The 72,089-nt window shown below is 35.2% G+C and overlaps 2 protein-coding genes across 7 annotated transcripts in view; both read right to left on the reverse strand.

The window, feature by feature from the left end:
- Positions 1 to 3,275: 3,275 nt before the first annotated feature.
- Positions 3,276 to 39,340, reverse strand: LOC138691536 (zinc finger protein 664-like). Of its 6 annotated transcripts, none has more exons than XM_069813573.1 (7): positions 39,155 to 39,340; positions 35,419 to 35,556; positions 34,335 to 34,460; positions 31,700 to 31,779; positions 28,481 to 29,112; positions 11,272 to 11,409; positions 8,751 to 8,823 (listed from the first exon to the last, which is right to left on the reverse strand). In XM_069813573.1, the coding sequence occupies exons 1-6, from the start codon at positions 39,269 to 39,271 to the stop codon at positions 11,360 to 11,362; spliced, it is 1,143 nt and encodes a 380-aa protein (XP_069669674.1). In that variant the 5' UTR covers positions 39,272 to 39,340; the 3' UTR covers positions 8,751 to 8,823; positions 11,272 to 11,359. The 6 variants fall into 6 exon arrangements, with proteins under 6 accessions (XP_069669673.1, XP_069669676.1, XP_069669674.1 ...); XM_069813574.1 differs by having other exon boundaries at positions 8,758 to 8,828; XM_069813572.1 differs by lacking the exons at positions 28,481 to 29,112; positions 31,700 to 31,779; positions 34,335 to 34,460 and adding an exon at positions 3,276 to 6,134 and having other exon boundaries at positions 8,750 to 8,823.
- Positions 39,341 to 48,820: 9,480 nt separating this feature from the next.
- The window catches only part of LOC138691538 (zinc finger protein ZFP2-like), a 24,722-nt gene continuing 1,453 nt past the window's right edge, over positions 48,821 to 72,089 (reverse strand). Inside the window, exons 3-5 of the mRNA XM_069813581.1 lie at positions 65,719 to 65,856; positions 55,738 to 55,811; positions 48,821 to 52,435 (exon numbers count right to left, since the gene is read on the reverse strand). Coding sequence (XP_069669682.1) covers positions 51,154 to 52,435; positions 55,738 to 55,811; positions 65,719 to 65,856 — 1,494 coding nt within the window. The 3' untranslated portion in view covers positions 48,821 to 51,153. The remainder of the gene's footprint in view (positions 52,436 to 55,737; positions 55,812 to 65,718; positions 65,857 to 72,089) is intronic.

The following is a 72,089-nucleotide window of genomic DNA, read 5'->3' on the forward strand; positions in this document are numbered from 1 at the left end:
CACATCTTATGCACGAATGTAAACTTCACAAAACGAGATTTAAATACCCTTTTATGTGGGATATTATTAGTTTTAAAGATATTCAGATGTTTATTTACTCTCCTGTAAAACGACTTTTTTTTTTTACATACGAGTTTGTTGTTCAACATCAACACGTGGCTACATTGTCTAACATGATACATCGTATGCAGTATGTTACAACGAATGGATTCATTATTCTGTGTAAAGAATAGCTATTTGTTAAAAGCGCCAAAATCACATTTTTTTTTTTTCGAAAAACACTTTCATAGCTTAGAATGTTTTTTGGGCATAGAGACATTGATTTATGTTATAAGGATCGACAAATGTCCACTGTAATTGGCAACTAGACGGCATTCAATACGGTATCGTAATTTTTGTTAAAAGAACAAAAGTGTATGACGTGCACTTTTAACAAACAAATTGCAGTTGGAAAATTATTTGTTGGCTAAACTTCAACAATTGAGGCTTGCGGTCATTGTTGCAGTACATGTGTTCCAGTGAATGCATAGCTTTATAAGACGTGTACCTGCTATTATGTTTAATATTTCATTGCAATGAATTCTGATAGTGAAGTAGACGCTGTAGTTGAAACTGATATTAAAAAAGGCAAGGGGCTTACAAATCCGGACATTACACACCTGAATAGTACTTCCAGACGAGCAGCAGCTACACAACTAGCTATTCATGTCACGAAGTGACAGAATCAGATGAAAAATCTATCAGAGGCCACAGTTTGAGCCTTGTTACAGATTTTGTGATTATCAAACGAGTTCTACCACTTTATTTATGACAAGTAGCGTCCAGAAGTTTTTATTGTCTTATACTTCATCATTGGCTTTACCACTCACATCTTTGTTTTACGTCATATTTCGCATTCATCTGTTGAACTGTCTAGTATTATCGCATATCCAGAAGGAAAACTTTGACTGAGAAAGAAAAAAAACTTAATCACGCAAATAAGGTAAAATCATACATTGACGTTAATGTTAAAGTATATTTTTATGACCAGATTGAACAGTGGACCCAACACTGATGTAAAAAAAAATCAAAAACATCAATATAATATCACAGTCTACTATATACAGTCACGAAGCTTGAGTTTTGAGGGTGCTAGAAACAATGGACTGTGACGGTACTATTTTCCATTGCCTGTAATGAGGCGATATTAGCAATCCTAGTGGTGAGCAACTATCTAATGTTTGCATATTTACTACGTATTGAGCTTCGCGACTGTATATACTAGACTATGATAATATTATATTATCACATTAAAAAAATTAATTTCAAATTCCTCTAAGTAATGATGAAATATTTTGTATATAATAATACGTATTAACAAATCTTGTCTTTCACACAAACTCATTTTTATTATATTTAAACAAAAAAAAAACCCTGTTAAGATACATTACTTGTTAAAAAGGCGTGTGTACAGCTAATTTAAGTGCCCCTAGTAAGGGCATGATTGATTATATTTCCAAATACACTTCTCACGAATGTGAGTTAAGTATACTATCTTAATTTGGATTATTCAGACAATTAATAAACTTAAATGATTAAGCAGGAAATAGTTTTTTGTCTCTCTTGTAAAATTTGTCTTCTGAACTTCGGCCCTTTGAACATTTAATGTATACTGGTAATGCTTTTAATTATAAATTTAATTTAGTGAAGTAAGAATACCTACTGAAGTTACAATATGTACATTCCTTTTATACACAATACAGAAAACAATCGTTTTCTTCTACATTGCTTAGTGACCATGAAGAAATTATGTCTCACAGAAGTACTTGATCGTCGTTTCATTCTGGATAAAGCGAGAATTAAAGACTTTAAGAGGGAAGAAACAATAACTACAAGAGTCTGTAGGACTGTATGTATTCTTACCTATAACACGCTATATATGAACATTCATACTATTTATGGATTATACACACAGGACAGCGGAATTCAACGACTTGTATTACGAGTAAAGTTACTTCGCTGAGCTCTGATAGTGACAACAATGTTACAGTAATTGCTGTGCAAAGAGGACGAGTCTTGTTACTTTTTACAGACGAAGTGTGGGTTTCAAAATACGAGAGATTAATTAAAAGTGTATTAGTATGAAACCATGTATTGTGGGTCCCTATCACCACGGCATGGCGCGTCCTCAGGTTGCGGATAGAGGAGACGGCCTCCAGATATGGAGGGTAGCTGCGAATATATTGAATAAGCAGTCGTGGACAGCCGATAAGGGGTGGTCCTCCAGCTTGGGGGTTGGGCGAAGGGCTAACAACCCATCACCGTAAAAAACAGCTTGTTACGTATCCCTATAATAAGAAACTTGGACTCTCACTCTGAGAGAGGAACATAGGTTCAGGGTGTTTGAGAATAAGGTGCTTAGGAAAATATTTGGGGCTAAGCGGGATGAAGTTACAGGAGAATGGAGAAAGTTACACAACACAGAACTGCACGCATTGTATTCTTCACCTGATATAATTAGGAACATTAAATCCAGACGTTTGGGATGGGCAGGGCATGTAGCACGTATGGGCGAATCCAGAAATGCATATAGAGTGTTAGTTGGGAGACCGGAGGGAAAAAGACCTTTAGGGAGGCCGAGACGTAGATGGGAGGATAATATTAAAATGGATTTGAGGGAGGTGGGGTATGATGATAGAAACTGGATTAATCTTGCACAGGATAGGGACCGCTGGCGGGCTTATGTGAGGGCGGCAATGAACCTTCGGGTTCCTTAAAAGCCATTTGTAAGTAAGTAAGTAAGTAAGTATTAGTATGAAAAGAGTATAACGTAACCATTGCCCACTGGAAGTCTTACCTCCATTGCGTCAGCGTTAGCACATGATTATAGGCTACAGCTATTGAGTCAAACTGGGTTCCATCTTATCACATCCATTACAACTAGAAAAACTATGTAAGAAAGGTAGCATTTGCTGATTTCAGGTGTTCGAATTGGTCTTTACACCACTGAGTTTAAAGATGTATGTGAAAGCAATGAGTTTATTATGTATAATTGAGGAGTTAATTGCAATCTGTAGCCCTCTGCTCTTTTCCATATCTTAAATACATTATAAAAGGACAGGCTGATATGAAGACTTGTGATGGTATCTTATTGACTGACATCAAAGAGTTCTTATGGAAATAATGAGATCCACACATAGCAATGAATGTTAGTTAATTTGAAAGAATCGATGTAAGGAACGTGATGTCATTGATGATTTTGTAAGGTAATGCGAACATTTTGGATACAGTCGCCATTTTTGTAAGAAATTTCATGGGAGTGAAATGAAATAATGTACCTATACAAATTCACATTATTTTAGAGGGCTAGGCCCACCAAGTCCAAAAGTATTATTTTATCAAGAAAACTTCCATACATCACATATCACAACATAATATAAAAAGCCATGACGACAGAAAAAAAGACTGTGATTTTCATAAAATTTCTAAATAAAATGGAGACTATATCACATTAATCAAACATAACCACCATGTAGGTTACAAAAACGTTCGCGACGTCTACAATAAAGTCCGACCATCTATTTTACACAACAAAAAATTATGCAAGATAAACAAGAAATAAAGTGTGTAATATTTCGCTCTTTCAATACTTCAAGTAATTGATAATACGGAAACAGTTAACAATAAAGATATAAAAATTATATGAACATTTATTAATAATTAACAATTTTATGAGTCAGTGGAAGTAAACGAAACAACCATTATTTAAATACGCAACGGGCCAAGTAACATGGGGCCTGGGAATATTTCCAATTTGTATCAAAAGACATGGCTAGGAACATCACTGTTATCAGATATAATAAAGTGCTATTAGGAAGCAATGCTTTCAGGTTTAACACCACTGAATGTCTGTACTATTTAGATCATCCTATTCACTTTCAGGATATTTGTAAACATTACAACTTATTTTGTACTGGTATCGTGATTTTATTGCAAAATAAATGATAGTGCACATAACCAATAAAAAAAAGGCAAAGATAGGGAAAGGCTATATGAACTCTGCCAGGAAAGAGATGCGTGATTCAATGAGAAAATTATTAACTTCGTTCAATTTCAAATAAAACTTCCTAGTAAATAATAGTTTCATTTAATACAGGAAATTGTTCACATAAGAAATTTACCAAATCGTGACATTTAAGGTAAGTAATCAAGATGTATAAAGAATAGGATGTTATTGTTCTTATAGTTCTACCTCACAGCCATGCAATTTACTGATGAAATTGACCAAAAATATCTGACTTCACAATTAAAGTAATGACTGATTAATAAAAAATTGACCATCTAAACGTTGGAAGTATCCGATTCGAGTTCTATGATTTTAAAACTGATTCTCAAGACATTCTTGTAACAAATGAACTTCTGATCTCGAAAGGTCAGTGAATCAGAATAAAGAAGGATAAATCCGTAGAAATTATTTTCACAACCATCGACGATTTTGAATAGTGGACAAAGAGTGGTTTTCAGGAAGAAATTGAACTTGAACAATATTTCCTCCAGCAGCCTTTAGTGGCATCAGCAGACTTTGAGCTGGAAAGAACAGGGCTTGCCACATATATGATGAATTACCCGAGTTATTATATCAAATGTGGCAGAAAATTGCTGCATTCATTAAAGCTTCACTTCTAGTAATTTATACTGCAATCCAGTCACAGTTCAGCACTGGCTACAGTGATCTGCATTGATGTTCATCGCTCTGCATTGCTTTGGCTTCGATTCACAAAAATGGTCGTTCATTTGGAAAAAGAGACGAATGATAAAACAATATAGCTTCTAAAATCGTGTATTCTGCAATTTCTCGCAAATAAATGATGAAACTGGAATTAATCGTGTTTGCATCCATCCTACCCTGTACAAGAGTAATTAAGTTAGACAGCAAAATCATTTTGACAGGAATTACATTTAGAAGGCTTGTCGACTGCGTGGAGTTGTTCATGCTTTCTTATATAACTCACATCGAAAAACACTTCTCACGATCATCGCTTTTGAAAGATATCGCGATTGTGTGCAGGTGTTGATGGCTCTTTACATTGCTCGTCGCCGAGATAGACGAGGATAATTACATTTGAAAGGTTCCTCGTCTGTGTGCCGGAGTTTGTTTTTCCAGCCACTGGATTGAAAAAAAAAATCAGGTTCGACGGTTATCTCGCCACTGTGCACACGTGCATCGCTTTTTAGCGTAAACTCCAAGAAACACCGGATTTCAATGGTTTCTCACCAAGGTGCACGAGTTCATGCCTTCTAAGATGAGTCGACATCGAGAAACACTTACCACAAACATCACATTTGAAAGTTTTCTCGCCTGTGTGAAGGCGTTCATGGCTTCTTAGGTGACTCGACTGCGAAAAACACTTACCGCAAACTTTACATTTGAAAGGTTTCTCGCCTGTGTGCACGAGTTCATGCCTTTTAAGATGGCTCGACACCGAAAAACATTTACCACAATCATCGCATTTGAAAGGTTTGTCACTAATGTGGACGAATTCATGCCTTCTAAGACGATTCGACACCGAGAAACACTTACCACAAACATCGCATTTGAAAGGTGTCTCACCAATGTGCAAGAGTTCATGCCTTTTAAGACTACTTGATACCGAGAAACACTTACCACAAACATCACATTTGAAAGGTTTTTCGCCTGTGTGAAGGCGTTCATGGATTCTGAGATGACTTGACTGCGTAAAACACTTACTGCAAACATCACATTTGAAAGGTTTCTCACCAATGTGCAGGCGTTCATGCCTTCTAAGGTCACTGGAAGCTGAGAAACACCACAAACATCACACCTGAAGGGTTTTTCTCCTGAGTGCAGAAGTTCATGTCTTTTTACTCTACTCGACTTCGAAAAACTTCTACCACAAATATCGCATTCGTAAGCATTCTTGACTACATGCTCACGTAAATGCGTCGTCGATTTTGCCGGACTGGAGACACATTCTTTCGACATTTCGAATTGCAATTGCTTCTTAACTTCATGAGTTTGTGCATGTTTTCGTGAGGAATCTGAATTCTTGGGAATCTCACACACGGTCTCGTTCTCTTCATGTGCAATACTGTGGAATTCTGATGATACAGACCTCTCTTTGGTAGCTGCAATCCTGACGAAAACATACTATCAGTCAATAGAACAGTTGCAACAAATGTACATTATACGTCAAACCTAAAGGAACCTATTTCACCAGAAGAAACGTTACCATTAGATATACAATGCTATAAATAAATTATGAGTTACGTTGGAAATATCAAAATTGTCTCAACATTCTAGTCTTAACCTATAGAACAATTTTATGTGGAAGATACCATGATTGCCAACTCTTAGTTGGTTGTTCTTTCTACTGAGAAATCTCTCTGTCTAAAGTCGCCTGCCACGTAGGGTTACTCTATTTTATTCTATATATAATTAAACGTAAGAAATTAATGTTTCCATGTCCTTAAAAGCAAGTGAAATTATGTTTACATGTTACATGATAAATAATTTATAGAATTAAATAATATGGATATAATAGAGAAGAATAAAAATAGTATTAGCCCTTCAAAATAAATCAGTGAGTAGGTCATTTTTCATATTAAATACAAGAAAAGATGTTTTTGATAAACATGCGAGAATAATAACAATTTACATTCTCAATTGAAAGAATTATATATATATATATATATATATATATATATATATATATTTTATGAGTATTACCATTAATCGAAGAGTAACGTACAAAGAATAGTAATTTACCATTGCTTTATCGTTTTTGGACATGAATGTCCTAGTTTGTGCGATTGCTTCCCAATTCGGATTTCAATGGTGTATAACTTCTGTTGTGGTTTATTTTTATGCCTTATACAACGTTAATATATAGTTTATTTTCTCACCTTCAAATTAAGTTAATTTTTCCATTGTTGCCATGCAGTGCAATATCTGTAGCTAAAAACCATCAAACTCCGCAATTATTTGCAAAGAATGTATGAAGTTACCAATATTTGCTGAACCAAATTCTTCATCAGATGCACGCAGTGAAAGTGCTTGAGCTGCGTGAAATTGCACAATGGCAGCAATTCTTTGAAGAATATTCAGCCAATATTTTTACGCGACTGAAAATATTTAAGCAGTTTTCTCTACACCCTTTCTACAATTTTCGCTCTAGATGTTCTTGTAAGTTATATTACAACGCTTTATCAACATCTTAGGCCATTTAGCGTCTGAATGGGATGAAAACGATGATGCTGGTGAAACGTATCCGAGGTCCAACACCGAAAATTATCCAGCATTTGCTAATATTGGGTTAAGGGAAAATCCCGGAAAAATTCTCAACCAGGTAACTTGCTCCGACCGGGAATCGAACCCGGGCCATCTGGTTTCGGGTCCAGACGCGCTAACCGTTACTCCACAGGTGTGGAGTCGCTCTAGATAGAAGTGGAATTATGGCAGTTCCGTGTTGAGATGAGTTTTGGTGCTCACTAACACGCACATTTGCAGTCTTCCATTCAATGAACCCGGAATTTGAGAAGTGAGGCTTGTTTTCACCGACTAGCCTACAAGACTCTCAAATAACCGCACCCCTGCTTTCGGAATACACTAGCCATTCTCGCGGCACTCATCGTCTGTAAATGTGTCTTTTTATATCGTTGTCTTTTCGTTTTGACATTTCGACTTTATATTATACTACTCTTCGATAATTCCTTTACTATACTGCTTTGGCGAAACATTAGTTTCGGATAGCTTTGGATGTTATGGACGACGGTTCTTCAAAGTATGTTGTGGTTTTTGAGACCCAAAATTAAAATATGTACTAATGTTCGGCACTTTTACAAATTTCTCTTTATTTCTTTCAACTCGCTGTTTTCCTATTTTAAGAACCTGGCCCCACTTAATTTTCTTTTTTCACTCATAGTAAATATCAAAACGGCCCGAAACAAAGAAAATATAATTCACTGATACCACACAACCTGCTACAGAACTATGCCGTGAAGGAAAAGAAAAATTGTTTATTATGAAAACTGTACAACACACATGAACTGTGAATGTACATCGTTACACTGCACAAATTCACCATTACTTAAGAATTAAATTAATGACTGCTACCAACCGATTGGAAGTTTGGAACGTCGGCAGTTTTCAGTCCACAATAACACACGAAATACGAGTATAAAGTAATTGGAATACTTATACACGTTTGATTCATACATTTCCATACTGCTCTAATTAATATGGTTTAAATATTTTGATTAATTTTTTTAAGTAGTGGAGAATAATAAACAAAAGAACATGTGACACGAATGTCCTAATTACCAATCACTTTGTCAAATCACTACATCAAGGTCCGTCGAAAACAGCAACATCTAGAGATCTTGCACTACACAACAATGCACAGACACCTCACCAGGTTTGAGCTAGCTGTAAGCATCTTTCGGAAACTGATTGAAGTCCAAAAGCTTTCCCTAGTTATTAGGCCTACATAGTGGAATACAACAATAATTTGGCATATATAAAGCTATTTTTAAGAGCTTTTAAAATACCATTACACTACGTAAATCATCAATATTTATACAATGGAAAAAAAAAAATTGCACATGCAAAGCGCATCCCTATACTTACACGCACGCAATCTGTTGGTGGTAGTTCATAGATACAGCCATTCTGAAGCTGCTTCTAGCCAGTTAACGAAGGGATGTTTCAAACCCAATGAACTCTCTACATAAACTCGCACACCACACTCACCATTCCGTGAAAATCTCGTTGTCCTCTGCTGTTCCTTCCACCCTTGGCTCCTCATTCACTGTGTCCAAGTCACTCTGCTCTTCCAAACACAGAGCAAATAAAACAGAAAGATAGCACAATTTACATGAACAAACCTGAAACGATTCTGTATGCCACAGAAGTGCATATAAGTCGTATTAGGCCACTAGAAGTTTAGTTAACAGATGACTATTCCTAGGGCAGATATTTCATGGGGTAATTGTTTTCCTTATAGAACACCGTTTTTCAACCTTTAACTGTAAAACTCGTTTCAACACGTTACTCCAAGAAAGCCATCTTCCGTGTGATAAAGAGTGCTTTCATATAACGAAAATTTTGCTGAAAATACGAGTTTGCAGTGTCCTTCCTTTAATAGAATTTACAACTTTGTATTGAACCATTACCACAGCGCCATGGTGGTAATGGCGAGAAGTACTAGAAATGATGCTTACCAAACATTTCATGTAATTGTTGCTCCATATATCATTCAATTTGGTCAAATTTTGGGTGGTATCCACTGATATTGAGTAAAATTATAATTATTTTCGATCTTACAAGGATTTATATATTTCGAATGTGATTTACTACCAGTACGGCCAGGGTCGCTAAAGAAAGTCTCGACCAAAGGTGGGTCGCACTTTCATAAAGTTTGAGAACCACTGCTCTAAACTGTATTGAAAGTAAATGCACTTCACAGACAGAATAAGAGTAAATAAAATGAACAACAGTTTCATGCATGATGTTCCTGTTCGAATGCATCAGACTAATTTCCAAAATTTAGAATCCACTCTAAGAAAGTCCCATAATTTAACGTAAAGTTACAAAATATCTTTCCTCTATGGGCAACATAATGTCCTACAAAGGATATACTACAAATACATAAATACTTAAAGTGTGAAAAAGGAATGAAGAAAGGTGATAATGTTTGTACCCACATCTAAAGTAAATTCAGTTATTTGGAAAATGTAAAAAAGATTGAGAATTTTAGACAGAAACACGGGGAAAACAAACAGGAAGAATGTTCTTAAGCACGACACATCACCGAAGAAAACTGGAACTCTTTATGTCTAGTCATTTAAAAACTGACATATTGTGGTTTTTACTTTATGTTTCTCTACCCGTATTAATATTAAATGCACTTCACTATTAAAATAACAGTAAATTAAACAAACAATTGATTTCATGTATGCTGTAGCTGTCAGTATGTATCAGGAGAGTAAGGAAAATTTAGAAGCTATTCTGTAATTCACTCAAAATAAGCTCCATAATTTATCTTAAATTGTCAAAATATTTTTCCTCTAAGGGCAACATAACGTTCTGCAAAGGACATACTGGAAATCATAAATGCTTAAAAACAATGGGTGAAAAACAAATGAAGACAAGTGATAATGTTTGTACCTACATCTAAAGCAAAATCAATTATTTGAAAACTGTAAAAGGTATTGAGATTTTTTGGCAAAGACACAGAGAAAACAAGAACATCGCTTGTTCTCAAGTATGACATACAGTGACAGAGTTTTGTTTAGCTGCGTGGTTTTCATTTAGCAGTCGCCCGCCGCTAGGAGCTTACCTGCGGCCAAGCGACCACCAGGTCACTCGGCACTGAAACATTTAATATAGGAATTTGTACCTACTCAGCTCAAAGTAGGTATTGAAAAAAGTCCCCCACCAACTGCTACACACTGTTGGCACCTTCTTATGATATTGTTAATTACTTTGGGAATTCTGCTTAACTGATTGATTCGATTTCAGCTCTTATATAGTTTTTAAGCAAATTTATTGTATGCGAGTTTTTCATATCAACCTTATTTTTGCGGGGTGTGATCTAATCTATGTTCTACCCCGTCTAATATTTCTTCTGTAAGAATATGTCTCCTCCGTATTTTATTATCATTTACTGAACCTGACTGTCTGAATTTTTTGGCTAACCTTCTTGTAGTGGCATTAGGCACGGGTCTATTTGGAAATTTGTTATGGAAGTTCTGTCGTGTTCTCGAACAAGATTTTCTATATTTTATGTACGTAGTAAACATATGCACACGTTCACGCAATGAAAATCGCATTGCAACAACGCCGAACACACACACATGCAACACAACACGACTCATTCAACCTTCACGCACGAGTGCAGATGATAAACTAATTCGCAACTGTTACTCTATGGCGCGGCGTTCGTTAGTGGAAGCAGGCGGGAAACACACTAACTGCGCGGGCAATAAAACCCCGCGGCGTAACAAAACAGTGTGACAGTATTTTCAAACACACTGTGAGAATGTGTTTCTTGGCAACCATTAAGAGTGTGAGTGTAACAAGAAATTTCGATCTCATATTTAAACATAAAACGAGATAACGGATCAACATTAGAGTGATGAGATTTTGTTGTCTCTGTCACAGAGTGAAAGGTATTGCATGTACTTTTGTAAAGAGGCAATATCAGTTTTTATCAAAATACAAGATAAACACTGGAAGAAGTACAAAAAGTGCATTCCTTGTGTTCCACTCACCTCTGGTTCTCGTTTGACCACAGGGAACGAAATTGGCACCGGATCTTCTTCAACTTTTATGTCAGATATGAGATCAGAGCTCTGGTCCTCATATTCCTCCTTTATACCAGTCACACGCGGATCCAAGAAATTCCGTTCCTGCAGTACAATCAAACGTCTTAAATGACCAATTTATTACAGGGTGTTAGAAGACGACTTCTAACGTTACAAGCTGCTCTCTGTGTGTTTTATGCCATAGCTAGACTACAACCCGCAACATTATGATGAATAAGGATAGGATTCATATGCAAAAGCAAATTTTGTCATGCAAAAACAATATTATACGTTATAAACTAGGATTTCCAGACATACTGGACAAAAATACGGGACAAGTATGCGCACCCATCAAATATGTCAATCTTTCAAAGTGTGTGTGTAGTAACTTTTACTACACAAACACTTTACTAACTAAGAGTAAGTAAGCAAATAGTAAACAAAATTGTGACGGAGCATATTTGCATTAAGATTAAGCTTCTTTATGTAAGTTGCCTTCAAATTGCTTTTACTAAGTTATTGTAGAAATAGCTACAAAATACTCTACTCACGTGATAATAATCTTAGAAATCAAACCGCCTTATCCTTCAACATTTCTCTGAAGAATTAATTTCACTTAACAATTGTTTATTTTGAAGAATCACATCACGAAAAGCAAAACAATCCTCACTGTAGAATGATTTTACAATAAGCATTGATTTTACTGTTTTTAGGAACTATTTTTCTCATCAGTCCATAGAGCGTTCAAGCGAGAAAATAATCTTCCGACACACGAATTTGTTCCAGGGATACACATAATGAACTCCATTACCCTCTTCAGATTTGAGAGTTCTCCTTCAGTACTTTGGTGTTGCCACCTTGAGAAATTAATAACTCGCAATAATTGTTTCATAATAGCCCATCTGCAATGCAATGATGAAGTGTGATATTTGTCATTTGTAATATACAATAGACACTTTTTCTTAGTTTAGAACTCTAAAATACGAGACGGAAAGCTGCCCCCATGACTTTTCTAGGGACAACGGGACGCAATAGTAAAAAACGGGACGATCCCGTATTTTGCGGGACGTTCATTCATTCATTTATTTTATTCCATAGATCTTACATGAGCAATGAAGCTTTAAGATGTGGAACAAGTCAAAATTTTACAATATTACAATTACAATTTTTACAAATTTATACAGTTCTACAATTTAGTAATTTGCTACAATTTTTACAATTTTGTGCAATTTTTTTACAATATTTTGCCGAGATGTAGTGAGATGAGGTGAGGTCCGAGGATTCGCCAAAATATTACCCGGCATTTGCCTTTTGGTTGGGGAAAACCCCGGAAAAACCCAACGAGGTAATCAAATCAAAGGGGTCTGGGAACCCTATTATAAATGTGTGATGATGAACACGAAATATTAACCCTATAAATTTTTTGCTTAATTCTATCATTCCTGCATATAAAATATTACTGTGCATATGTTGTAGCATGTTTTCAAGTTCGAGTTGTATTAACCCCAAAATTTGCATAGGTTTGTAAAAGAAGTAACAAGATTCTGGATTGTTTTGTTGTCACCACGTCATAATTAATATCTTTTCGTTGACTCTACTGCATGGCTAGAAATCCCTTGTGTATCAAGTGAAGCTGTTGGAAAACTAAAAGCTCCAATTCGTGCTTTACTTCCATTGAACTACTTAGCAAATTCTTTTCGCAATCCCTACCTTGATATTTACAGCGAAACTGACATGATCGCCTTAATCTGGGTTTACAGACCTCAAGTTCCATAATATCCCAAAATGTTCAGTAGAGCATACTCTATTTGTTGTTTAATTCTTGCAATCTGTTACTCAATCCCCCAGTACATGGAGACACCCTAATTTACAACTTGCTTTGGTTTTCCTACCAATTTAGATCTAGAATATTTAATTTTTCCGATTTTGCATAAAGTTTAGATTTTCGTACATTAATATTGATTTCTATACAGTTTATCTTCGTAAACTATGCTGTATGCTCTTTTATTTTCCTAACTGTTGTTGTGTACGAGTTTAGGATAATCATTTCTTTCTTTCCTCATTGAATATCGCTGAATCAATCCATTTCTGTAGTTTATAAATCAAACTGTGGTGAACAAAGCTGGAGGCGAAATGTCCCGATTGTGGTGGCTTCTTTCATTACGAGAAGGGTATCAACATTCATATCAGTGATTCACACCCTGATATACACTGGACGAAGACAGCAGGTAAGTACTGCAACTCTTCATAGAATTATTGCTCACTGAACTACGCCATGATTTCAGCGCGAGATTTGAGATTTTCGAAAGTTTCGAAACCCATTTCGAGTAGTCGAAATTCCCTAGTCAGTAACGGCAGCAGATGTAACTGGGTTGTCAATTTTTGGCCTTGAGATTAGAAATCTCAAAAATGAACTTTTTGATCTCCAGCAGGTTCAGAACTAGAAGGTGTTTTTCAAGAGAAACAAAAAACAAATTCAGTATTAATAGTTTTGGAATACAGTTCTAGAAAAAATAGTTCCAAAACTTGGTATCGTGTGCATATAAAATGTTGTGTCTTTTTGGGTCAACGTATATTTGTGAATTGACTTTCAGCAAGATAAAGTTCATCAATGATAAACATGGATCTTGTCTGACCAATGTGAACTTGGAAACCTGCTGATGATATCTGTCACCAAATCAACCAGGTCGTATTGACAAAATTGTACAGGAGAGTAGCAAAGTTTGACCTTCAACTTCACAGCAGTAATCTACATAACTGTACGTTATCTCAAAATTATGTAGTAGTAGTAATAATAATAATAATAATAATAATAATAATAATAATAATAATAATGATGATGATGATAATAATAATAATAACAATAATAATAATATATGGTGTGTGGATAAGCTTCAGGGCTTCTACCGCGTTGTCTTGGTGTTGGTGGCTGACGTTTTGACCGCTGTGTTGTGATCATCTTCAGAGCAGTTGTTGGATAAGGAAATAGTCTGCGAGCTCGTATATATATAGTAGTCTCCATGGGGGGAGTACTTGCGGTGATAGGTCGTAGGTTGTCCTTCTGGCATCTCATTTGTCCTATGTTGTCCAATCCGGTTGAGGTCTGTATGAAGGGGAGTATTCATATTAAACACTAGCCCTCATAAGGTCCGAGAGAGTGACCTTGATACCGTGCCCGATGTCCGAATGAAGGGGGGGGGGGCGCCGCGTACATGTGGCGACCTGGTTTCTCGTTCCTAAGTATAAGTCGTAGGTTCTCCTTCTGGCATCTCATTGGTCCTACGTTGTCCAATCCGGTTGAGGTCTGATCACATTCCGTCCCCTCCAATATGTGGTATAGTCGGAGGCACCGATTTTGGCAAGTGACCTCGATGACATTTCCAGTAGGCGAGCCAATATTGTTTGTGTAAGCTGCGAGAATGAGATGCGATAACATTCTGAGTCGTTCATATTTTCATAACAGCAGCTCATATCAATTATCCTTATTATGAAACACACCACGGTACAGTCCTAATCAAAGAATACCTTTAATAAATGTAAATGACTTCCGTTCGCAATGATTTTACAATACGTCTCCCACATTTTCTAAATTAAATTAATTCTTAATTAAAAGGAAAAAGCACTGCATTGCGCATATATATATATATATATATATATATATATATATATATATATATATATAATCCTACCCTTATCAGATCATTATACAAGATTAGTCCAGTAATAATCTAGGGCTCGTCTACTGGTGGTGCGACAATTCAAGTTAATAAAATTACGATTCTTCTTAAGAATCAAAATATAATTTGGTTAATTGGGTAAAATTGCATGCTGCGGAAGTTAGATTTAAATAAGAGTATAATAAATAGGATTGTAATGGATATTACAAGGGCAATAATTTCTTCACACGCACATTGTGAATAAAACAGAGAAGAAAGCATTTTAAAATATTCGAAATCGTACAAAATATCGGCGAAACCAATTTTCCCTGCACAAATTGCACCAATTGAAAAATATAATTACCATTCACAATAAATACTGTATTTTATAGATTCTAAAAAGTTGTTTATTAATCTAGAGGTATTGGCTGATGACTATACTAAATTCCAGCACAACATTCATTCAGAATATGTAGAAATTACACTTTGGATTTTACTAAATGTATAGGCCTACTATCAAAAGGTGTTACATACCCCCTTAAATACTGTACATGTGTTACCTGTGCGATATCCGATGTTTAATTTGTTTTTAAATATAATTCATAGTACTAAAACTGCCATATTGACTTCGCACAAATTGTATTATTCGTAATTTTCGTCTCGAAAACTCCTAAGATATCTAATTTAATTTTTCACCCATTTTTGTCCCTCTCCACCACTTTAGGGACAAAGTCGGACTAAATAATACCTTATTCGTATTCTGTGATCGCAAAGATCCCCAGATATCGACTTTCACCGAGATCGAATGACATGAGATTTCTCCTCCCTTCTGCCTTTTCATCAGTACCTTACGATATGGTATTTAAAAAATCTAAGAATGTTTAACCAATATTGTAGAGAGTAACCTTCATTTTAAATTTTACGTCTCTAGTTAAAAATAGTTTAGTGAATTTTTAAAATCGTCGACTTCTTTCTCTCTCCTCTCTGCTCGGAAGTAAAAAAAAAAAAAAAGAAAAAAAAAAAACTGAAGTTATTTCAAGGGAGTAGCCTACATGAATTTGAATTTTTTTACTTTCCTTATACATTTTAGAAACAATTCTGAGAGATGAGATGAATAGTCTAACCCAATTTTATGAGTGAATCTCTGTTTTAAATTTAAAGGCTGCATGTCTGCTGGTTAAAAAAAAATAAATCGGTATAATTATTTTGATCATTACTGCCTCCCATTTTCCATCCCTTAATGTTCGTATTTCGTAAAACTCAGTCTTATCTATTGACTAAGGATTAAAATATTTCCATATATATATATATATATATATATATATATATATATATATATATATATATATGTATATATAAAACAGATTATATTTCCATTTAGTACAATATTCTGGTCACGAGACATAATAATATACTTTGTCTTTCGGGATTTACTACCAAACCTATCGCTTTATTTGCTTCAAGTAAAATTTCCGTGTTTTCCCTAATCGTTTGTGGAGTTTTTCCTAACATATTCACGTCATTCGCATAGACAAAAAGCTGATGTAACCCGTTCAATTCCAAACCCTCTCTGTTATCCTGAACTTTCCTAAAGGCATATTCTAGAGCGTCGTTAAAAAGTAAAGGTGATAGTGCATTTCCTTGCTTTAGCCCGCAGTGAATTGGAAAAGCATCAGATAGAAACTGGCCTATAAGTACTCTGCTGTAAGTTTCACTGAGACACATTTTAATTAATCGAACAAGTTTCTTGGGAATACCAAAGCCACATATAGACTACTGTAATATTTGTTTAGTTTTTGGAGGTGACTGTCCAGAGTGCACAAATACTCGGGGGGGCGTGCATGTTTACTCTTATGTCCTACCCATTCCACTGCGACAGAGATAACAGCCGATCTTGCAGCGGAGAGGAACTCGCTCTCCAGTTCACATTAAGAAAATCCATCTGCCAAAATCCCTGGCGCGACCTATACCTAAGAGGTTACGTCCATTTTCGGCTTTTCCCCTTCAAAATTTTCTAGAACTCCTTCAGTGGAGCAGCGTAAACCGGAGTGAGACTAGTGGCCAACAGGCTTGGAGTTCACATATTTAGTTTCTTACAGCCCCCAACCCCTTGCAAGGACGCGTTTTGCGTACCTTTTAAATTTGTCCTGCCAATTCTCCTCTCTTTTTCGATTTTTTCGATATTTCCTTACCCAACAACTGCTCTGAAGATGACCACAACACAGCGGTCGAAACGTCAGCCACCAACACAAAGACAACGCGGTAGAAGCCCTGAAGCTTATCCACACACCATGTACACCAGCCGCGGAAGCCAACGCGAACAATAACAATATATGCCTAAAACAGATAACTATTAATATAAAATCAATGACAGTAATCAGTAATGAATGTGTTTATCCATAAATGTAATAAGGCTGCGTGTTATCCAGTTTGGATACTGTGAAATTTGGCGTGGCTCTCCGACAGAGGTTGTTTCTCTTGTAATTTCTAGAGAGTACCAATTCTCTAGATGGACAATGGCTATAAGTAATCAGGATAACTCCTGAGTGTTTTATAGTTCGTTATTTTACCACGCTTTATCAACATCTAAAGTTATTTAGCGTATAAATGAGATGAAGTTGATAATGTCGGTGAAAGGAGTCCGAGATCCAGCACCGAAAGTTACACAGCATTTGCTCATATTGGGGGGGGTTGAAGGAAACCTAAAAAAAAAAAATTATCCTGGTAACTAGTCCCATGCAGCCATAAAGATGGTGCTTTTAGTGAATATTTAATAATAACAAAAATAAAAAAAAATGCTGATAAATTAATATTGCATTATTATCGATATACATATCTGATGTCAGTAGAAAATTGCGTGAGTCATCTATTTGTTATATTTTGTACTTATTGATACCTGATAATGTTACGAAATTAAAGTACCCTGTACGAGACATAGCCTACTTAGGACTACTGTCGGTGACTCAGGAGAAGACAGAGCGGACTGAGGAGGAAGGGATGTGAACAGATAAAGTACGCCAAAACGAGCAATATTTGTACTGCAGTAAGCGGAAACATTAGGTCTCTTTCTGTTCAACTTAGCTTTAATTTCCAAACGCATTGTTAATCATGTTTCCTGTACCAGTAATAACATGGCTACTGGGATGCTTATCTGAGCGATGTTTATAATAATCAACAGCGATAGTCAAAAAGGTCACATTCTTTCCGCTCGTCTTCTTCTGAGTAACGGACAGTACCTGGTTAACTGAAGTATCAACAATAATTGGTCTAGCTAATTATTCACTAAGCAATAACAAAACTTTATTTTAAAATACATGGGTACTACTTAATTATTTGTAATAAGTGCAGCAAAGTGCACGGGTATGGCTACGCATTAATAAAATTAAAATGACGTCCAAATGAATGTAATTATACGTAAATAGAAATGTAATCACAACAGTTCACGAACTACTGATATACCCAAATATCATACACATCCGATATTACATAGATTTTAAAGCGTGTATAAATAAACTTAACATTTTAACAACTCGGAACACATCTTCATCGATAGTTTCTATCAGTATGATTCAGAACTGAGAAATGCAGTAAGAGTTGTTATATTTCGGTTTGATACCCTAAATCTTTATGAAGCAATTGCGCTAAGATGTGCAAGTAGACCTAAAACAAAATTAATCATTTGAAACCGTAAAAGACCGCACAGATTGAGAATTTTAGACAAAAATACAGAGATAACAAAAGAAAATCGAGTCCATAAGTATAACAACACATTATCAACTACACTGTGAAAACGTGTAGCTTGGCAACATAACAAGTAAGTGTAACTAGAAAATTTCGTTTTCAAACTTGAAACATGAAACCAAGTAACAATTCAACAATAGATTTCTCTGCAACATGATAGAACTTGCAATAGTAAATATTGATGATATATATTCTATCTGTATCATAGAGTGCAAGGCACTTCAAATACTGTTGTAAAGAGGTAATGTCCTTAGAATCAAAATATAAGGTAAATACTTGAAGAACAAGCAGTGCATTCCTTATGCTTTACTCACCTCAGGTTCACGTTTCAATACAACGGACGATATTGGCACGGGATCTTCCTCAAATTTCACCTCAGATGTGAAGGCATGTCCCTGGCCCACATATTCCTCGGAGTAATAAGACATCATTTCGTAGGTCTATGTCTGACGGTCGTTAAATTGTTTCCTGCACTACCTCCATTATATTATACGGTCAGGTCACGGCTGACTAAATCCCTTTCCAAATCATTTTCATTTATTGCATCTAATGAAATTAAAACGGTACAAAAATCTTCATAAAACGTGTCAACATCAATATTGAGATGAAGATCATTAGGACCAATCAGATGCCAGAAGGAGAACCTACGACCTATACAGATGCCTCAAACTAGGAAGCTGCCTGGAGAGGGGAAGTAGTAGAGCTAATGGAGGGGGCCCACCTAGACTCCGATACCCAGGTATAGTCATATATCTGAAAAGTTGACCTCTTGACAATGTATTCAAGATGTACCCTCCCTATGCAGCCTTCTCAACTGTTATTAGAACTGAGCTGTACCGTTCTAGTCCACAGTGCACAGCAGTAGGCGGACAGTGGTAGGGGAGAAGTGCTGTATGCGCCTGCGCGAACGAGACAGCTTGCTAGTTTGAGGCATCTGTACTTAGGAACGAGAAACCAGGTCGTCCCCCGAAATGAGTGAAGTTTTCAAACACAAAACAGGCCTTTTTCTAAAATTGGGAATTCAAAATCATACATTTACAAGTTGTAGGCTAGGTGTGTAATATTATGTGACAGGTCAGGTTAAGTGTGTAGGGAAGGAGGCATGTTTGTACAGTCTTTCCATTTACATTATTTATTCAATCCATTATCGGTTTTTTTAAATATTTAAATGGCAAATATATATAAACATCTCAGAAATTTATATTTGCAGAAATCACATACAGGACTTCAATTTCAAAACTTGACAGTCTCAATAACTAATTATTTAAATTGAAAAAAAAAAAAACACGCCAATATAGATATTGAGGGGGAAGTCACAAACCAGGCTTAATTGCATTTCAAATTTCACCCTACGTTCCAGCTGCCGACACTTTGAAATTTCAAATATCACAACTATAATTTTATGCTTATATCTGAAAGAGCGTTCAATTGTTTACACCTCATTCCTGGTATACGTTTTCCTTGCTCCTTCCTGAATAACTTCATTTTATAATCCATTTGTTTTTTCTACTTGGTCAATTTATGACGCTTTATCAAGTGTTACAGTTATCTAGCATCTGAGTAATATCAAACCAGGGTCCATGACCGAAAATTCTTGCTTGTCCTTCTCTCTCTCTCTCTCTCTCTCTCTATATATATATATATATATATATATATATATATATATATATATCCTGAAAGGAATATAATGTCATTAATAAATTCGTTATACTAAACTTTAAATAGGTTTTCATAGTAATGTTAAGCTACTGTTGTGGAGCTGTTCTTAATAATAATCCGTGGCGCTACACCCCGTGAAGGGCCTAGATGATAGATTCAATGTGTTCTAATGTGTCACATTCGCCCCTATTATTATGTGAGAGGTGTTGGCGACACTGAAATTATCTTTATTCTCTCTCTCAAAGTACAGAACATTTAGGAACTAAGGCGGTGTTCTTCATTCACGCAGGACAAATTTGGTATTCAAGTAAGAATATGTAATTGGGGCGAGTCGGGTAGTCATACATACAACTCTGAAAGTGAGCACATCCGATTTCCACTATTCCACACTAAAAATTCTACGCAATTTCTCCAAGGTAATTGACATTGGCAGTGATACAAGTGTGCAATATTCGTTTACAGTGGAGGGTGGATGCTCTATCTTGAATCTTTTAATCAGCAATATTCGCAGAAAACTAATAATACTTACTTGCTGGCTTTTAAGGAATCCGGAGGTTCATTGCCGCCCTCATAATATATTATAAGCTCGCTATTGGTCCCTATCCTGAGCAAGATTAATCCAGTCTCTATTATATCCCACCTCCATCAAATCCATTTTAATATTACATTCCCATCTACGTCTCAGCCTCCCTAAAGGTCTTTTTCCCCTCCAGCCTCCCCACTCTATATGTATTTCTGGATTCGCCCATACGTGCTACATGCCGTGCCCATTTCAAACGTCTGGATTTAATGTTCCTAATTATGTCAGGTGAAGAATACAATGCGTGAAAACTAATAATACTAAAAATCAACGAGCTAGATACTATAGAGAGGCTAAAGACTTCTGAAAGTTGAAGACAATTGAACATTGGTCCACCATATTTTGGTTAGTCAAAACAAAGGGGCGTGGCTCGGATGTTGTAGGAAAAGACTGTGATGAAGTTAGTATTATTGTGAATTGAGTTACATATTAAGACTATGTTAATAAGAGAAAAGTAAAATACACACAAAACTTTACGTTTTATAACAGCTGTAGGCCTATGTTTTTATTACTGTCACTAAATATAGCCCAGATATTAAATGACAAGCTATACTCAATGCAACCAAAGCAAAGCACCTAAACACGGATGAATGTATTCGGCAGAAGAAAAATAAATAATTTTTTGACTTCGTCACAAATTTAATGACCTTACAGTTAATCTAACCTAATATGAAATCATGTAATTCAGTGCTCACCAGGTGATTTCAAGAGAGACGACATATGTAACTAATAGGAGTAAAATATCGGAAAGGTAGTGGCGAAAATTAAAAAAAAAAAATCCAATAATTAAGTTATTGAGAAAAATTCATTTAAAATTGGAATTAACACAGACAACTTTTGAAAACTGCAATTATTAAAACTACAAATAACCTCTTAGCATGCAACATAATAATTAAAGAATGACACTAATAGAAAGTTACTCGTGATCATAACTCACCACATTTATTAAAACGATAAGATACATACGATTAACATGTTATCAGAAACAACAGGAGCCACAGCTAGCTACACTTCTTTTCGCGTGATGGAGACATCGTGTAGTCTAATATAATTTGAAACAAATATTGATCTCACACGTGTCTCGCAACTAAGCAGAGGCTTTTTTAGAATAAAACTGTTCTTACATTATTTTGAACAATAATGACAAATTGTGTGTGATGCAAGTGCTAACTATCCCCTGTGTTAACAAAAAGTGCCCTACGCATTAATAAAAATAAAATTGGAGTAGGCCCTATAAACACAATAAATACTAAACTCTTGATGGTACAAACTTATTAATACAGATATTTCGCTTATGCTCAGTCCGTCTTGTCTTATAATTCTCTGGGGCAATGGTACTTGTATTGAGAGGGGTTAATTATCCAGCAACGAATATTATGATTTACGGTACATTTCATTTAAATCGGAGGGAATGAGACATTTTTGGAAATTTTAAAGTCTTAATTATTACTCTTTCATTTATAAATCAGCTTTTTATAAAACCTATAGCGAAATGTTTAAATTAAATATATAATTTATTTTATTTACCTGGCAGAGTTAAGGCCTGCTCTTCCACTGACCCAAGTCTACAATTAATACAAATGAATAATAATAACAATAATAATAATAATAATAATAATAAAAATATGTTGTGAAATATTATTATTGAAAGTGTATCATACAAGCATATGAAATAAAGTATTCATTGGAAACTACGGGACACATTATTCAAAGAGGCAGTGTACCTTCGATAAGGACTCCTTGCGGAGGCTGGTGGTACTATAGACTGCCATGTTTTGTAGGGAACGATCCATAGTACTGTTGGCCTCCGCAGGGAGCGCTTATCAGAGATCTTTAGCCTCTCTAGGGGGGGATCATCGTGCTAACCACACAATACCTCAATTCTGGTTGGATGATCGTCCACCTCTGCTTCGGCGTGTGGGGGTGAGGCCAGCAGCCGGCTGGTCGGTCTAGGCCCTTCACGGGCTGTAGCGCCACGGATTATTATTAAGAACAACTGCACAACAGTAGCTTAACATTACTGTGAAAACCTATTTAAAGTTTAGTATAACGAATTTATTAATGACATTATATTCCTTTCAGGATATATATATAAATATAAATATAAATATAAATATATATATATATATATATATACAGACAGAGAGAGAGAGAAAAGGCAAGCAAGAATTTTCGGTCATGGACCCTGGTTTCATCTCGCTATCATTATCACTTTGATATTACTCAGATGCTAGATAACTGTAACACTTGATAAAGCATCATAAATTGACCAAGTAGAAAAAAACAAATGGATTATAAAAAAATGAAGTTATTCAGGAAGGAGCAAGGAAAACGTATACCAGGAATGAGGTGTAAACAATTGAATGCTCTTTCATATATAAGTATAAAATTATAGGTGTGATATTTGAAATTTGAAAGTGTCGGCAGCTGGAGTGTAGGGTGAAATTTGAAATGGAATTAAGCCTGGTTTGTGACTTCCCCGTCAATATCTAAATTGACGTGTTTTTTTAATTCAATTTAAATAATTAGTTATTGAGACTGTCAAGTTTTGAAATTGAAGTCCTGTATGTGATTTCTGCAAATATAAATTTCTGAGATGTTTATATATCTTTGCCATTTAAAGATTAAAAAAAAAAACCGATAATGGATTGAATAAATAATGTAAATGGAAAAACTGTACAAACGTGCCTCCTTCCCTACACACTTAACCTCACCTGTCACATAATATTACACACCTAGCCTACAACTTGTAAATGTAAGATTTTGAATTCCCAATTTTAGAAAAAGGCCTGTTTTGTGTTTGAAAAATTCACTCATTTCGAGGGACCTTGAAAGATCTAATGATCTTCATCTCAATATTGATGTTGACACGTTTTATGAAGATTTTTGTACGGTTAAAATTTCATTAGATGCTATAAATGAAAGTGATTTGGAAAGGAAATTGTCGTCTTTATTTCATAAAAACTTCAGAATAAAAGTAGGCAATATTTTATTCTTTGAAAATCTAATTTAATTGATAATACGAGAACTGTTAAAATAAGGTTATATAAAAATTAAGAACATTTATTAATCGTTAACTTCAGGAATCTGTGCAAGTAAACGAAGAGTAATATGGAATAATTCGGCTCTATGAACATTCTCCACGTCCCAACAATTTCAAACTAATTATTACAGGGTTGAAATATATGCGAGAAATAAATCGATCTAAATAAAGCTTTACAAAATAAAAAGAGAACTATCACCACATCGATAGGGAGATCATAGGTTTCTTTAAAAAAATATTGTGCGAAACGTTTACTGACGTCTTACTAGGAAACTAATAATTGCTGTCTAATGTCGAAGATAATGCAGTTAAGAATGATTTGTCACATTGGCACATTTGAGTACAATGGACGGTTTTCGTGTACATGAAAGAAAAAAAATCGTAAGTTTGATGTTTGCCTGGCATGACAAGACTTGTCAAACAGGATCACTTCAAGAGTTTAAATAGTATATAATGTACCAAGTGACAAAAACGTTGATTTCTTATTTTGTCTTAAAATGTGCTGAGATAACCGTTATGTAAATACAGAACGGCGAAATAAAACGCGACCTGAAAGTAATTCCAAATCGTAGGCTATCCAAAGACATAGCTAGGAACATCACTGTTTCCAGATATAATGGACTAAGGCTTGTTAGCTAGCAATGCTTTCATTGAATGTATCTTAGTTTTTGTAAACATTACACCTTTTTTGTATCATTATATTGCTACAACATAAATTTCGTTCAAATTTGAAATAACAATCGAAAGTGAATAAGGTACTATACCGTAATAGTTCCGTTTAATACAGAAAATTGTACATTTAACAGATTTGTCAAATAGTTAATAAAGTTGAAGGTATGTAATCAAAATGTATAAAAAATAGGATGTTATTGTTCTCATGATTAAGGGTTTTATTAATGAATGTGACCAGGAAGACCTACAGATCTCTTTCATGAGCCGTAACCGAATTTTGCACAAAACGAAAATCATAATATTAAGTGAAACTGTCAGGTACAATTAGATCTAATATAAGTAATTATTGTTTCATGAAAACTTGACCATATGTATGTTGCAAGTATCTAACTCATCTGAGATCTGTGACTTTAAAAGTGCTTCTCAAGACACTCTTGCAACAACTAAACTTCAGATCTCGAGAACTGAGTGCATAAGAATTACGACTGACAAGCCTGGAGTAGTGATGACTCGAACAACTTTACAGTGATCTTGAACAGTGGACCGAGAGTGGGTTTTTAAGCATGAAGCTGAATTTGAACAAATTGCCTCACCTCTACAGCTTTTAATTGTATCAGTATTTCCATATTCATATTCATTAATTTTATTCCTCATTATACCTAGTACAGTATAGTTCACATAGCCCGTTATATTTCTTAGTCTTCTAGCACAAAGCCTCATATCACCCTGTTTAATATTTTATCACTTTTTCCACAATCATAAAGAAGCTCTACAAATAAGATATAATACCATAAATACGTAACATAATGGTTACTTTATTACTTCAATAACATTTTGACAAGTACACTGCATGATTAAAAGAGTGTTTTATGATGCACAATAAACCATCAATGGAAACAATGTGCATAATTGAGCATTGGCGTTTTTCACGAGTACAAACCAATTAACATATACAAAGATTGATTCATTCATTCATTTAATGTTCTGCACAAGGACATGTCTTTCACTGCAAACCCAGCTTTCTCCAATCTTTTCGATTTACTGCCTTCCTCTTTGTCTCCTAATATAATCCCTATATCTTAATGTCTATTATTTGATACCTTCTTATGTCCCGAACTCTTCTCCTAATCACTTCCTTCCAGTTCATGTTTCAGTAGGCAGTTTGTTCTCAGCTAGTGACCCAACAAATTCCTTTTCCTCTTTCTGATCAATTTCAGCATCATTATTTCTGCACCCACTCTTTCCAACACAGATTCGTTTCTTATTCTGTTTGTCCACTTCACACGCTCCATCCTTCTCTACATCCACATTTCAAACTCTTCTATTCGCTCCTCTTCACCTCTTCGTAATGTCCATGTTTCCGCCTTATACAATGACACACCCCATACAAAACACTTCCCTAGTCCCTTCCTTAGTTGTTTTTTATGAGGTCTGCAGAAGATGCTCCCTTTTCTATCAAAACCTTCCTTTGACATCGCTATTCTTCTTTCCACTTCCTGGCGGCAGCTCATGTTACTACTTATAGTACAGGTACACCGAAAGTATTTGAAGCTGTCCACTTGTCCTACTGACTAACTTAGAATTCGCATGTTTACTTTCCTTACTTTTTTTCCTATGACCATGGTCCTAGTCTTATTTCTATTTATCCTCATCCCATACTAATATGATAAAACACTGCAGGTACCATATGTATGCTGACGACTTGCAAATTTATTTGCATTTCCACCCTGACGAGACTAGTGACGCAGTAAACAAAATAAACGAAGACTTGAATTCGATTTCACTGTGGGGACACAAATTTGGATTAAGGTTAAATCCAGAGAAATCGCAAGCAATCGCAATGGGACATAATTGTCTACGAAGCACTCTTGATAGTAGTACTATACCACATACAATATTGAACGGGGTTATTGTTAAATACAATGAAACAGTTAAAAATCTTGGCATTTTTATGGATAGCGATCTAAATTGGAACACTCCAATAACACACATTTGCAAAAAAAATATTTTCTCAACTTCACTGCTTGTTCCATATGAAAGAATTTCTACCACTTAGTCTAAAAAAGAATCTTATTCAGATGCTTGTAATGCCCCATTTTGATTATTTCCATTCCTTGGTAACTAATTAGTTGAGAGACTACAACGTGTTCATAATGTGTGCATACGATTCATCTGCAATAGTCGTAAATTTGACCATATAACACTTTCCCTCCAGTTACTTCCATGGGTGTGTCTGAAGGAACGAAGAACAATACATTCACTGTCTCTTCTGTTTAAAATCATGCATACTTCTACTCCGAATTATCTGTTATCGCGCTTTCAATTTCTTACAACTCTTCGAAACCGACATCAAACACTTCTTTCTATCCCTCATCATAGAACGTCTTTATACTCATCTTCCTATACTGTAGAAATACCTCACCTCTGGAATTAGTTACCTAATGACGTCAGGGACTGCCGGACTTTATCACAATTCAAAATTATATAGGAAAATTTTGTCTTAGTTAATGTTTTTAAGTATTGCTAGAAGTATTGATTTGTTTGTTTTTTTGTTTTTTTTTTTTTTTTTTTTTTTTGCTTTTTCTTTTTTAATCTAGATTAAAATTGCAAGTTTCTTGTTTATGTTAGTTAATTAGGATACAATTAATTATGATACTTAATCACTCATTTAAGGTGTGTGTGACTGCAACCTGTGAATATTTTTGTGTGTCTTTACTTTGTTTATAGTGTTTTCTCTCTCTCTCTCTCTATTTCTTGTGTAGCTTTATTTAATATATAGTGCATTTTTTTCCTCTGTTTTTCTGTATTATTGTATTTGTATTCCTGGTGTTGTCCAAGAGAAGGCCCGATGGCCTTAACTACACCAGAATAAATAAATACTACTGCTAACAGCTGTCATTTAGCTCCATTAGTATCGCTTCCTCCTCTGCTAACAATGCCATATCAGAAAATCGTATGCACTTTATTCTCCTTCCTCCTGTTATCACTCTCATCATGTTCTGAAATCGGTTCCTCAAACACAGGTTAAACTTCTTCAAAATTTACGACACAGAATCTTTTAAGGATTCTATTTATTGGTTATCTGGTCAGATACATTCTGAGTTAATTAGACACGATGGATGAATATCATACAGTCTCCTAGATACAAAATATACGACGCGGAAATAGCTTTATGAGAGCAATAGACTGATTGTTTCTAGTTAACTGCGAATGCTCAATTTTCAATATACTGTATGTATTTCAACAGCATTTTCGTTCTCGTTGTAGTTTTCGTTCCCGGTTTATTGTGGACGATGCCTAAAGCTTTTAGTTTACAGGACTGGGAAAAATATGTTCCACAGACATCGCATTACTAAATCTATTCGTCTGACAAAATAAACACGTTTCAGAGATATCAGACTTCAAAGGCTTCTCGCCTATAAGTGTTAAACGCTATTTAGGCTACCCGACCGTGAAAAACCTTTACCAGAATTGCATTACAAAGATTCTTTAAAAATAAACTTCTGTACATCAATAGTTACGCTATACTTACTAGCTAAACAAATTTGACTGTCATATGTAGAAGGTTTCTCGTCTGTGTGAAAAAATTCCTAACTCTTATAACTTTCGACTAAGAGAATCACTCAAAACCAACATCCCATTTTAAAGTCTCCTTGTCCTTGTGCTGGCGTTGATGGCCTCTTAAAGTAATCTTATGAGTGAACCTTTTACCACAAACGCCACACATGAAAGGTTTCTCGCCTGTATGCAGGCGTTCGTGAACTCTTAGAGCACTTGAATCTGAGAAACACATAAAACAAACATGACATATAAAAGGCTTCTCACCTGTGTGCCGGCGCAGATGTCTTTTTAGACCACCCAATAGCGTGAAATCCTTACAACAAACGTCACATTTGAAATGTTTCTGGCCAGAGTGTAGCAGTTCATGGTTTCTTAGGATACCCAAATCCGCGAAACACTTACCACAAACATTGCATTTAAAAGGTCTCTCGCCTGTGTGCCGGCGCAGATGGCTATTTAGATTACTGGAGGTCGAGTAACTCTTACCACAAACATCACATTTGAAAGGTTTCAAGCCAGTATGCAGAAATATGTGTGCTCTCAGGTTGCCCAACTGCGCGAAACACTTACCACAAACATCACACTTGTAAGGTTTCTCGCCGGTATGGAGGCGTTGATGAATTTTTAGGCTTGTTGAGGTTGAAAAAAACTTACCACACACACCGCATTTGAAAGTTTTCTTGCTTACGTCCTTGGGTAAATGACTGTTCAGTTTCTCTCCATTTGAGAAATATATTTTAGGAAGTTCTAATTCCAACTGCACTTCACATTCTCGAGTCCGCACAGGTCTTTCCAAGGAACTTGAATTCTTAACAATTTCACACACAGTCTCATTCTCGTCAAGTGCAAGACTGTCCAGATCTATTGATACATTTCTGTCATTCGTACCTGCAATCCTGAAGTAAATATACTATCAGTCTATAAAATATTTGCAAGAAATACACATTCAATTTATTCAATATTGAAATAAAACAAACCTATTTTCATGACAAACTACATTACCATTAGAGATACAAGCTTGTAATTAATTAGGGTAATGTTGTATCAAAATGTTTCAACAATTTGGACTTCACCTGTACTATGAATTTTATAATGGATAATGAGGGTTACAGTTAACATTCTGTGAAATACAGCGCAAAGTAGCTATTAATATTCAATTTATTTAAACTATTAGTAGTCAGTGGATAGCAAGAAGGACATATTAATTGCTACTTTGCGCTGTATTTTACAAAAATTTTACTTTAAACATCGTTACCCAATTTTGACTCACACTACTTTTGCTTTGAAAGTCTCATTTGGTGAAATGAGGCCGAGGATTCGCCATAGATTACCTTGCATTCACATTACGGTTGGGGGGAAAACCTCGGAAAAAACCCATCCGGGTAATCAGCCCAAGTGGGGATCAAACCTGCCCCCGAACGCAAATTCAGACTGGTAGGCCAGTGCCTTAACCGAATGAGCCACGCCGATAGCTAATCATTATTACAATATTTCAATAAGTAAATCATGTTTCTGTCTTAGTTGCCTGTCTTTTATAGAATTTTTCTATATTTATTACACCTTTTTTTAAAGCTGATAATTATTCTGCATGACGTATCTCAGGTACGTACTAATAACATAAACTACCTAATTTATATGATTGTGATTTCATCTACAAATACAAGTCCTTATTTACTGTAACACTTTTTATAACAGTTGTTTCGTGACAGCACTGCGCTAAATTCACTATGTGTGAGATATACTGGAGAGTAACAGAGTTAATGGCTTTATTGCTAAGAACTTTGCACAAGTTAGTAACAACCCCAACATGTTTGTGAAAGTGAGACAGTAGGGCTAGGTCTACTCAGTGGAAGGGAAAAGAAATCAGAACCTGGTGAAACAACATTGCTCAAGAACCATTGTATGTCTTATTGTAGTTCTAATTCTGGTGATGTGAAAGTGAAAGACTGGTGCCCTTAAGTAACCAGAATGCATAAATGAACTGACGAACGAAGAAACAAAGAAGGAAATAAATGAAAAAAAAAAAAACATAAAAATAAAATTAATGTTACACAGTGACTGTAAAGATGATGAGCGATTCAGAGAAAAATACATGCAATGGACTCAAAATGGTAGTTCAATATTACCCTGACCTGCAATATGAGTGTGGAGGTCCATTCATGCATGTACTTAGTTACTTACTGGCTTTTAAGCAACCAAGAGGTTCAATGCCGCCCTTACATAACCCCATCATCAGTCCCTATCTGGAGCAAGATTAATCCAGTCTCTATCATCATATCCCACCTGCCTCAAATCCATTTTAATATTATCCTTCTATCTATGTCTCGGCTTCATCAAAGGTCTTTTTCCCTGCGGCCCCCCAACTAACACTCTATATGCATTTATGGATTCGCCCATACGTGCTACATGCCCTGCCCATCCTAATTATATCAGGTTAAGATAACAAAGCGTGCAGTTCTGCGTTGCGTAACTTTCTCCACTGTCCTGTAACTTCATCCCTCTTAGCCCAAATATTTTCCTAAGCACCTTATTCTCCAACACCCTGAACCTATGTTTCTCTCTCAAAGTGAGAGTCCAAGTTTCACAACCATAAAGAACAACCGGTAATATAACTGTTTTATAAACTCTAACTCTCAGATTTTTTGGCAGCAGACTGGATGATAAAAGCTTCTCAGCCGAATAATAACAGGCACTTCTCATATTTATTCTGTGTTTAATTTCCTACCGAGTATCATTTATATCTGTTACTGTTGCTCCCAGGTATTTGAATTTTTCCACCTCTTCAAAGGATACATTTCCAATTTTTATATTTCTATTTCGTACAATATTCTCGTCACGAGATATAATCATATAGTTTGTCTTTTCTAGATTTACTTCCTAACCTATCTCTTTACTTGCTTCAAGTAAAATTCCCGTATTTTCCCTAATCGTTTGTGGATTTTTTCCTAACATATTCACGTCATCTGCATAGACAAGGAGTTGACAATTCCAAATCCTCTCTGTTATCCTGGACTTTCCTAATGGCATACTCTAGAGCAAAGTTAAAACATAAAGGTGATAGTGCATCACCTTGCTTTAGTCCACAGTGAATTGGGAACGCATCTGACAGAAAATGACCTATACGGACACTGCTGTACGTTTTACTGAGACACAATTTAATTAATCGAACTAGTTTCTCGGAAATACCAGAATCACTAAGAATATCATATAAAACTTCTCTCTTTACCGAGTCATATGCCTTGCATGTACATCTGCATTATTTTTTTCTTAAAATATAGCCACTTTCAGTGACGAACATGAAGAAAAGTTTGAACAGTACTTATGGAAACCAGATACCAAGGAAAGTGGATGCAAATGTGATGACTGATTATTGCTGGATGACTCAGACAGACAGTTCTTTTGAAACTGCTTCTGGACAGTCAAGTACACGAAAACTTAAAACACAATGAAATCCCTACGTGAAGGCTCGGACATGACACTCACCTTTCGATGAAAATCTCGTCCTCTGCTGTTACTTCCACCCTTGCCTCCTCATTCAAATTGCGCAAGTCACTCTGCTCTTCCTGAGAAGACAGAGCAAATAAAAGAAAAAGATAGCACAATTTACATTAACAAAAGCGCATCAATTTTAGATGCCACAGAATTCCGTTTAAGTGGTATTAGCCCTACCAGAGTTTAACTAAAAGAAGAGAAATCTTGGGGCAGAATTTCCTGGGATAATTCTTTTCTTATAGAACAGCGTTTTCCACCAGTTTTGAACCTGTGGCACAATGAAGGTGTAATTAAAAATCCTGCGGCATATAACATAAAACTGTTGTTTCCAAGTAGGACGGGAATTTTGAAGGTTTTAGAAGGGAATGATTGCTACAAAATACAGATAAATCAGATAAGTTTACATATGCATTGTTATATTAAACAAAATATTTTCAATTTTAGATTAACTATTACTTAGTCAACATAGCAGGCAATAAATGGTGAAAAGGCAAGATGCACAAAAAAAAAAAAAATGTAGAGAAGAGTAACAAAATACATATCATTCACAAATTGAAGTGACACAATTTATGTATATTTATTTAAAGATTATGATATAAATGCAAAATTTAATGACACAGAATTATTCGAGTGGAATATTACGTCATAATTATGCGTGTTTATTTTTTAATTTGTTATTTAGGAAATTCGAAAACATACAATATCATCACAAGTGTTGGTAAGTATTTAATGAGAGAAACATTTTCTTTCATAAACACATATATTACTTTAATTGTAATTACAATAAATTAATTACTTACTTACAAATTAAGGATACACGGGAAAAACGAACACTGTCACAATGCTCTTAAGGGTGATGTCATTATCTAAATCACTATATTACTACAACTTTAGTGTTATTTTTACAAAATGTGGTAAAGGGGAATTAAAACTATGGATACATTCATCATTTCCTTCATTTGAAGTAAAATAGCAATAAATTTAGCAGTAATATACCGAAATAGATCTATTTCTCAATCTTAATAGAAATGTGACATTCTTCGTTTTTCCTGTGTACCCTTTAAATGGCTTTTGAAGAATCCGGAGGTTCATTGCTCTGCTCACGTAAGCCCACCGTCGGTCCCTATCATCATTTCCCACGTCCCACAAATCGATTTTAATATTTTCCTCCCATCTACGTCTCAGCCTCCTCGAAGGTCTTTTTCCTTCCGGCCTCCCAACTAACATTCTACAGTATATGCATTTCTGGATTCGCCCGTACGTGCTGTATGTCTTGCCCATCTCAAACGTCTGGATTTAATGTTCCTAATTATGTCAGGTGAAGAATACAAAGCATACAGTTCTGCATTGTGTAACTTTCTCCATTCTCCCGTAACTTCATCCCTTTTAGGCCCAAATATTTTCCTAAGTACCTTATTCTCAAACACCTTTAATCTCAGTTCTTCTCTCAAAGTAAGAGTCCAAGTTTCACAACCATACAGAACTGGTACTATAACTGTTTTATAATTTCTAACTTTCAGAATTTTTGACAGCAGACTAGATGACAAAAGCTTCTCAACCGAATAATAACACGCATTTCCCATATTTATTCTGTGTTTAATTTCCTCCCGAGTGTCATTTATATTTGTTACTGTTCCTCCAAGATATTTGAATTTTTCCACCTCTTCGAAAGATAAATCTCAAATTTTTATTTTTCCACTTCGTAGAATATTCTGATCACGAGACATATTCATATACTTTGTCTTTTCGCGATTTACTTCCAAACCTATCCCTTTACTTGGGTCAAGAGAAATTTCCGTGTTTTCCCAAATCGTTTCTTTGGATTTTCTCCTAACATATTCACGTCATCTGCATACACAAGAAGCTGATGTAACCCGGTCAATTCTAGACCCTCTGTGTTATCCTGAACTTTCCTAATGCCATATTCTAGAGTGAAGTTAAACAGTAAAGGCGATAGTGCATCTCCTTGCTTAAGCCTGCAGTGAATTGGAAAAGTATCAGGCACCAATCCTTAACCTAAAGGTTTGCTCAAATTCTCTGTCATTATACATAAAAACAATTCATGTCTATCATGGAAATACCTTCGTCCTAATAATATTTCTTCATTCTAAAATTTCGTCATCAGAAGAATCCGTTATATCCAAAACAATATTGTTACGGTTTAACTATTTACTATATAAATTACAGTAACTGCGCTATAAAGAGAATAACATAAATACTTGATCCATGATCAGTCACTTGACCAGCAAAAATTTGTTGATCAAATCTGATGGAAGACGTATCTCCAATAAAATAATGATTGTTCTCTCTGCAACAGAAATAGAACTGATGGCCAATCAAACCCTCCATGATTGCCAATCATATTTGATCAGTGTTTCTGCAACCGGGTCTAAGTGTAACAACCTTTTTCGTTTTCATAATTAAAACATAAGACGAGATAACAGTTCAACATTAGTTCTCCAGAACATGACATGACTTCTAATAGTAATCAGTGATAAGTGTTTTTGTTTCTATTATACAGTGAAAGGCACTGTAAGTACTCTTGAAAAGAGGCAGTGTCTGTTATAATCTAAATACAATATATAACTGGAAGAAGAACACAGTTCATTCCTTGTGCTCCACTCACCTCTGGTTCTCGTTTGACCACAGGGAACGGATCTTCCTCAAATTTTACCTCTGATATGAGATGAGAGCTCTGGTTCACATATTCTTCTTTTATGCCAGTCATATGGTGATCCAAGAAATTGCGTTCCTGCAGCACAAAGACACGTCTTAAAAGAGCAATTTATTACAGGGTATTAAAAGACGACTTCTAACGTTACAAGCTGCTCTCTATATATCCGCATGTAACGACTTGACATGATGAATAGGGCCAGAATTCAGAATTCATATGCAAATGCAAATTTTTCATGAAAAAACAATTTTTAGACATATTATGAACGTCTGTAATAATACGAAAACCTGATTGTGCATATTTCAGCCATTCCTGTATATAATATACTATTGTGCATATACTGTAGCATATTTTCAAGATTGTGTTGGATTAAACCCAAAATTTGAGTCGTTTTCCAAAAAAACAATAATAATAATAATAATAATAATAATAATAATAATAATAATAGTAATAATAATAATAATAAGTGTTGGCATAGGCTTCCGCGGCTGGTGGACGTGGTGTGTGGAGAAATTCCCGGGCTTATACCGCGTTGTCTTGGTGCTAGTGGCTGACATTTCGATCGCTGTGTTGTGGTCATCTTCAGAGCTGTGGAATAAGGAAATGGTGTGCGAGGTTGTGAATATATATATATATATATATATATATATATATATATATATATATAGAGAGAGGAGTCTCAATGGGAGAGGACTTCCAATGATAGGTCGTAGGTTCTCCTTTTGGCATATCATTGGTTCTTCGTTGTCGAAGACCTTTAATATGAATACTCCCCTATGCAGACTTCAACCATGCAACTCTGAGCACTACATCTGCCCCGTCACTAACAAAGCATATTAAGACATTTGAAGAAATCCTTCATCTACACAATAAGAAGCTAAGCAATTCAATGAAACTTCCTTCATTGTTGTAGATTTATGTTCACATCACATCACATGATAAATCTAGAAGAGGAGAAGACAGTGTCCGTTACAATCAAAACATAAGTTAAACACTGGAAGAAGATCACACAGTGCATTCTTTGTGCTGCACTCACCTCAGGTTCATGTTTCACTACAGACAACGAAATTGGCACTGGATCTTCCTCGAATCTTATGTCAGTTGTGAGATCGTGGCTTTGGTCCTCATATTCCTCTTTTATGCCAGTCACATGATGATCTAAGGAATTCCGTTCCTGCAGTACAAAGAGACATCTTAAATGGGCAATTTATTACAGGGTGTTACAAGAAGACTTCTAACTTCACAAGTTTCTCTCTGTGTCTGTATGTCACAGCCTGATCACAACGGACAGTATGTGCCTCACATTACGATGAATAAGGCCATGAATCATATGCAAATCCATATTTTCATCCAAAAACACTTGTTATACATGTTATTGACCTCTCTGATGATAAATTTTATTTTTTTATTTTATTGGGTTATTTTACGACGCTGTATCAACATCTAGGTTATTTAACGTCTGAATGAAATGTAGGTGATAATGCCGGTGAAATGAGTCCGGGGTCCAGCACCGAAAGTTACCCCGCATTTACTCGTATTGGGTTGAGGGAAAACCCCGGAAAAAACCTCAACCAGGTAACTTGCCCCTACCGAGATTGGAACCCGGGCCACCTGGTTTCGCGGCCGGACGCGCTGACCATTACTCCAAAGGTGTGGGCTGATGATGAATATGCAAAGTTAACTGTGCATAGTTGTTTAATATTTCGGACATTACTGCATATAATATACTACTTTTCACTATATATTTCGCATATCTTCAACACTTTGTTAGATTAGCAACAATATTTGCGTAGTTTAGTAAAAGAAATAATAAGACTCTGGATTATTTCTTAGGCAGCACATAATATTTTTGGTTCACTGTACTCGATGGCTAAAAATCCCTTGTGTATGAAGGGAAACTGTGGAAAAACCACGACTGCCCGCTTTTGTTCCATTGAACTACTCTGCAAAATTCTTTTCACAAACCGCAAGTAAATGGGTACTTACGTGGCCATTCAGACGCTCGGGTAGGCGATATGGCCCAATGAGATGATCTTGCAATCTGCAATCCCGACCTTGACATCTACAGCGAAACTACCATGATCTGGGTTAACAGACCTCAAGTTCTATAATAGGCCTATCCCAAAATGTTCAGTAGGGCATCCTCTATTTGTTGTTTAATTCCTCTATTTCTGAATCATCCAGTACATGGAGACACCCTACTTTACAACTTGGTTTGATTTTCCTATCAATTTCGATTTGGAATATTTAACTTTTGTTAATTTGCACAAAGTGTAGATTTTCGAACAATAACATTGATTTCTATACAGTTCATCTTCGTAAATTATGCTGTATGTTCTTTTAATTTCCTAACTGTTATTATCTACGAGTTTAAGATAATCATTTCTTTCTTTTCTCATTAAATATCGCTGAATCAATCCATTTCTATAGTTGATAAATGAAATTGTGGTGAACAAAGCTGGAGGCGAAATGTCCCGATTGGTGGTGGCTTTTTTCATTACGAGAAGGGTATCAAATTCATATCAGTGTTTTACACCCCGATATACACTGGACGAAGACAGCAAGTAAGTACTGCAACCCTTCATAGAATTGCTCACTGAGCTACGCCATGATTTCAGCGCGAGATTTAAGATTTTCGAAAGTTTCGAAACCCATTTCGAGTAGTCGAAAATCCCTAGTCAGTACCGACAGTTGTCAATTTTTGGCTCTGAGATTATAAAGCTCAAAAAATGAACTTATTAATCTCCAGCAGGATTCAGAACTACATGTTTTTCAAGAGAAACGAAAAAAAATTCACTTTCAGAGTTTGGGAATACGGTTCCAGCAAAATAGCTCGATAACTTGGTGTCGTGTGCATATAAAATTTTATGTATTTTTGGATCAACGTACATTTGTGAAATGACTTTCAGCAAGATAGAGTTCATCAATGGTAAACATAGATCTCGTCTCACCAATGTGACCTTGGAAAACCTGCTGAGGATATCTGTTACAAATCAATCAGCTCGTATTGACAAAATTGTACAGGAGAGTAACAAAGTTCGACCTTCAACTTCACAGCAGTAATCTACATAATGGTAAGTTATCTTAAAATTATGTAATAATAATAATAATAATAATAATAATAATAATAATATATGCCTAAAACAGTTAACTATTAATATAAAAATCAATGACAGTAATCAGTAATGAATGTGCGTATCCATAAGGCTGCGTGTCACCAAGTTTCAATATTCTGAAATTTGGTGTGGCTCTCTGACAGATACTGTTTCTCTTGTAATTTATAGTGAGTACCACTGCTCTAGATGGACACTAACTATACTTAATTACGATAACTCCTGAGTGAACTGATTTTTTTATAGTAGGTTATTTTACGACGCTTTATCAACATCTGAGATTGTTTAGCGTCTAAATCAGAAGAAGGTGATTAATGCCGGTGAAATGAGTCCAGGGTCCAGCACCGAAAGTTACCCAGCATTTACTCATATTGGTTTGAAGGAAAACCTAGGAAAAAACCTCATCCTGGTAACTTGCCCCATCGAACACGGGCCACCTGATTTCGCGGCCAGACGCGCTAACCGTTACTCCACAGGTGTGGACGAGTGAACTGATGACTGAGCGAAATGCCGCATAAAGTGGGATTAAAACCTATTCGTGTTACAATGCCGAAACTAATGTTGAATCAACGATATGTTGTCAAATTTAATCCTATTTGAAGGTAATAAAATTTACCATGAATTTTCGAAAATACACAGCTATAAAGATATCTTTAGTGAATATTTAATAATATCAAAAATAATAAAAATACTGATAAAATTAATATCGGACTATGATCGATATACTTATTTGACCTCAGTAGGAAAATTGTGTGACTCCTTTATTTGTTATATTTTGCCCTTATTGATACCTGATGCTGTTACGAAATTATAGTATCCTGTACGAGACATAGCCTACACAGGAGGACCTGGTTAACTGAAGTATCAATAATAATTTGTCTAACTAATTATTCACTAAGCAATAACAAAGCTTTATTTTAAAATACATGGGCACTACTTAATTATTTGTAATAAGTGCAGCAAAGTGCACGGATATGGCTAGGCATTAATAAAATTAAAATGACGTTCAAATGAATGTAATTATACGAAAACAGAAATAGAATCACGACAGTTCACAGACTACTGGTATACCTAAATATCATACAGGCGCGATATTAAATAGATTTTAAAGCGTGTATAAATAAATTTAACATTTCAACAACTCGGAACACATCTTCATCGATAGTTTCTATCAGTATGATTCAGAACTGAGAAATTCAGCAATAGTTATTATATTTCGATTTGATACCCTAAATCTTTATGAAGCAATTGCGATAACATGTGCACGTAGACCTAAAACAAAATTAATCATTTGAAACTGTAAAAGACTGCACAGATTGAGAATTTTAGACAAAAATACAGAGAAAACAAAATAAAATCGAGTCCATAAGTTACAACACATTATGAACTACACTGTGAGAACGTGTAGCTTGGCAACATTAAGAGTAAGTGTAACAAGAAATTTCGTTTTCAAACTTGAAACATGAAGTAACAATTCAACAATAGATTTCTGTGCAACATGATATAACTTGCAATAGTAAATATTGATGATACTTATTCTATCTCTATCATAGAGTGCAAGGCAGTACAAGTACTGTTGTAAAGGGGTAATGTCCTTAGAATCAAAATACAAGATAAATATTTGAAGAACAAGCAGTGCATTCCTTGTGCTTCACTCACCTCATGTTCACGTTTCAATACAGCGGACGATTTTTGCACGGGATCTTCCTCAAATTTCACCTCAGATGTGAAGGCATGTCCCTGGCCCACATATTCCTCGGAGTAATAAGACATCATTTCGTATGTCTGTCTGACTTTCGTTAAATTCTTTCCTGCACTATCTCCATTATATTATACGGTCAGGTCACGGCTGACTAAATCGTTAAGAAAGTGTCTTCCAGATGGCCGTGAAGTGTTTAGAGACGATCGCGGCAGGGTTGCCAGATTGGGCTACAAGTAGCCAATTGAGCTACCTAGAATTTGAATTGGCTTTTGATTTTGACCATTGGGCTCCTCAAAAATTGTTGTACATTTAGTACAAATAATTAATATGAAAAACGTAAGGAAGAATATAACTAAATGGAATGTAATTAAATAATAAAATAAGAAGAGAAATACGAAAACTAAATAAAATTCACAATACAAAGGATATGATAATAAATCATCTGGTGATCAAGAGAACAAAAAGGGGGAAAGTAAGGAAAAAGAAATTTATACATATTTACAAAACTATCGCAGAGGACTGGTTTAATGTCACCAGTGCATCTTGGACTCTATGCACCAAGGGAAATCCGGATAATACGGAGGATGAGAGCGCTACGTGGTTTTTGATCCTGTAAAATTAAAGGGACAGAGGTCGAACCAGTAATGTAGTAAGACGCTATACTCACATGTGCATAATAAACTGGTTTTATTCATAATACAATACAGCACCTTATGTAGTTTACTTAAAAAAAAAACTTTGCTATTGTTCAGTACTGTATATACATACCACACTACTCTAATTAATAAAATAAAAACCTGTGTAACACGGAAGATCGATAATCGATACTCTACTGTAACATGATTCTATGTAGCAATATAAAAGTTAATCATATTGCTCCCCAGCAGAATCCTGTGAAGTTAAAGTAATGCTCTTATACATATGTTGGTTGAACATAATGATATTATTATAACCGATTTTTAGATATCACAACGTGAATTTTTATTTTTCAGATATAATTATATTCCCAGTCGGTACCATAGCACTTACAATGGCAGGCGATAATCTTATTTCTTTACTGCAGTTGGGAAAGCTGTGAGATTTTAATTTCCACCTGTGATTACAAGCATTAGCGCCATCTCTTAGAGAACATTAGAGTTATGGTCCCCATACAGTTCAGAACAGCAGATCAAAACTGAAAAAGGCCACACATTATTCTGTCCGTCCTGACAGTTGTGAACTGACAGTCTGATCGAATATTCCCAGGACTGCAGTTCGACTGTCGGTTCACACACCCGCTCGCATGCACACACACAGTCTAGCAATCAGATGTCTACGTGAAAAGTTCTAGTCCTGTTGCATTGTGAAAATGGTGCGTATGATCACAAAAACCAGAATGACGATTGCATTGTTTCTAATGCTGCTGCTCTTACGTCAAAAGAAAATCGAAAACGGCTGTGGAGGAAAGAGTGTTTGTTAAATAGTGAAAATTAATCACACAAGAAGTTTCTGGAATGGCTGCAAATTACTAGCTGTGAAAATTTGAAAAAGTATTTAAGAATGGATGAATAAACAGCAAAGAAGTAGGACGTATTGTTGAGCAGCTCTTATACAAAACCGTTGGCGTAAAATGGGAAAGAATAAATCGACGAAGACGGCGGAGAAAGGGGAAGTTGAAAAGAAGATGAAAGAGAAGGAAACAGACAATACCATTAGAAACAATGAAAATGGGATAGTAATAAATGAACAAGAAATCAGCAACGGGCAAGTTATTTCAGAAATAAGAAGCATGTTTGAAAATTTCAAGCTATCTATACAAGGAGAAGTAGAGGAACTTAAAAAGTCAGTAAACTACATTTCGTCTAAATTCGACTCTTTTTATCAAGACCTCTCTCAAATACAAGAAGAACTGAAGGCAGCACAAAAAGAAATAAAAGACCTCAAGTATGAAAACGACAATTTGTATTACGAAATAAAAGAAATCCAGCAATACTCAAGAAGAGACAATGTAATAATATTCGGAATTCCTGAAGCGAGATCTGAAAAAATTTACGAAGTAGTGAACCAAATTTCTGATTCAATTGGAGCCTTAAATTTAGTCAATGATGTCAGCGTGGCCCATAGATTACCATCAGGATCACCGGGGAAAGTCAGACCTATTGTCATCCGATTCTCCAAAAGGTGCAGCCGGGATGCCTGGCTTCAGTGCTACAAGGTGGAGTCGAAGAAGGAAGGTGATGGTCCGGGAATCCCTCTACAACGGCTTCCAAACCATGCGGGACTAGGGAGATTCACTGCAGGAGACCATTTGACCGTGGCTACCAGAGATCTGCTGCGTAAAACCAGGGACGTCGCCAAGATGAAAGGATATAAGTTTGTATGGACCAAGGATTGTAATATCTTTGTACATGAAAATGAAAGCAGTTCTGTAAGTAAAATAAATTCAGTCTCTGACTTAGAAAGACTGTGAATTCAGTACCCAATAATAATTACAGTTCACAAATAATTAAAAAAAACTGTCATGCTAATTGTAGTAATGCTTTGTAATATTACTTGCAATAATGGAAGTAAACGGTCATTTAGAACAACTTAATTTATACTGTGACAATAATGATTTAAAAACACCTGTCTTTAACGATATCACCTCTTGCAACAATTACATTTGTAACTCGTTTCATGATTTCAAATTTATTCATTTAAACATACGTAGCATAAACAGAAATTTCCTGGAATTATGTGCATTATTACAAAGCTTCACTCATGATTTTGACATTATCATTTTAACGGAAACTTGGTTATGTCACGATTTTGGCTATGATATTAATGGATACAATAAATTGGTAAAAGTTAATAAATACAATAAATGCGATGGAATAGTAATATACTTTAAAAATAGCATTGATATTAGTGTAATAGAAGCTGAAATTGAGCACTGTAATTCACTTCATTTTAAGATTAAGCTTGATAAGAGTGAAATTTTTTTCACCGCCATTTATAGATCCCTAAAAACAATAAAAATGATTTCATAGACAATTTAGAGCAGTATTTATCCAATTTAGAAGGTTGTCGCAACCATATTATTGTTGGAGACATAAACATAGACATATTAGAAAATAGTATAGATTTAATTGGCAGTAAATATATGAATGTTTTCCATGAATATGGTTTTGTAAATTATTTAAATGCCATCACTAGGCCTTCAATAATTTCTGGCACATGCATCGACCATATATTTCTAAAAACTAAAAATAATTATAGCTTCATACCTGGCGTTCTATCTAGTGCTATTACCGATCATTATGTTGTTTTTAGTTTATTAAAAATGTCTAACAATGAATACAATTCCAGGCCGTCTGTTACTCTCTCATTACAAAATATGCAACAAATTAATTATCCTGATTTGATTTCATATTTTCTAAAAGAAACCTGGGAATCGGTCTATAATTGTAATGATGCCAATGCCTGTTTTCAAATTTTCTACAATTTAATCATAAAGTATATAGATAAACATACTATTATAAACAGTAATCAGAAAATTTCTAATAAATCCAAGAAAATAAAACCCTGGATCACGGCCGGCATTATTAATTCTATTCGTACAAGAGACAAACTTGCTTTAAAAGTTAAAAAGAATCCAAGTAACGTACAACTAAAAAATTACTACAGAGCATATAGAAATATGTTAACTCTTATCATTCGAAAATCGAAAATTAAATATTATGAATCCAAATTTGATAGATACAAAAATGAACCTAAAAAATTCTGGCAAGTTATAAATGAAGCTACAGATGTAAATGTACAAAATAAACAGCCAATCTAGGAGTTAAAAAACGATAAGGGTGAAATATTAAATTGCAGAAAAGAAATTGCAAACGAATTTAATAATTATTTTTCAGAGATAGGACACAAAGTTACTTCTAACATTAATAAGTCAAATTTTAACTCTTCTCTACAAAATGAGACACAAGATGAACATTTAGCTTTCTCCATGTTTCTTTTCCCTGTAACTGAAGATGAAATTATTATTTTGGTTAAGAAGTTAAAAAATAATGTTGCTCCTGGTATAGATGGAATTAAGAATAATACTTTCAAAATTATTATCAAATATATATTAAAACCCATGGTTCATATTTTTAACTTATGTTTTGTGCAAGGTATATTCCCAGATGTTTTGAAATGTGCCATAGTAATTCCAATATACAAATCTGGAGATAAAAATAATTTAAATAACTATAGACCTATATCTTTACTTCCAACATTTTCCAAATTGCTTGAAAAATGTTTAAATAATAGATTAATAAATTATTTAGAAGAACATAAAATCCTCTCTAAAAATCAGTTTGGTTTCCGCAATAATATTTCTACTGATGATGCTCTTATTAATGTTACTGGAAAAATTATCAATGAACTAGATATCGGAAACAAATGTTTGGGTATTTTCTTGGATCTACGGAAAGCTTTTGACACTATCAATCATAATTTACTTTTGGACAAACTACATACTATTGGAGTTAGAGGTATAGTTTTAAAATTATTCCAATCATATTTTAGTAACAGAAGGCAAATGACCAAAATTGAAGATCAATTTAGAGAATACAAATATATTGATATAGGTGTACCGCAAGGAACAATTTTGGGACCTATTTTATTTCTAATATATGTTAATGATCTGCTAAATATAAATTTAGAAAAATTTAATGGATCTATATATTCATATGCGGATGATACAGTAGTTATTTTCAGTGGTTTTTCTTGGCAGGAAGCATATAGAAATGCTAATATAGGTGCTAACATTGTTAAAAAATGGCTTAATTCCAACTTCCTTTCTCTAAATATATCTAAATCAACTTTAGTTCCTTTTTCGTTGACAGCTGCCAATGTTCAAAATTTAAAATTTAGCGATAAATATAGACTAATAATACACAGTGAAAATTGTTTAGATCCCAAAAGTTGTAAATGTCCACCTTTGAAAGAAACCACGTATGTCAAATATCTGGGTATCATTATTGATCCGAATTTAAAATGGCCTCATCACATTACTTATCTTTGTAAGAGACTTCGTAAAACAATTTATAAATTCGTTAATCTTCGATGCTACTTACCTATTAGAGTTCTACGAAATGTTTATTTGGCCATTATTCAGTCTATCATTCAATATGGTATAATTGTTTGGGGTGGAAGTACAAAATTAATCTTAGTCCGTTAAATTTACTACAAAAACGAATAATTAAAATTTGTTTGAAGAAACGTTTCGATTATCCAACTAAATTAATTTATTCTGAATTTAATGTATTTAATATTGAACAAATTTATAAGTATACGCTGTTAAAATTTTATCATAAAAATCGTAATAAGTTTGTATTACAGACACACAATTATGACACAAGACGAAATATTAATTCAACATTAGTAGAACCTAAATGTCTCACATCTGCTGGTCTAAAGCATAGCATAAATTTTGGCCCTCGGTTGTACAATGCTTTAACTAAATTACACCCAGAACTTCTAACATGTAACCCACTAACATATAACAAGAAAATTAGAAACGTGTTAATATCTTCAATTTGATTAAATAAATTTATAGCCTATATGTATGAATTAATCAACCTATATTATATTTGTATTCTATAATTTTGAAATATATATTAGTCCTACTTTTCACGTGCGATATTATTCTTCTCTAGTGTTAATATTATATTATATAATTCCATTGCCGCTGTAATTATATTTTAGTTCCTATTTTATTTTACTTATTTATTTATATTATTATTTTTTATTTTAATATTATATCTGAACTGCGACCGAGCACGAGCGCTGCTCATTCGGTCTCAAATTTTGTTAATATTAGTGTATCTTCTTTTTATATTGCTTGTATTATTTTATTTGTATTTCTCTTTGTTTTGTAATTATATTTCTTTATTCTGTATATTTGAATTTAAATAAATAAATGAATAAATAAAAAATGTTTCGGAAAGTTACTGGAAATGATCAAACCTTATATTCAGAGAAAAAATACAATAATAAGAAATGCAAACAATGTGCGTTAAGGATTCGTAGTGACGTTAAGATATTTAAGAAGTGAACGATCATTTGAATTTTTTAAATTTTCTGCAGTTATCTCCCCACAAGCATTTGGAAAAATCATTCCAGAAACATGTCATTTTATATACAGAGTGTCTCCAACTTTTAGGGTTAAAATTTTACGGATGGTAGAGGCCTCTAAACTGTGTATTTTGACATAATGAAGCAGTGATCGGAAATGCACATTTCAGGAGCTATATGGTCTGGAACAAGTAATAAGTGTGAGGAACATTTTTTTCAAGCTGCTTTAATGTTTAACACACATACTCTACTAACGTGAACTAGAATCAATGAATTACGACGATATAAGTAATTTAGTTCACCAATATTGACATACTTTACATCTCATAGCAGCTGTTCAAAGTGATGATCACCGGCCTTGATATAACCAGAACAATCCATGAAATTTCGCTCCACTCTCTTAAATATCCCTGCTGGTGTTGTACAATGAGGCAGACAGGTAAGAATCTGTTGTCCAGGTGATCATGGATATGAAGTGGGCAATGTTACAACCACATTCTCTTGCAAAACAAGATATTTAAGGTTTCATTTCCAAAACAACACACACATCATAACAACAACTTAGAGCTCAGAGCAGCTGTTGAAAGTGGCGACCACCTGTCACAACAGTGCATTAAATTTTGTAAGCAATAACAAATCAGGATTTTCTATTATGGATTGGGAACATTTAAATGTTTGTAAAAAAAAACTTGTAAATTTTAAATCCTCCATAAGGACTTTGTACTGATCTGTCAGAAACGAAATGATGTTGATTCAATCTATTTTATCATTAAATAAACCCTGTACATACATACATACATACATACATACATACATACATACATACATACATACATACATACATACATACAGTACAAATAACAGCTACCACCACGGAAGCGCCAAGCAATTTTGTTATGAAAATTAAAGCAGCTTACAGAAACGTCCCTCCCATACACTTTCAAGATCTCGTGGCGTCCGATCCTGGTTCCTCATGTCAAAATGCCCAGTTTACATTCCCCTGTTATCTGCAAAATTTTGATCCTGAAGTTAGAAGATACCCTGTACGAGGCTTTGAAGGCGAAGTATATGAAAAGAAGTATTGAATAACTGCACTATGCATTATACAAATATTTATTTAGAACCAATTGCACAAAAACTGAAAATGAAATAAAATCATATTTCTTACGAAAAGCACTGTGAATGTTATTAATTTTCTTTTAAACTGTGTCTACAGTGGCTTCATTGTCTATGGTGTTGCAACAGGTTACCAATTTTTCATATTATGCTTGTAACTTTAGTTTTCGATTGCCATATGCTTTAGACTTAATGTTCCATAAAGCCGATATTATAAAAAAATATGTGATCACTCGTACTAGAACTCATTGTTAATCCTCAAAACATTTACTAAGCTGGAAGTTGGGACCTGCAGGCACAATCTGCGGCTATACGGACATACACACAGTTTCGCGTTATTTTTATTGCAACTTTCCCATAAGAGACTAAACACGGAAGTTATGTTGAACGAGTTTTGTGAAGCTGTCAGGGAAGAAGCCCAAACTCTGTTTGCGAAACCAGCTTCTCACAGCCCTCTCAATTTCATTTCATTCATTCATCATTCATTCATTCATTTTATTCCATAGATCTTACATGAGCAATGAAGCTTTAAGATGTGGAACAAGTCAAAATTTTACAATATTACAATTACAATTTTTACAAACTTTTACAGTTTTACAATTTCATGATTTTCTACAATTTTTACAATTTGTGCAATTTTTTACAATATTTTGGCGAGATGTACTGAGATCATCACATGCATAGTGCTGTTCCCGAAGATGTTCCTTAAGTTTCGGAAAAAGATGGAAGTCACACGGCGTCAAGTCTGGACTGTATGGTGGGATGGACGTCTCAGGGTGGCGAGTTTCAGTTTCTGAAGTTCTGCTGTGGTGGCACGTGAAGACAGTGGCTTCGCATTGTCTTGTTGCAGGATAACATTTCCCTTTTTCTTGCGGATTCTTCTCAGTCGCTGCTTTAAGTTTCTCAATGTTGTGATGTAAAGCATAACATAAATAACATCATCTGCATCCCGAAACACTGTTCCCTCGAGTTTTCCAGCTGAATGGTGTGTCATGAATTTCTTTTTCTAGGACAAGTCCTTGTGCCGATATTCCATGGACTGGCGTTTGGTCTCTGGTACATAGTTCTGTAACATCGTTTTGTCTCCTGTCACAATTGCATGCAGAAACGTTTCATAAGGCGACAGAAGCTCCAGACAAACTTCACGTCCTTGAACTTCCACTTCAAACGTCAGCATCCAGGGTACTCATCGTACACAGACCATCCAATAATCAAGCAAAGCAATGATGTGACTTACATGCTCTTTTAAATGCCGATTCTCGTAGCATTTTCTCTTAGAGTGATGCGGCGATCGTCTTGAATCAATCTGTCAGTTTTTTCCCTGTGAAACGTACTGGTAGCTGTTACAGAACGTCCAACACTTCACTTGCCAAGCAGGTCAGATGTTCCCGTCTCGCCTTCTTCACACCTATTGGCCCAACGACGCACAGTGCTCACATCAACAGCCATCATAAACGGCTTGCATTCTTCGATGAATATCAGTTGGAAGCACGCCTTGTGCTGTCAAGAATTCAATGACAACACGTTGCTTATATTGCATTGATCGAGCGTCTGCACAGGGTTCCATTCTATACATTGTAACTACACAACCGTTGACTGCCGCGACTTCCTGGTAACCGTGGCGCCAGAGGGGAGTCTGACGAACATTACAGTACCAGTTGCATGCCAGTGCAGCCATCCGTTGCCAAGTTATGAAGATGAAGGCATTACTTTTCTTTCTGACCTCGTATTTGTTAATGATCTTCATCTGAACATTGAGGTTGATAAATTTTATGAAGATTTTCGTAGCCCTAAATTTCATTACATCCCATACATGAAAATGATATGGATTGGAAAGGAACGTCTTAAAAAACTTGAAAATAAAGGTGTGTAGTATTTTGTTTTTTCAACAATGTAATTTAATTGACAATACGGAGAAACTCTGTGCGCCCCACAAAGGGCAGATTTCACATTAATTCAAATACATGACTTTTCAAAAATGATAAAAATTTTAATCGGGCATTCAGTATAGATAGGTTGTGATTTTTGACACATACCTTTGTTTTTTCTAACACCACTCAAGATGCTGCTTGTTTTTTTTTTCCATTGCGTGTTAACATCGACCTATCTACAACACTGCATGTCCGACACTACATAGCAGTTGTTATCAGTGCTTTTTTTCTGCTGGAACGCGCTGGGACTGTGTTTTTAATATAATGTTTTTGAATTCCGATTAGACTTGAAAGTCTTAGTTGGGCGAAAAGAAGATTAAAAATTACCAATTTCCAGCAATAATCATCTCCCTGTTCGCTGTGAAATATTCTACAAAGAATTTCAGCATCTTTCTTTTCCAGAAGAAAAACACTATTATTATTATTATTATTATTATTATTATTATTATTAATACAGAGTCCCAAAATCGTGGCGTTCAGGAAAGTGTGTCGTGAAACAAAAAAGGGTTGGACACCACTGCCTTATATTGTGCAATGAAATAGTCGTTATTTTAATACAGAATGGCGAAATAAAGTGGGACCTTATAGAAATCCTAAATCGTATCCAAAGACGTAGCTAGGAAGATCGTTTCGAGATATAATTGATTATGTGCTGTTACCAAGCAATGCTTCATTGAATGTCTCAGAATTTTGAAATAATTTCTTTTTTAACATGATGATGTTACATTATGAGTGATACTCCTATAATGTAATCAAAAAAGAGAGGAAGAAAGTACAAGGTTCTATGCCATCTCCTCGGAAAGAAATTCATGTGTCAGTTAAAGAATAAAAACGAATTATTCAGTTCGTTCGAATATGAATTAACAATCACAAGAGAATAAGGTAATATCCCAAAATATTTTTCCTTAATACAATAAATTGTAAATTTAATAGATCTGTCAAATAGTTAGTACAGCTCAATGTCTATAATAAATATGTATTAAAAGTAGGATGTTGTTGTTCTTATGGTTTTACTTCATAGCTAAGGGATCGAAAACACAGTGGCCAAGAATAACGAAGAAAAGCTAGGAGTAATGATGGCTCGAACAACTTACCAGATTTAAGCAGTGGACCGAGAGTGATGTTTTCAGCAAAAACGTGAATTTTAACAGTATTGCTTCTTCTCTGCAGCCTCTAATTATATCAGCAAACTATCAGCCCGAAAGAAAGGGAATTGCGAGATGTGACGGATTATCAAAGGGATGAAAATAAACCTTTTTTTATTATAAAATCCTTATAAGATATCATTTCAAACATAAGATATTTGACAGAATATTGGTTCACTCGTAAAAGTTTTAGCTCAAGTAATTAAAGAAAAATAATATTTTAAGAAAAGTTTATTCATCAGTTAGTAAGTATAGGTTATTAATTTTTGTATGTAAGAGTTGAACAAAATAATCTCTTTCTATCCTCATATTAATTCATTATGTTCGACTCATTATACTTAGTACAATATAGTTCACAAAGCCCGATATATTCCTTAGTCTTGTGGCACAAAGCCTCATTCCACCCTGCTTCATAGTTCATCACGTCTTTCATGGTCATGGGTGAGTACAAATAAGAAATTATATGATATATAAAATCCTGGTTAGTTTAATAATAGTCTTACAAGTACATTGTATGACAAAAATGCTTTTGGATTCACGACAAACGAAGAATGGAAAAGACAGCGCAAATCGGTAAGTATGACAATTATAATATGCAAAGTGGATACCACATATTCTGATGTTACTTGTGCATAACACACCAATGGTGATCTCTCAAGAGTACAAGCCAAGTGACATAAACGAAAATAACCCAACTACAAAATTTATGACACAGTATATTTAAGAATTGAAAATGCTGAGAGTGGTTCTGTTGAATTTTAGAATTAATTAGACAAGATGGATGATGAAGATATCATTTTACCGTCTCAATGACACAATACTACGAGAAACTAGACTTTTGATGGCAATAGAGTGATTCAATTTTCATGTTCTAGGCAAGTTTCTCGTTAGCTGCGAATGCTCACCTTCAATGTATATATTTTAATTGTAGTAGCCTATATACGTTTTCTAGCCTATAGTAGCGTCCATGAGGTTTCACGTTACAAGAGTGAGAAACACACATTCACAGGGGTCGCATTACTAAAGATTTCGTCAGTATTTCTGGAAGCATTTTAAAAATAATCTTTAAAAAGAAACACGTATCATAGATATCAGAATTGAAAATCTCCTTGCGTATAGCCGTTAATGGGATTTTAAGTTACACGACCGCGAAAACATTTACCACAGAAACCTCATAAGAAAGGTTTCTTGCTCATATGCTTCAGCACATGAGTACTTAAGTTATACCTACCAGCGACACACATTTAGAAGGTTTCTCGCCCATGTGCAAGAGATCATGGCTTTTCAGAGTATTCGGCTCAGAGAGTCACTCAAAACTAACACGGCATTAGAAAGTTTTTCCGCCTCAATGACGAGGTTCATGGAATTTCAGGCGTACTTGAAAGGTTTCTCTACTGTGTGCCTACGTTCATATTTATTTGGATTATTGGAACCAGAGAAACCAAAAACCCACTTTAAAAGCTTCTCGCCTGTATGCCAGCGTTATTGGTTTTATAAGCTCCTTTACACTGAGAAACACAAGAAACATCACACTTGAAAGGTTTCTTGCTTCTGTGCCGGCGTTCACGATTCCTTAGGCTCATCGAATCCCAGAAACGCCGATTTGTCTGTGTGTCGGCATTCATGGTTCCTTAGGCTCCACGAAACCGGGTAACACCACAAAAATCACGTTTCAAAGGTAAGTCACCTGTGTAGGCGGTTATGATTTCTTAAGCTGCTCGAGTACCTGAAACACTTATCACAAAAACTACACTTGAAAGGTTTCTCGCCTGAGTGACGCCGTTCATGGATTTTCAAGACACTCGACACCAAGAAGCACTTACCACAAACATCACACTTGAAAGGTTTCACGCCTGTGTGCCGGCGTTCATGTTCTTTTAGGCTACTCGAAAACGTGAAATACTTACCACAAAAACCACACTTGAAAGGTTTCTCGCCCGTGTGACTGCGTTCATGGCTTTTTAGGTTAGCAGATACCGAGAAACACTTACCACAAAAACCACACTTGAAAGGCTTCTCGCCTGTGTGAAGGCGTTCATGGTTTTTTAGGCTAGCAGACACCGAGAAGCATTTACCACAAACATCACACTTGAAAGGCTTCTCGCCCGTGTGCCTCCGTTTATGGTTGCATAGGCTTCCCGAATTTAAGAAACATTTACCACAGTCACCACATTTGAAAGGTTTGTCGCCTGTGTGCAAACGTTCATGGTGCTTTAGACTCCAGGAATCCGCGTAACACTTTCCACAAACATGACATTTGAAAGCTTTCTGTTCCGTGTGCATCGTTTCATGAGTTTTTAAGGCACCCGTCTTTGAAAAACATTCACCAGAAATATCACACTTCGAAGAAATGTCGTCGGTGTGCAAGAGTTTATGATTCCTCAAGTTACTCGAAAACGAGAAACACTTACCACAATCACCACATTTGAAAGGTTTCTCGCCAGTGTGCACGCGTTTATGTGATCTCAGATTGCTCGAATCGGAGAAAGCCTTACAACAAATATCACATTTGAAAGGCTTCTCGCCGGCGTGCACGCGCTTGTGTGTTCTCAGATTACTAGAATCAGAGAAAGCCTTACAACAAACATCACATTTGAAAGGCTTCTCACCCGTGTGCAGTCGTTCATGTTTTTTTAGGCTAGCAGACCGAGAGAAACACTTACTACAAACATTGCATTTGAAAGGTTTTTGGTCTGTATGCAGACAGTCATGAGTTTTTAAATCACTTGTGTTTGAAAAACACTTACGACAAATATCACATGTGAAAGGTTTCTTCTTCACTTTTGCCGAAGTCGAGAAACATAATTTAGGCAATTTATCTTCCAATTGCTTTTCATCGTCACGATACTGCACAGGTTTTTCCGAGAAACCTGAACACTTGGGAACCTCACACACAGTCTCGTTCTCTTCAAGTGCAAGACTGTCGAAATCTGATGACACATTCTCTTCATTGGTACCAGCAATCCTGAAGTAAATATACTATCAGTCTATTAAATACTCACAACAAATATACATTCAATTATTGACAATTCATTTCAGAACAAATCCACTTTAGCACGTGGTGCATTAATATTAGAGATTCATTCTTGTAAATAGTTCATGAGTAATGTTGAAAACATAAAAATTCTCAACAATTTGGACTTGACCTGTACAACAAATTTAAGAAGGATTACACAACGTTAAGTAGCACTTATTTTTAAGAAACACATCTGCCTAAAGTCACGTGCTTTTGCTTCACTTTTTTTACGACACGCGTTGTTTTCTGCGAATGTTTTTAAATTCCGTATTGCAAATATGCTATAACTTTTTCTACCCCTTATTATTGTGATATACAAATTATTGTACTTGGTTACGTTAGTCACTTTAAAATTTAATAGTGGAACATTTCTGAGTCCAGGTCATAATAAGTATTAATAACAGTAATCTCAGGAGACGGTTTGATTTATCTAGAGAAAAGTAAAACTTCAGTGGGATTTAAATGATTACTATATGACGAGAAGAAAGTATATAAAGATTAGAAGAAATAAAGTATTCAAATACAATAAGATATTAAGTGATTTATTAAAATTCTATTTCACCAAAACGTTTGAACAGCGTCGCCATTTTGTGTTGACTATCTATGCCGTAAATAAATGACGATCGCAAAGCACGTTTTATAGTATCGTAAAGAAATTGCAGCTTGAAATGTTGGCAAACAAAGAAACAAATGGTAGGGAGCTGATAAAACTGAAGAAAATGTATAGAAATTAGAAGAAATAAAGTACTGTAATAAAATTAAATAAGTATCAATTGACTTAGTAAAATTCTATTTCACTAATGTTAGTTTCGCCAAAACGTTTGACCAGAGCCACCATTTTCAGTTGACTATATTTGTGGGAAAAGATAGCAAACCACGTTTTATAGTACCATAAAGAATTTGCAGTTTGAAATGTTGCCAAACAAAGAAATGAATGCTAGGGAACTGATAAAAATAAAGAACACTAGGAAAGTGATAAAACTGTAGCGATAATCAGAAATGACTGATTGAAACACGTCCTTTCGTATCGTTTTATAAGTCGAAAGTATTATGACGTAGTAAAAGTGTAACAGTCATGGGAAAATTTGTGTTTCTATTATCTCAACTTTGGTATTTGCAGTTTTGCGAACGTTAAACCAGTAATAATGTTTTCAAAGCTCTGCAATAATGTAATCTACTATTATAAAAGAATACAAACCTACTAAATATTTTTTTTACTTTGCTTTAAAAATAGGTACAATCGCACCCAACGACATTAAAGCATTCAGTGACTCAATTGTGAGAAGTATTTGATATGTCTGTAGGACATTTAAGACTTGCAGTCCACAGGGAACAATGGATCAGTATAGACATGTGCGGAGGGAGCTCGGCAGTGAAGAAATATTGTAGTAGAGGCATTGAAACCGACATCGCGTAACAGTGCAATAATGGCGAATATTGAAGAAAATAGTCAGAGTCGAGCAGTAGTAAACCTTGAAGCAAACAGTGAAGAGATCTACAAGAAGTTGGAAACTCTGCATAAGGAAAATGACCGAATGAAGAGTAAGGTGAAAAATCTAGAAGATCAGAGAAGAAAGAACTTAATAATTTTTGGAATCGAGGAAAAGAAGAAGGAACAGGCATTGGGAACATACAATACTGTAATGAAAGTGTGCTGGGATTGGTTCAGGATTGATGTGAGTGATGGACAAATAAAAGAAGCGTACAGAATCGGAAAAATGGAAATAGACCTATACTAATTAAATTCTCAAGTATAATGGCAAAAGAAAAACTTTTGAGCAAACGAAAGTACTTAAAAAACTCAAATATTAGGCTGGAAAATGATTTTGAATATGAAGTAAGACGCAGGAGAAGAATATTGATTCCTTTTATGAAGGCTGCAAGAAAAAATGGTCATTTTGCTAGATTATACGGAGACAAATTAAAGATAAATGGGCAGATGTTTGATGTGGAATTCTGTTTGGAAAATTTGGACCATAAAGAGATAGGGACAATGAAAGAGGAGATAAGGAACATTATAGTAAAACATACGATGGGAGAACTGTTTGAAAAATTAGAAGGTGGAGAACTCATCACATAGGAAAGAATAGCAAGCGATGGAATGAACCAGTCAGTGAGTAACATGAACCAGGAAGAGAGGCCAGCGACCAGAGGAATGCATAGCTCAGCAACAGCAGCGGATGAGGATGTCAACAAGCAATTAAAGAAGAAACAAGAGACTTGCACTAAAATTATGATGACATCAGGTAGACAGGGACGAACAGAAGAACGGCATACAGGAGCTGAGAAAAGCAAAAGAGTTCAGTCGATCCAGCTGATAGAATAAATATGGGTCAGAAATTGCAAAAGGGATCGAGAGATGAAGAAGAGACCAAGATAAGAAGACAAGATTCTGCAACAACTGGAAGAGATGAAGTAACATTAGCGACACTGAGTAGAGGTTTGTCAGTGGGAAGAAGTAAGGGACAGAAAAGTTATAACTTAAGAGGTTGGTGCATGGGTGACAGGACATAGGAAAGTGATAAAGTGAAAATAGTATGCATGAGTGACAAAACTTAGGAAAGTGACAAAGTGAAAAGAGTGATAGTGACAGAAAAGACGTAAGGCAAGGGAATATTAGTGAAAAAACCATAAGATACCAATAACAACCAGAGAGTGATAATAAGTAAGTAGTGATACAAATATAATAACAAAACTTGGAAATGGAAAGGCAATGAAACTATAGAAACTACTTCGTCTGAAAATATACAGATTAGGTTAATGGGAATAAGTGGTTAGTGAACGTTAGTCATTCAAGTGAATAAATAAGTTAACAACTATGGAAGAGTTCAACAAATACGAAAAATGTTGTGAACAATTAATAAGAGATTGAGAGAAATGATTGTTTAGTTAAATGAGATTAGTAAGAATAAGATAGATAACTAGGAAAGGGAAGGGTAAATGTAAAAAAAAGGGAGGGAAACAGAGGTGAGGGACCTGACAGAAAAGTGATCAGGGTCATTTATATGTAATAGCCAGATGTTTAGAAAAAGCGTAAGCAGAATGTTATGTATCCAAGGGAGTGATGGCACTGTATACAGAAATGTGAAGGTCCATCACGACCGATGTAAGCTGGTGGAATAAATATATCCTATCATTTAAGACTTGCGTACCGTCCTACTGAATGCATTACGGTGTTTCTGAACAGTCAAGAAAACGGACATTTCAAACACAATGAACTCCCTACGTGAAGACTAGTACACAACACTCACCTATCGTTGTAAACCTCGTTGTCCTCTGCCGTCACTTCTACACTTCGTTCATCGTTGAAGTCACTCTGCTCTTCCTATAAATATAGAGCAAATAAAATAAAAAGATAGCACAATTTACATGAATAGAAGAGCATCGATTTTAGTTGCCTGACAACTACATTTAAGTCTTATTAGGCCTAGTACAATCTTAGCTAATAAAAACTAATTCTTGGGGCATATATTTCATTGCGCAAGTCTTTTCCTTGTAGAACATTTTTTTTTCACCTTTCCAGATGATGCACACTAAATGTGTAGGCCTACTTTTAGTTTAAAATGCTGTGGCACTCTCATATAATATGATATGATATATTTCGTCACAGCACTTCTTTACATGTAATGGTGTACCTCACAGTTCTGTATCCGGTGCCACCATTAACATATTATTACAATAACACATTATAGGCAGACAGACAGACAGACAGACAGACAGACAGACAGACAGACAGACAGACAGACAGACAGACAGACAGACAGACAGACAGACAGATAGATAGATAGATAGATAGATAGATAGATAGATAGATAGATAGATAGATAGATAGATAGATAGATAGATAGATAGATAGATAGATAGATAGATAGAACTTTATTGTCGATGGCATAATGTATGCATAGACATGGTCAAATATATACAATTACAATTTAATGTAAAATAAGTCAAATATAAAAAAAACATTATTCATTTCAAAGGCCCATGCGTGCATCCTCAAGACTGTAGGGACACAATTTTATTAATTTCGTTTTTATATAATTCCTAAATTTCAGATAATTTTTTGTATATTTGATGTCATCAGGCAAACTGTTGTACTATTATAAAAATAACTAAATTTATCATATAAATGTGATAGTTCGAAGACATCTATCCAATCCTCTCCTGCCACCATATTTAGAAATTTCTCACAATTGGTTAAATTAAAAATTCTTTTAGGATATACAGAATTATTTCTAAATACATCATTACAATAAAATTCATATAAAATAGTACGATGATCACAAAACGTATTGTCAATGACACAGCAGGTGTCCCTAGCATCAACCTTGGTAAAAATGTTATCGATCGTAGTAGCACTATTATCAGAAACATGCGTAGGCCAGTGAACTCTATGCGTAAGGCCAAAGACAGATAACAAGTTACTAAAAATCAATAAAATCTTTTGAGTGCTGATAACAATTCAAGTTAAAATCTCCACATAAAATTATATTTACAGTTGGTGTATATAAGCTATGTAAAACATTGTAAATACCATCGAAGAATATATTAAGTTTACCACTAGGTGATCTATAACAGACCAAAATAATATAAGAAACACCATTAATTAACCATTTTAGGCCACAAATTTCAATATGTTTATCAATGCAAAAAGAATTTAAATCGATAACACATATGTCCAGTACCAACTTAGTCCAAATAGCAACACCACCATGTAAAAATTCATTCCGACAATAAAAAGTAGACAAGGTAAAGTTATTAAAATTACATGATTGAATAGAATCTGAAGTGACCCAAACTTCAGTGAAACATAAGAATTTTAAATTACTGGCATCAGATAAAAAATTAATCTCAATATCGTTAATCTTATTAGAAGAAATACCACGAATATTAAGTAACAATAAATACGGGTCAAATATCACTCTTTTGGAGGCAACCTCTGACGAATGTGAAAAAAACTTGCCGATACATGCGCCATACGGCCATATTGAAGGATTCATGGCATTTCTAAAATTACTCTCATAAATTGTGACCTTAAAGGAAGAATATTGTTTTGTATTTCTTCCGAACAATTGTTCACATATTACTTCTGGAAATTTTGAAATTAACATTCTCTTTATATCAGTTACGGTAATGTCAGGATCTATTCCATATACATGTAGATCAACACATTTAGGTACTGTTTTTATGCCACTACACTTATTATTACCCACTATTTGAACACGAGAATTTGTACGTTTCTTCGGTTGAACAGTCTTCCACTCATTGCCCGAATTATTATCGTCATCTCTTACATGACTATGAACAACTTTATCAGTATTAGGTCGATCTAGAGCTCCTTTAACTATATCACTATACAAATTTGTATTGGTCCGAACAGATGTAGATTGTTCTGAACTATCTTGTATCTTTCATTCGTCATTTCGTATAACCTCACTTGTAACCTCGATTTATCAGATAACTCATTTCCCGACTCGATAGATGTACATACATTATTTAAGTTCACACTCGTAGAAGCAACACTTTCCAATTTATCAAGTTTAATAGGTACTATTAGTTTTTTCTTTATTTGCTGACGTGCACTGATCCAAGTCGTCGAATTCGCCTTTTTTCTCTAGCGCCCGTGTTTCTTGTTCCGTTATTGTCCGCATTCCTTCTGGAGTGTGCTAACCTTACCGCCATCGTATGTAGACTAGGAATCCGCTTATGCTGCATGCTGTTACTGTTTTCTTCTCCTTGTCGCGTCATCATCTTTACACTTCCTCGTACGTCAGTATGTGGGTTCCTGAACTCATTACTATTCACTTCTGTTACTATGTGTTGATCTGCGACAATCACTTGTTCCGTCCTTGAAGTTGGGATGATTTTCTTCCTCCATTCCTGTTCCTTCCCTCCGCTTATGTAGCTAATGTCGACTCTCTGTCGCCTTCTCGTTGCTTCCCTCTGCAAAGTTGAAATATGTCCACTGTCCTCTTTCGTTCTCCTCGTTAGTCAAATTCTGGATGATCTTCATTCCTTAGGCAAAACTCCAGATCATACCATTTTCCGTTCACTTTCAGTTTAACCTCGTGCATTTTAGCAAAGTGACCCTTCGCCCTCGCTGCTTTCATATAAGGTAGTAACTGTTCTCTTCTATTTCTTAATTCAAGTGGCATATCTTTTTCCACTCTCACTCCTGAACCACAGAGCCGTCCTAGGTTATTCAGAATAGCTTCCCTTACTTTTGTATTCCTAAAGCTCAAGCAGATAGGTCTTTTTGTCCCGTTCCCTAACCTGTACGAATGGTCGACATGTTCTTCTCTCAACTCGATATTAAAGATCACTTCACATAAATCTCTCACTTTCTCCAAGGTATCCATCTCTTTTTCCCGGCCCCTTTCTTCGACTCCGAAAATTATTAAGTTATTTTTCCTCATCTTCAGATCGTAGTCACTCATCTTCTTCTTTAATTTGTTATTCTCTGCCCTCAACTTTTCTATCTTTTCACTGATGTTTTTTACCTTTAGTCTTAAGTTTTCTAAAACCTGGTTCTTCATTTCTAATTCTACTTGAATCAAGCCTGCATTATTATTCCTTTCCTCTCTACTTAATTCACTTACTTTATCATTTTCTGATGTCTCTTTCTGTAACCACTGTTCCATCTTCTCCTACTGTATCCTTCGCTTCTTCCTCAGGCCAATAGCCTTTATTCTGTGTTAGCGAGTTGTGCACACGCGAGTGCTCTCTCCAGCGTTCTGCTGTAAACTGACTCTCATATAATCTGTTGTTGCCAAGAGGAATTTCGAGGGGTTTACTAGGAAATGTGTATACTTTTTTTGTAAGTAGGTTATTTTACGAGGGTTTATCAACATCGTAGGATATATATAGCGTCTGAATGAGATGAAGTTGATAATGCCGGTGAAATGAGTGTGGGGTCCAGCACCGAAAGTTACACAGCATTTGCAAATACTGGGTTGAGGGAAAACCCTAAACCGGGTAACTTGGCCCGTCCGGGAATCAAACCAAGGCCACATGGTTTCGCGGCCAGACGCGCAAACTGTTACTCAACATGTGTGGAGAAATGAGTATACTATAAAACAGAAATAAATGAAGTACAATATTTATATGCATTAATATATTAAATATATTTTCTATTTCGTATGTTTTATGAGTCAACATACCGGGAAATGATATGATGAATAGTGAAAAGGCACATGGTGTAAAAGACGTTGAGAAAAGAAACAAAAAACATAATATTCCCAAATAAAAATAATACAATTTTTGTATTTCCACTTCTGTAGTGCCTGGAAAAAGTGACATAAGTCAGTTTTCACAAACCTTTTTTGATAATTTAATGACAACTTACACTGGTTTATGTCGATTTGATTTGATTTTTTTCTGTATGCATTATTGTAATGGGAGAAATACTTATGTCTGTTTTTCCAAGTGAGCAGATGTTCCGTAAATTGTGAATAAAATATGAAAAAAGGTTCGTGGAAACTGACTTGTGTCACTTTTCCCAGGCACTGCAGATTTAATATCTATGATAGAAACGTAAAACTGAATGATAGAAAATTATTACAACTCAATATCAGCGTGATAATTAACTTGTCACTTGGGAAATCTGAAAATATACAATATTATTACATGTACTTCTAAGGTATTTAATCCACGAAACATTGCCTTTCTTTTTTTTTTATTGGGTTATTTTACGACGCTGTATCAACATCTAGGTTATTTAGCATCTGAATGATATGAAGGTGATAATGCCGGTGAAATGAGTCTGGGGTCCAGCACCGAAAGTTACCCAGCATTTGCTCGTATTGGGTTGAGGGAAAACCCCGGAAAAAACCTCAACCAGGTAACTTGTCCCGACCGGGATTCGAACCCGGGCCACCTGGTTTCGCAGCCAGACGTGCTGACCGTTACTCCACAGGTGTGGACACATTGCCTTTCATAAAGCCAAGTAAAATAAGATATTTTTAAAGATTGCCACGACATTCTAATTCTACTGATCTGGCTACCCTAGATGTGCGTCAGTCATTCTCTTCTCTGCTGCCTGCACACCTACACTGTGTTTACTGAAGATTGACTTGAGACGCATTCGGTATTCTTTGCACACCAGCGGATCTTTCAAGTGTGCCATGGCAATCTGGAGGAAAATTATTGCTCTAGAATAACATTATTTAACTACTGTATAATAGCACAAGTCATTTATGGACGAATAATTCAATTTACAAGTAACGAATTTGGTGGATTTTGTAAATGCTTTATTTTAGGACATTTTATCAACTGCAATGGTTATCTAATGTCTTAGAAAAAGTGAAGATGATAATGCCAGCACAATAATTTCAATGTCCAGCGCCAAAAGTTACCCAGCTCTGAATAGTATAAGAAATAGCCCCAGAAAAAAACTTCAAAACAGTACCTTGTCCCCAGCAGTACCTGGACTCCAGTGCACCAATTTTAATAATGATAATTAATAATTTATTTATTTAATCTGGCAGAGCTAAGGCCAGTAGGCCTTCTCTTCCGCCCAGCCAGACTCTAATTCTAATTAAATACATTTGCTTACATAGTTATTACATTAACATCTAGATCATAAAACAACATGAAAGTAAATGATGAAAATTGGATAACTAATGTTAGTGTGACAATAATAAACACTGGTAAGAAATAGTTATAATAATAATGATAATAATAATAACAATAATAATAATAATAATAATAATGGTAATTATAATAGTAATAATAATAATAATAATAATAATGAGATAAATTATACATTTATCTGTGATATATATAACCATTAAACACTGAGAAACCTGAAACAGCTATTATTGTTGACAATAATTGTTAGAAAAATATCTCGTTAACCTATTCTTAAATTGATTTGATGTCTGACAGTCTCTGACATTACTCGGTAGGGAATTCCAAAGTCGAGGAACAGCCACAGTGAAAGAAGATGAATATGAGGATGTTCGGTGGGAGGGAATGGATAATATTGAGGAGTGTTGTGATCGTGTGTCTAGGTTATGATGGGTGGATAAATTTTGAAAACGAGACCCAAGATAGACAGGAGTGGAGAAATGTAATATGTGAAAGAGAAGGGAAAGACAGTGGATTTTCCTACGATCTTCTAGACGGAGCCAGGACAACATTTCGAGGGATGGTGTTACGTGATCAGCCTGGCGAGTATTGCAGACGAAACGGACGCACATATTATGAACACGTTGTAGTCTCTGCGCCGAAGTAACGCTTAGGTCAGTAAGCAGAATATCACAGTAATCGAAGTGGGGCATCACGAGTGTTTGCACTAACATTTTTTTCATGGAAAGGCGTAGAAAATTCTTCAATCGTCTAAACGAGTGGATTAATGAAAATACCTTTTTGCAGGTTTCTGCAACTTGAATGTTCCAATTTAAACTTTTATCCATATAAATACCTAGATTCTTTACTGATTCACTGAACGGAATTTCGGTGCCGTGTATTTTAATCGGGGACAAATTTGGTATGGTAATAGTGCTTAACGAACGTGAATGGCCCACAATGATTGACTGTGATTTTTCTGGATTTAGTTTAAGTCGGAATTTCCGTATCCATGTGCAGATTGAGTTCAGGTCGTCATTAATTTTAGTTATTGCATCATTTATTTCGTCAGTGTGGAATTTTATGTATATTTGAAGGTCGTCTGCATAGAGATGGTGTCGGCAGTACTTTAGAGATTCTGATATGTCGTTGATATAAATTGTAAATAGTAAAGGGCCAAGAACTGATCCCTGTGGGATCCCTGACCTTACGGCCTGCCAAGGGGAAGAACGATTTCCAGCTATCACACTTTGTTGGCGGCCATTAAGGTAAGAGTCAAACCACAGGACAACGTGCTCTTCTAGGTGTAGTCTTCTGAGTTTACATATTAATAAGTCAATGTCTACAGAATCGAAGGCTTTGCTGAAGTCAAGTAAAGTCATTATTGTCAATTTACGTTCGTCCCGGGCCTCGCGTAGGTCTTCCGTGATTTTAAGTAATGCTGTACTTGTGTTATGTCCGGCTCTGAAACCTGATTGATAAGAGTCGAGAAGTTTGTATTTGTTTAAGTATTCTGTCAGTTGCTTGTGTACAATGCGCTCCAATGCTTTAGATAGGGCAGGTAGGATGCTGATAGGTCTGTAGTCGTTATAAGATGTCGGTGTTTTGGTCTTGGGAATTGGGTGGACAAAAGCGAGTTTCCATTGCTGTGGGTAAGTCGAAGTCATAATTGAGGCATTGAAAATGTGGGTCACAGTCGGTAGTATTACGTCTATGATTTTGTTTAATAACGAAATATTGACGTGGTCTGGTCCTTCTGCTTTAGTTGTGATTCGTTTCAGGGCTTTCTTTACGCCAGATTGCGTAATATACCAAAAGTGAAATTTTTCCCTTGAGGGGTTGGTCCGTAGGTTTAAGAGTTCATCGATTGTCTGTTGTTTGTCAATGGGGCTAAGGGTTATAGTGTGAGTTTTCGTAAAGTGGTCATTGAGCCGTTCCAGTGAGATTGAGTTGCCGTCTACCTGGATCTTTGTCTGTCTTAATCCCATTGTCTGCACATGTTTCCAAAGCGTGGAGGGGCTAGTTCCTGGTTCAGTAAGGCTGTATGCATGTCGGATTTTAGCATTCCTAACAGTCTGGCTGGTTCTGTTTCTCAGTTGCTTGTACCTGTTAAAATTAGTTTCGTTTTTGTCTCGTCTATATTTTCGATATGCCGAATCTCGTTCAGCCATCATGTTGCGTATGTCAGCAGTCATCCACGGCGCAGGCAGTCTTCTCACACGTCTAGTTTTTAGAGGAGCATGTCGGTCATACAAGTCTATAATAAAGTTATTTAGCTGTTCTATCTTCTCGTCCACAGTTCGCAACTTCCATATTGCGTCCCAGGGTATACGTAATGCGTCTTCTATTAAAGCAGAATTGTCAATACGTTTCAGGTCTCTATAAGTAGCTATTTTGGTTGTCAATTTGGGACACTGTAATGCGTATATTACATATATTATATCGTGGGAAGATATTCCAGACGCAGGTAGCTGTCCATGTGAGAGAACTTTGGCAGGATTATTGGTGATGATTAAGTCAAGGAGCGTTTCTGAGTAGGCGGTATGATGAGTGGGTTCAAGTGGAAGGATAGTCATATCACAAGCATGGAACATTGTCTTTAGTTGTGTCGTCTGTATTGAGTCAGCGGCAAGTAGATTTGTATTAAAATCACCCATAACGATTACGTGTTCATAATATGGCAATAGGTTCTGTAGGGATGTCTCCAGGTCAGCTAAAAAATTAACCTTCGGAGGCTTATAAACAATACACAGCAAACATTTCTGAAAACTAACTCGTATTTCTACGAAGAGAAATTCAGGGCGAGAGGAATATTCGCCGGGGGATTGGTGAATAACTTTGGGCTCGAGATCCGATCTAATGAAGGCTGCAACACCACCTCCCCGCTTATTTAAGCGATCGTTGCGAAGTAGATTGTATCCGTCGAGGTGAATTAGGGAAGAGGATAAAGATGGTTGAAGCCAGGTCTCAGAAATTAAGATAGCGTGCAAGTTTAGTGGGGAAAATATAGCGTAAAAGTCGTCAATGTGTGCTAAAATACTTTGAGCGTTTATGTGTGCGACTCGAAGGGCATTGGGGTGGAAAGAGAAAGCGGTCTGTAAGATATCTGCCGTCTGCTGGGGCAGGTTGTTACTGGTAAGGGGAGGGGAATTATGAAGGTCAGTGTCATTGTCAGAGACTGTCAGAATTTCCGTTTGACTAGGGTCCACTTCTACCAACTCTAAGAATATTACACTACTAGTCTAAACTACACTACTTCTACCTTTTTGTTAAAAGTTTCAATCAAGACTATCACTACTTTCACAACACTTTTCCTGTCAATATAAACTAACAGCTAGTAAGTTAATATTAAATAAGAAAGCAAAGCAAAAAAATAAATAAATAAATAAAGTAGATAGGCTTAAGTACTATGTAACTATAACTAGAATTAACAGAATTAAACCTTGTGTCGTGATACAAAACTCTCGACTTCTATAAGTTGCGAAGATCGCTCCAGCATGTCACACGTCGCTTCGAATCACCTCTGTTCACTATGATAACACCGTCCTGAGTCCATACACTATTCACTCCAAACTTAGTAATGGCTTCTTTCAGGATGTTATGCCGGATTCTGGTCAGGTCTTCTCGAATCGTTACACCAGTTTTTTTAAGTAGGCGCTTATTTTTGAACACTTCACTCCTCTTCCGATAACTCACGAACTTGACAATGATAGGTCAGATATGGTAATCATAACACCACATCTTTGGACAAAAATTCATACAAATAGCCTTTTTGTAACATTGGCTAACCTATGTTATTTTATGGCTTCGAATTTTACATTACCAGGTATATACTGATCTGGTTCAGAGAATTCGTTCAAACATTTAATGAACTTGATTACTTTCCCGAGAATTTTAATTAAGTTCGTGTCTATTAATAAGAAGTACATGAAAAATCAAATTCATTGTGTGTTTCTAGTCATTTTAAAATTGGTAAATTGATGTTTATAATTTTACGTTTGACTACCTGTATTAAAACTAAATGCAATGCACTGACATAATAAGAGTAAATAGCTCCATGGATTATGTATCTGAACGTATGTATCAGCACATATTACAGAATTTAGAACCTATTCTGGAATCCACTCAATATCACCTACATATTTTATCGTAAAGTTATAAAATATCTTTTCTCTACGTGTAAGCTAATGTTCTACAAAGCATATATTGCAAATATGTAAATGTTTAAGAACAAGAGGTGATAAATTAAATGATCCAAGGAGATAATGTATTGTAGATAAATCTACAGCAAAATCTATTATTTGGAAACGGAAAAAAGTATTAAGAATTTTGGACAAAGACACAGAGAAGACAAAAAGGAGTCATGCCCTTAACAACATTTTTCAAACTCACTGTGGGAATGTGTTGCTTGGCAACAATTAAGACGAAGCGTATCAAGCAATTTCCTTTTCGTATTTGAAACATAAGCTGTGACAAAATTCCAACATTAGTTCTCTGCAACATCACATCACTTGTCATAAAAAAATAGTGGCAAGTTACTTGCCTCTATCACAGAGCAAAAGGCACATCAAGTACTGTTGTTAAGAGCTAGTGTCTGTTACAATCAAAATGCAATATTAACACTGGAAGAAGAACACACAGTGCATTCCTTGTGCTCCACTCACCTCAGGTTCACCTTTCACAACAGGGAACGAAATTGGCACCAGAACTTCCTCGAATTTTATCTCAGATGTGAGATCATCGCTCTGGTCCACATATTCCTCCTTTATACCAGTCACATGCTGATCCACAAGATTCCGTTCCTGCAGTACAAAGAGACATCTTAAATGAACAATTTATTACAGGGTGTCGGCAGACGATTTCTATTGTTATAAGGTGCTCTCTATTTGTTGATATGCCTCAGCTTAATCACAACCCACATCACGTGCTTCACACTATGACGAATAGGTTCAAGATTCATATGAAAACGTATATTACCTATGCAAAAACAGTTTTCAAGTGCAGTTTTAATAAATTAAGTGTTTTTACTTCATTATTTAATAACCGTGCAATAAGTACTAGATTATTTAGGGTCGATGTGATTGGTGACAGAGATGGTATTTGGCGATATGAGGCCGAAGATTCGATATAGATTACGTAACATTCATATATTTTTCGGGGAAACCTCGGAAAAACGCAACCAGGGAATCAGCCCAAGCGTGAATGGAACCCGCGCACAAGCGCAACTCCTGATCGGTAGGCAAGCGTCTTAGCCATCTGAGCCAAGCGAGTGGCTTCAATGAAGATCTCGGAGAAAGAAACACTGATAAAATGAGTACCGGTACTAATAGTAATAATTTATTCATTTAATGTGGCAGAGCTAAGGCCAGTAGGCCTTTTTTTCCGCCCAGGACTCTGATTCTAACTGAATAAAACTGGCTTATATAGTTAAAGTTATTCCTTTAATATAAGACCGTAAAACAGCATGAAAGTGAATAATGAAAGTAAAAGTAAATAATGAAACTTAGATGAGTAATGTTTGCGAGACAGTAATAAACACTGGTAAGATAATAATAATAATAATAATAATAATAATAATAATAATAATAATAGTGAGATAATTTAAATATATATTCTGTGATATATATAAGACTGAGAAACTTTTAAAAGCAATCTATATTTGTTAACGAGAACTGTGTGAAAAATATTCCATTAGTCTATTCTTAACTTACTTTGATGTCTGGCAGTCTCTGACGTCACTCGCTAGGGAATTCCAAAGACGAAGAACAGCCACAGTGAAAGAAGATGAATATGAGGATGTTCTGTGGGAGGGAATGGATAATATTGAGGAATGTTTTGACTGTGTGTCTAAATTATGGTGGGTGGATAGTATAACTATTTTTAAGTTTTGAGCATGATTTCAAATTTTACTTGTTGCTCTCTGATTCCATATAACCATTTCATAACATGGGGTGAGTCCGATCAATATTTTGAGTTTTGTAAGCGTTAACTATAGAATGTTACATCCTAGTGAAGCGTCGATTTAATTTTATAATATAGTTTGCAGAATAATCTCTACTGAATGTAAATAACTTCCATTGTTTTCCAGTTCATGCTGTTTAATGTATCTTGTTAATTGGTGTCACCTCAATAGGTGGGGTGAATCCGATCGCACGTTACTTTTTCATTTGAAATTGGATACACACAACTGAATGAGTGAAAACTATCACTACGTGTAGTTTTAATAAGTATTGGAAGAATGTTGTAATATTTATTTATAGCAAATATAATTATTACATCAAAAATGACTCAATCAATATCGTAGACCTTCGTATTAAAGAATGAATATTTCCCACGTCACAAGGTATGTTGCACCACCTTTCGAAATACCTACCCCACTTCTACTTGAGTGGCAGAAGGTATAAAAAATTTATTACCATCTCTCACTCTTTGTCAGAAAAAGTTCTTGTCATACAAGTCGTCTTCAATTATTCTATCCACTCTGAAAAAGAAATAATATACTATTTTCTTAGGCCCCTTACGGACTTGAAGAGATCTCGATAGCAAGAAATGTGTAAGAGAAAAATCAAACATTGATAACATGGATTCAAACGGATGTCCAGGCACTGGAAGAGATTCTCGTTCGATGCGAAAACCTCGAGTGAGTTCCTCACTGAAATTGGTAGCTCAGCGAAATTTCTTGGCAGATTTATCAAAGATGTTTACATTTATTCTATTTATGACTGAATACAGAAAAAGATTAAGTAATAACACAGGTGGTGGTGATTGCATTGTATCGTTTTTATTGACAATGAGGAAAGACGGCTGATAATAACTGCAGTAAGAAACTTACCGAACTTGTATGATGCCACACATATGCCTATTTGTATGATACATGCATGAAAACTATAAAAACACGTAACTTATACCAGAAATGGGTACACATATACCAGATGATCTGAAAATAATGTTTTGATGAGCTTTAATAGTATCAATTACAACATTTGACATTGTATCTATATGTCTTAACAGTTTACATAATTTTAATCAGAACATAGCAAAGAATCCCTTATCATGTCATGAATTACAAGATAGTGAGAACCATTCAACAAGAAATAAAACCTAAATGTAGCTTCATCCAAATACAAAATTAGTCATCGAACTCGCCTTTATCTTCGTGAGATAAAATGTGATGCCTTATCCAGATTTTTCTAGGTTCAATTTTAGGCCTACATTTTCTTTTCGTTAACAAAATATGTTCATATAACTCCATTTCGTCATCATCAGAAGATTCGGATTGAACTAGTGGCGTTCGTACATCATTTACAAAGTATAAAAATATACCACACTCTAGTATATACAGTCACAGTCTACTATATACAGTCGCGAAGCTCAATATGTAGTAAAAATGCAAACATGGGTAGTTGCCCACCACTAGGATCGCTACTATCGCCTCATCATCGCAGATCTCTCTCCTAGCAGACGACAAAATATATTACACTTTCGTTGTCGTGTTCTTTTGGAAAAATTAACACCTTCCTTCCATTATTGAAATGTTAAATGCATAAAGTTAATTTATTATTTTAATTAAGTATATTAAATTCCACAATAAACTCGAAGATATCTGCAAGAAATAAGGTAATATAATTTTTGTTTGTGCAAAACGAACTGAAATTTACTATAATAGCTTCACTCATTCAAGATTATAGCGATAATTAACTATGAAACCAATAAATATTAATTTGCATTTCTCTTTACAACAATAATAATGGAAATATGAACTAATGGAGTAACTTACGTGTACCGGTACTTGTAGTGTAGGCTTACGTAGTTAACAAAGTGGGATGAGGTTAAGCAATAATAATCACACCAGAATTGGAAATAAAACGTGATCAATTAATTTTATTGTAACAGACTTTTTCTACGTCTCTAGTAAAGCAACAAATAAAAATAACAAAATTAACAGCTATAATTAAAAACATATCCTCTGAAGAAAAAAGTAGGCCTAAGCAATAATAATCCCACCAGAAATGAAAATAAAACGTGATCAATAAATTTCATTAAAACAAACTTAGTTTTTCTACGTCTTTAGTAAAATAACACATAAAAATAATAACAAAATTAATAGCTACAATTAAAAATATATCCTCTGAAAAAAAAAAAGTAGATCTAACCTTTATTTCTCTCGAAATTTAGCAGCCTAATGCCCACGTGCATCAACGTCGGTTAGTGTAACCACCAGTTAAAATTGTCATCTAACCTCTGGTTAAGCATTTTTACAGTGGATCGACCTCGGTTACGACTTAAATAGGAGGTTAACCACAGTAATCTATAACCGGCCATTTTCGAGCGGTTAAAGGAGATAACCAGTGATTAGTAGAGCAAGTAAAGCAAAATGGCGGCCAGAGCCACAGATGTTTACTTCGAAGACGATTATTATTGTACAGTACTTGAATTACTTGAATAGAGCGTGGGCGTGAAGTTTCTTTAGTGGAAAGAGAGAATCTTTACGAGGAATTAGGTGACAGAAAATTTCAGGAGGGATTTTGTTTATCAAAATCTACAAATGGCTCACTTGCAATAACTCAAAAACAGTCATATTTCTTCTGTTGATCAGCTCCTTATGTTAAGATTCTATGCAACTGTTATTTTCTGTATTTTAAGAGGGAATACTTGAATATCTCTCTCTCTCTGTCACTGGCTGAACAAAGAGAGGTTATGGATGGATCTTAGGATAATGAACAGTAACCTGGTGTAAATGGGATCTTGGGTCGTACACACATTTCTACTAATCTTCTGCATCCTTTTCCTTTATGGATATTCCTTCTTTATTATATAATATATTTAAATCTATTAAGTAAGTCTATCGATACTTAACCTCACATTGGGATATAATCATTTTTGCATTCAATTTTCTATTTTGTACGATTTTAACCTAACAGCAATGAAAAACAAAGAAATGCAACTCGCAAACATAACAGCGCCCAAAGGCAAACAAATGCAACGCGAAAATGTAGGACATGTTCACTTCGATGTAGAACGGAGTGAGCGCAGTCGTTTTTAGATGTTGACTATTATCTTTGCTGTGGTATGAATGCTTTCCTTTAGTCATTTTGTAGAAACAGTGTACCATCATAGACTTTGCTCTGGTTAAATGAAGTGTCAGCTAACTATGTTTAAGTAATCGGTGATTATGAATGGTGCACAGAAATTACATTTTAACCACGGTTACTGTTTAACCGTCGTTTCGTAATCTATGATTACTGTTTTTTTAACCGATGTTGATGCACTTCGCCATAAGTGACAGAACATTAACCGGTATTTAATGTCCTTTCGGTTAGACTGAAACATTTCATTGTGAAATTTAAGGATGTAATGTATTCTAACAGTCACAAAGAACTTCAAATTAACAGTTTTGTTTCTGCACAGCATTCTTGTGGAAACCCAGGAACCTTTCGGAAATCGGAAAAAGGATAACTCTGGCCTCTTTCTCTTACTGTTGCTACAATTTATAGCACTACAAACGTCTCCTCCTTGTCCCATATTATTATTCCAATTATTATATTTTAGCCATTAACATTTTCATTACAACCAACAAGGAACATTTCACAAGCATCAACGTGAAATACGCAACGAGCTAGCACTCGATAGAAATACGACACAGTCCAAAGTCGACCATGGACAGTCTATTGTTTCTAGTTGCTAACCGCATGGAGTGCTTTATCACGAGATTTGCAAAAAAAAAAAAAAAAAAAATACCTGAAGCTTCGCGACTGTATATAGTAGACTGTGATACAGTCACGAAGCGCAATATGCAGAGAGCATGCATACATAGATATTTGATAACCATTACGATGACGACTTTCCTCATCACAGACAATGAGAAATAATACCGGCACAGTCTATTGTTCCTAGTAATCTCATCATCTGAAGCTTCGTGACTGTATATATTAGACTGTGAATATACTTCCAAACATAACCTGTATTTCCCTGGACGAATGGTTACCAAAATCAGAAAAGTAATCTCTGGATGAAGGCAGTGCAAAGATGATCATAGCGACAACTCACTGCAGTGTATAGAGAAGGGTTCTTTGCCTCTTTCTCCCTAGCGACATCTCTTCAAGTGTGTAACGGCCCTTAATCAGGAATCTTATAATAGCGAAATTATTTTCAGATAGCTTAATTTACCATTCAGTGTCGCGTAACGAACAAAATATTCTTCCGAACCTTTTCTAATGCTCAATTTTCCTAATTTTAAAGCTTTCACCACATTACAAAGTGCAGTGAGTTGTAATTGCACTTTCTTGGTTGGCGGAGCTTCTTTGCATTGTTCAATTTAACCTACAACATAACGAAAATTAAGTAAAGGGGCATAATTTTGAAAAAAAAAATCCCAATCATGAATTACCTGCTTTTTCAACATAAAATGCGCGTGATTCGAGTCGTCTTCTGAAACAGCACGTTACAAAGGGCGTAAAATAAATACGAAAATAGTTTTATCTCTGTGGTTTAATGACTCAGTGGTACAACAGAAAAAATTGATATTCTGTATGTTAAACTTTTTATTTTATAGTTCAGTTTCTCATTTTGAAATTTTAAGCTAAGTTTGTAGAAAAGTAAAAAAAAGATTAGAATATTTTATAAGAACTTCTTATAATAATTTTCAGTAGGATTCTTATTAATATGATAAAACCTGCTTTAGACAGTAGGCCTGTATGCAGATCTGAGCATTAAGATTGTTTCTTCTGTATATCCATAATAAGGTTTGTTTTGGAAAAGTCAAAGTTCGGGTCCATAAAGTCAGGAGCACTACAGTTAATTTTATAAGGGCCGAAATAGAAGGCGAACATGATTTTACATAGAAAAAACAACGACAAGATGATATGGTTTTAAACATGGTTTATTATTACATAGAAAAAAAAATTATAGACACAACACGGACTTCCGTTGGTTTAAAAATTAATAATAATAATAATAATAATAATAATAATAATAATAATAATAATAATAATAATAATAGCTAATAATTAATATACTGCTAAGCTGCTCGAGGTTC

This window comes from Periplaneta americana, chromosome 16, assembly GCF_040183065.1.
Source record: "Periplaneta americana isolate PAMFEO1 chromosome 16, P.americana_PAMFEO1_priV1, whole genome shotgun sequence".
NCBI lineage: Eukaryota > Metazoa > Arthropoda > Insecta > Blattodea > Blattidae > Periplaneta > Periplaneta americana.

Excerpts from the sequence above, each read along its gene's own strand:
- LOC138691536 (XM_069813571.1), bottom strand. The coding sequence starts at position 39,271 with ATGATGTCTTATTACTCCGAGGAATATGTGGGCCAGGGACATGCCTTC. Across the intron at positions 35,557-39,154 it reads TATTGAAACGTGAACATGAG|GAACGGAATTCCTTAGATCA; the intron begins GTGAGTGAAGCA and ends TTTGTACTGCAG. Across the intron at positions 29,113-31,699 it reads GACGAGATTTTCATCGAAAG|GATTGCAGGTACGAATGACA; the intron begins GTGAGTGTCATG and ends TATTTACTTCAG.